This window comes from Aricia agestis, chromosome 3, assembly GCF_905147365.1.
Source record: "Aricia agestis chromosome 3, ilAriAges1.1, whole genome shotgun sequence".
In the NCBI taxonomy this organism is placed as follows: domain Eukaryota; kingdom Metazoa; phylum Arthropoda; class Insecta; order Lepidoptera; family Lycaenidae; genus Aricia; species Aricia agestis.
In genome coordinates this window covers 4,863,474-4,924,421 of record NC_056408.1, presented here as the reverse complement: position 1 = coordinate 4,924,421, position 60,948 = coordinate 4,863,474, and the positions used below count along the sequence as shown (strand labels likewise).

The 60,948-nt window shown below is 38.4% G+C and overlaps 3 protein-coding genes across 3 annotated transcripts; all 3 read right to left on the bottom strand.

Annotated features, from left to right (window-relative positions):
- Window positions 1–11,003: 11,003 nt before the first annotated feature.
- On the bottom strand, window positions 11,004–17,674 carry LOC121740402. The gene is made up of 7 exons (XM_042133085.1): window positions 17,602–17,674; window positions 17,072–17,136; window positions 16,573–16,639; window positions 15,469–15,576; window positions 14,639–14,826; window positions 13,650–13,868; window positions 11,004–11,153 (listed from the first exon to the last, which is right to left on the bottom strand). The coding sequence occupies exons 1-7, from the start codon at window positions 17,672–17,674 to the stop codon at window positions 11,004–11,006; spliced, it is 870 nt and encodes a 289-aa protein (XP_041989019.1).
- A 3,858-nt stretch (window positions 17,675–21,532) lies between these two features.
- On the bottom strand, window positions 21,533–35,223 carry LOC121740401. Its single transcript, XM_042133084.1, has 10 exons — window positions 35,135–35,223; window positions 29,097–29,138; window positions 28,952–28,980; window positions 28,273–28,312; window positions 27,175–27,209; window positions 26,747–26,804; window positions 25,576–25,623; window positions 24,999–25,183; window positions 23,984–24,172; window positions 21,533–21,694 (listed from the first exon to the last, which is right to left on the bottom strand). The coding sequence occupies exons 1-10, from the start codon at window positions 35,190–35,192 to the stop codon at window positions 21,533–21,535; spliced, it is 846 nt and encodes a 281-aa protein (XP_041989018.1). The 5' UTR covers window positions 35,193–35,223.
- Window positions 35,224–35,809: 586 nt separating this feature from the next.
- On the bottom strand, window positions 35,810–43,022 carry LOC121740400. Its single transcript, XM_042133083.1, has 10 exons — window positions 42,930–43,022; window positions 42,774–42,815; window positions 41,871–41,902; window positions 41,451–41,490; window positions 41,140–41,183; window positions 40,968–41,016; window positions 40,790–40,843; window positions 37,585–37,769; window positions 36,702–36,896; window positions 35,810–35,962 (listed from the first exon to the last, which is right to left on the bottom strand). The coding sequence occupies exons 1-10, from the start codon at window positions 43,003–43,005 to the stop codon at window positions 35,810–35,812; spliced, it is 870 nt and encodes a 289-aa protein (XP_041989017.1). The 5' UTR covers window positions 43,006–43,022.
- Window positions 43,023–60,948: the final 17,926 nt, after the last annotated feature.

Below are 60,948 nucleotides of genomic sequence, written 5' to 3'. Positions count from 1 at the left end.
TTTATCTCCATTTTGAAACAATAAACCGCGCAAAACAGTTATTAATCCAAATTAACCCTCTTCGATGTGGTACGTTTTCTAATAAAATCCATACTTTAATAAAATTATAATAAAATAGATGACACCCGCAACTCCGTTGCGCTAAAATTCGTTTATCGCGGGGGAACCGTACATTTTTCCGGGATAAAAACTATCCTATGTCCTTTCCCGGGACTCAAAGTATCTCCATACCAAATTTCAGCAAAATCGGTTCAGCGGCTTGGACGTGAAGAGGTAACATATATTATACATACAGACATACAGACACACCTTTCGCATTAATAATATTAAGTATTTATAATATTAGTATGGATAGTATGGATGCGAAAGTGTGTCTGTGTGTTTGTTACCTCTTTACGCCCGAACCACTTTTCCAATTTTGCTGAATGTTGGTATAGAGATATTGCAAGTGCAATGGAGTTTTGGGCGTCATCTAGTAATAATTACATTTAAATTACACAATATTTAATTATTTGTATTAAGCGATAGTTTGACATTTTTAAGAATACTTTTTTGTTGACTAGATCGAACTAGGAACTGAGGGTCAATTCAGGCTGCAACGCGACGCGTGGATGCATTTCCAAAATGTGGATTTGACAGATTCGCAAGGCGTCTCACGCAATTGAAATCTGTCGAATCCATACAAATTTATGCTGCGCCGCGCCTCGCCTCGCCTCGTCGCGTTGCGGTCTGAATTGACTCTAAGTTGTGTTAATATTTAATAAGTAATAACAAAGACATAACGTATCCCAAGCGCCATGACACCTAGCGATGCGTTACATCAAATCCTATACATTTTTGACATCTAACTTCTCTATCGAAACTTGCGAATTCAACTTGACTAAGCACTCTGATCTTTTTGCACAGTCAGAGCACCGTCATTGAAATCTACCTGAATTTTTCAGACAGTTTTTTACTAGTTCGAATACTACAAACAACTTCTAATTATCTTTCAAAGTTCTTTCGGTGATGTTCACAGATGCACTCAACACAAGTCACTTATTTTTCATAAAATATTCGAAATCAAATCACATAATTTTCACCCATAAAACAAACTGTAACGTATATAAATGACGTAATATTTTTTCTAATTTTTTGTCCCATAAAATCTCGACAATTCATCACGCTTGGCACCTTAGTATTCATATTTTCAGCGTGAGAATTATTCCAGTCGTTACGATGATATTATGATATAATGGAGCTATTAGTGGTAATGATGGCTGAGCTCGGTGCGTTTCATTCCATGGGTATTTTGTACCTCGTAAGCTACGAAGATTTTGTTTGATTTCCCAAGATAAAGAAAGATGTTTTAACACGGTAATTATATATTATTACTACTACTTCTTTTACCGTGATATTAATACCTCTTAGCTCTCTAGAGCGGCCAACCCGTCCATCTTTCCATACAAACGCTCGTACGTGATTATGGCGTTGTATTGATCTTTCTTTAAAACTTGTGAACTAATAGGTACCTTTTGCAATATATCTAGGTTTATAAAATAAAAACTTGAGAAGTGTCAAGGGACACCCGAGAGAAACGAAGTTATTTTTTATATTAAAAAAACCTGTACACATATAAACTCAAATAAAACATATAAAAAACATCTATTGACGCCCAGGAATACTAACAACGCGTCGCTGTTTATTCTTAAAAAAATACCATCTAGTTGATGCACAGGAATACTCTCAACGCCATGATCAATACCATGATGCAGGTACTAATAAAAAAGTGTCGAGGACGTCGTGTCGTTCTGTCTAGCCTCCTTTACGCTAAACGCGCGATAAAGAACTTCATTCCAAAAACGCGAACTCTAAATTTGGAGAATCAAATTCAGTATTAAAAATATGGCTTATAAGCCTCCAAAAATCTGCTTTATTGCATAAATTTTATTTGAAACTAGCTGTTACCCGCGACTTCGTCTGCGACAACAAAATGTGAAAAATCGGTCCACGGTAAAATACATAGTTAAAGTTTAAAAAGTAAAAAATATCCTCCTCTTTATTCGAAGTCGGTTAAAAGTAGCCTAAGTTACTCCTTATTACATCAGCTATCTGCCATTAAAAGTCCCGCCAAAATCGGTCCAGCCACTTCGGAGATTAGCCGGAACAAACAGACAGACATACAGACAGAAAAACATTCTAAAAATTGTTATTTTGGTGTCTGTACCGTCTAAACATTCGTAATTATGCATGTAGTAAAAAACGCTTATTTCAATATTACAAACAGACACTCCAATTTTATTTATATGTATGTATAGATGTATAGATTTAGGCGTTTATAATGTACGGTACTTATAATTGTACCAGTAAAGGAAATATTCGTTACCTAATAAACCTTGCAAAATAATGTAATGGAGATTCTAAATGTCAAACATTTGTATTAAACACGTATTTCTTGAAACAAGTTTTATGAAATTTTCGCACACGTGAATACTACTAATTACTAATTTTTAGTAATTACTATAAATTACTAATAATAATTAATAAATAATAATTACTATTGATCGACGAAACAATTACAAGCTTTTTGATCACGCCTGCGTTGACGATAGTGGGACTGGGAAGGGGCCTCTTAAGTGAAAATGTGTAATTAATGAATAAAGTGCAACTATTAAATGATTTAAAAACATTTCTTGTGTAGGTTTATTAGCCATAAATATATTATACAATTTCAATTTCTTTATTTTATTAGGAAAACTTACAGCATATAACAGTGATAATCATACTAAATGACGACATGCCAATAACAAGTTTTTGCTTATAAATAATAAATTTAAGCTAAATTTAACTAACATATCAAACAAAAAAAAAACAAAAAAGTCCTGACGAGACACAACACAACTTGGAAATCTGAAAAATATTTAAAGTAAGTATAAATTATTTAAGGAAAACTACATATTATTAAATCACAAGAAATGGGTGAGGGATTTAAAATTGTGAGATAATAAAGCTAACAGTACTTAATATAATAAATAAATATACACACAGCACATGGCACATTCTTGTAGATTTCATTATTACAATAGAAAATCATTAGAAGTAATTCAATACAGAAATTATGTTTATTTTAGTTCAAAACTATCAGTCATAATTTTTCTAATTTTGTTTGATTTTAGGGAGAATATGTCTTCGCGTGGATGGGAAATTATAAATCTGTTAAGATGAGAACTAGACCTAAGTACAAAAGAATTTCTACTGTAGTACGTATTGTAATGTTAAATGTCACGTTAAATATTATTAGCTTTTCCTTCCTATTCATTAGGAAGGAAAAGCGAGCAAGAAATATAAAGGCATAGGAACAAAAAGTTGTAGCATGTTAATTTACTGTATTTGGATACAATACATAATTTATTTAATTTGTGAACACAAAAATAGTCCATATCATACTAAAGTCACTTGAGGAGGAAAAAACATGTATTATCTTCTAAGTACAATAATATTACGAATTTTAAATTTTGTTACTCTCACTAAATCTTGTCAACGGCTGAACTGGTGCCTTACTCCCGAAACTGATATCGATTCCGATTTTCGATTTCAACGGTTTTTTGAAATTTTTTAGACATATTTTAGATGTCTAAAGTGTCAAAAAACCGTTGAAATCGAAAATCGAAATCTATATCAGTTTCGGGAGTAAGGCTTCTGATTTCGCTAACTTTAGTCTTGAAATATTCGTGCAAGTTCAGAGAAGGAATTAGTAGGTAAATGATGAGGAATATGAAGTTAAGTCTAGTCTTTTAGTATAATTATTTTAGTGGCACACAGCTCCATCTGTGAATGACTCGTTAAATATAGTAGGCACTGACACAAAATAACATGTTCAGTGCGAAATATGTTGTAGCCTACGGTTGTAGCTGTGGTTGTGGCCTATTAACTCGTAGATTTCGTAATGTTACGAATGTTCCATAGATGTCGTTACACTTTGTTAAGTTTATTAAAGGACACAAATGTATCTAGGAAATCTATAATGACTAAAATATGCTATTGTTACGGTACATGGTATACGGACACGTGGTGCGAAGTACATACTCGAACCTTCTAAAAAGGTTCAATGTTTGTTTACGTGTTTACCCTTTATTTTTTAGCATGTTTGAATTTAGACCTTATGACTGAGTCCATAAGGTCTAAATTAAATTCAACTTACTGCACTTATCGCAAGGACGGCAGTTTTATTGTAGTACATTCCCGAGCCTCCTAGAAATTTCCCTCCTAGAAATTTCCCGCGGTTGTTTACTTGTTTACGTGAATCGGGAAATTTCTGGAATTCGTCTCGCCATATAAAAAGTCAGTTCAATCAGAGCGATCTTCAAGGCGACATCAAGTGATCAATAGTGAGTGAACCAGTGAAACCTGCGACTTGGCTACGACCTAGGACAGTGATAGTGCTTAGTGATTGGACCTAGTGATTAGTGTTTGGACTTAGTGCTAAGTGTTGTGACCTAGTGTTTAGTGCAGTGTTAATAAATCTTCAAGAGAGTCACCAGGTCTTTCTCTCCAAATCCTCGAACCCTAGCACGTAACAACTGGTGTCAGAAGTGCGATTTGGAGATGCCATTGACTCCGAGAGAGGACTTCAAGGGGAGTGTCAGGACAAGGGCGCAGCGAGCTGCTGCCATTGACTCCGAGAGAGGAGTTGCGGAGGCCACACCCACTGGGGACCAAGCTCCGCCCACTGAGGGACAGGCCCCACCCACTGGCCCCGCCCACATGGCTCCGCCCACTGGCCACGCCCACCAGGCTCCGCCCACTTTGGCTGAAGGCACCCCCGCTGGCTCCGCCCACCGGGACACGCCCACTGGCCACGCCCCTCAGGCTCCGCCCACTTTGGGCATGGCCACGCCCACTGGCTCCGCCCACCGGGACACGCCCACTGGCCACGCCCATCAGGCTCCGCCCACTTTGGACATGGCCACGCCCACTGGCTCCGCCCACCAGGCCACGCCCACTCAGGCCACGCCCACTAGCTCCGCCCACCGAGCTCCGTCTGCCCAACCCCTGCCTACTGGCTCCAGCCACCATGCATCGCCCGTAGCTTCTGCGGCCCCTCAAGTGGCTCCCCAATTACAAAGCCTAATTGAGTTAATTCAGGCTCTGCAAGAATCACAAGACCGCAAGTTCGGCGCTTTGCAGGAGTCTCAAAAAGCTGAAAGTCAGGCGTTGAAAGATTCTCAAAAGGCAATGATGGAGGCACAAGACCGCAAGCTTGGCGCTTTGATGGAGTCACAAGAATGCAAGCTCGGCGCTTTGCAAGAATTTCAGAAGGCTGAAATCAGAGCGATTCGAGAATCACAAGAGCAGCAAAAAGACCTCCAAGAAAAAGCACTTGGAGCTATAAAGGATGTTAGTGACACGGTGACTAAGCTTCGTAAAGACGTCGACGTAATGGACGAATGCGTTACCGGGTTAGGAGTGGATGTGGAAAATGTAAAAACCGGCCTCACTGAACTTCAGAAGAAAGTAGGGCGCCTGGAAACCACAGGAGTCGCGGCGTCTAGTGGAGCTTCCGTAGTGGTACAAGGACCAAGAGTTAAAGTGCCACCATACGACGGTACTACTTCTTGGAACGCTTATCGTCAGCAATTCCAGACGGTTGCTTCTGCCAACGGATGGACTGACGAACAATGCCTGACCGCTCTCACTGTCGCGCTCAGAGGGCAAGCCTTGTCAGTCCTGGAAGCACATACAGGAAATGGGTTCAAAGACCTGATGGAGGCCCTTGAATCCAGATACGGGGAGCGACACCTGGAGCACGTGTTCCGTGCTCAACTTCGTGACAGAGTCCAACGCTCAGGAGAGGGACTGCAACAATGGGCGTTGGAAATTGAAAAACTGGTCAAGAAGGCACACCCAGGAGCCGATTCCAAGATGGTTGACTCGAACATTGTTCAAGCCTTTGTCGACGGAATCAGGGACCTGGAAGTCAGAGCTGCGGTGAGGCTACGTCACCACACCTCGCTTAAGGAAGCATTGGCGCATGCTTTGGAGGTCGAGGCTGTTCGGCGTGACATACGGCAGACCTATAAGATCCGTGAGGTCTCTGAGGAAGTCAAGGAGGTTAAGGCTCCTATAAAGAAAAGTTTTGGAGCCATGTGCTACAAGTGCGGCGAGAGGGGCCATCTTCAGCTCAACTGCCCGCAGAAGGAGACCCAGATGGCAAGAATGAAAAGACTCGAGGAACGCATTGAACAAATAGAGGAGCTGAAGAAGCAAGGAGCTTCGTCCCCTACCCGAGTACTGGCTGATGCGGAGGAAGCCCCAAGCAAGTAGCGGGAATAGTCTGGTGATTCAGGGGACTATTAACGGGATGGACTGCAAAATGACTCTAGACACAGGAGCCTCTAGAACAATAGTGAACCCAAATTTGATAAAAGCCGCAAGGAGGCACAAGAGGAGAATTAACTGTCGGCTTCTTACCGCCTCCGGTCAGCCAATACCCGTCCTGGGAGAAATGTCAGTTACGATTAATGTGGGGGAGTCCTCATACCCTCATGACGTTATCGTGGCTGAGATTATGGATGATTGCATCTTGGGTTTGGATTTCATGAAGAAGCACAACTGCAGAATTAATGTCGCTGACGGAGTTTTCAAGTGTGGTGAAGAAGAAATTTTCATCCTTGGAGGCGCCTGCGGGAAAGTTGAATGTGTAAAGAAAGTCATAATACCTGGACGTGCGGAAGCTCGGGTGCTGGTGAAACTACCGCCAGCTGGAAAGAAGAAGTTGAATAGATGCGTGTTGATCGAAGACACACCTACCAAGACATCAGCGCAAAAACTGATGACGGCGAGAACCCTTGTTAGTGGAAGCAGTAACGCTGTGGTCAGGGTTTTGAATCTTGCTGATCGCGAGATCTGCTTGAACAAAGGTGACGTCATTGGAAAGTGCGAGGAAGTTGTCTGGATGAGAAAGTGTAGTTCGATCACAGGCTCAGACTCAGCAAACACCAGCAACTATGGAATAGTGACTGAGCTACTCGATGACTGCAAGAGTAATCTGACTTATTCGCAGAGCATGAAAGCTAAGAAGTTTTTACAACGCCACGCGAATATCTTCTCCAGTCAGGAAGGCGACCTTGGAAGAACGTCGATGGTTCAGCACAGGATAGATACCGGAAGCGAGAACCCAATTCGTCAACGAGCAAGACGGATACCCATTGCAAAGGAAAAAGAAGTTGAAGGCCTTTTGGAGGACATGAGAAGGAATAAGATAATTGAACCGTCTGCAAGTCCGTGGTGCTCACCAGTTGTATTAGTGAAGAAGAAAGATGGCAGCACAAGATTTTGTGTGGACTACAGACGTCTCAATGATGTCACTAAGAAGGACAGCTATCCATTACCTCGAATCGACGACACTCTGGATACCTTGAGTGGCATGAAATGGTTCTCGACCCTGGACCTGAAATCTGGATACTGGCAGGTGGAAATTCATCCAAAAGACAAAGAGAAGACAGCTTTCTCCACCGGTAAAGGTTTATGGCAGTTTAACGTCATGCCCTTTGGATTGTGCAACGCACCTGCCACATTTGAGCGACTCATGGAGTGTGTACTGGCAGGCTTAGTTGGAGAGGCTTGCTTAGTCTACTTGGACGACGTCATCATTGTTGGCCGCGACTTCGAAGACCATTTGCGAAACTTAGAACGAGTTTTCGCCAAAATAGAGGGGGCCAAGTTAAAGTTGAATCCGAAAAAGTGTCGTTTATTCAGGAGTAAGGTGAACTATCTCGGCCATGTTATCTCCAGTGATGGAATTCAGACGGACCCGGAGAAACTAGAAACAGTCCAAAATTGGCCAACCCCTAAGAACAAAACCGAAGTGCGGGCATTTCTTGGCCTATGCTCCTACTACAGGCGTTTTGTTAAGGGATTCTCAGAGATAGCCAAGCCATTACATCGGCTGACAGAAGATAAACGACAGTTTATTTGGGACGAGACTTCTGAAGATTCTTTTCAGAAACTGAAGAAACATCTCTGTGAAACACCAATCCTGGGGTATCCACAACCTGAAGGTCAGTTTATAGTCGATACGGACGCAAGCAACACGGCCATTGGAGGGGTGTTATCTCAAAAACAGGGTGAAAGAGAAGTTGTAATTGCATATTTCAGCAAATCTTTATCTAAGCCAGAGAGAAACTACTGTGTGACAAGAAGAGAACTCTTGGCTGTCGTAAAGACGCTACAACATTTCAGCAAGTATCTCATTGGCAGACAGTTTTTACTGCGAACTGATCACGCAGCCTTGAAGTGGCTACTACAATTCAAGAACCCAGAAGGTCAAGTAGCTCGATGGATTGAACAGCTCCAGGAGTATGACTTCAAGACCGAACACCGCAGCGGAAAGTCGCATGGGAATGCCGACGCACTCTCACGAAGGCCGTGTTCAGAAGACTGCAAACATTGTGTTAAGCAGGAATCTAATGAAGTAACATTAAAGTTAACGAAAACGAGTCCTTTGGGCCCATGGGAGAATGATGCTATGAGGGAGGCTCAAGAAACAGATGACGACCTTCGGCACATCATCACATGGAAGAAACGGGGTGATGAAAAACCAATCTGGAGTGAGGTTGCACCCACTGGCGCTGTCACTAAGGCGTACTGGGCGCAATGGGACAGCCTGATACTTCAAAACGGAATACTCTACCGGAAATGGGAGAAGACCAACGGCAGAGAGTTCCATCTTCAGATAGTTGTCCCAAGAACGAGAGTACCGGATGTTCTCTGTGAAATGCATGATGGCGTATCAGGAGGTCATCTAGGAGTAAAGAGGACGTTAACAAAAGTGCGAGAACGATTCTACTGGTTGCATTGTCGAGACGATGTACAGGATTGGTGCCGCAAATGCACTACTTGCGCTGCAGTGAAGGGACCACAGACAAGGAGCCGTGGGAGCCTGCGCTTGTATAACGTTGGCGCACCGTGGGAACGAATCGCAGTTGACGTAGCTGGGCCATTTCCTGTAACGGAATCAGGAAACAAGTATTTTATGGTTGTCATGGATTACTTCACCAAATGGCCCGAAGTGTTCGCCATACCAAACCAGGAAGCTACAACAGTTGCTTCTAAGCTAGTCGAAGAAGTAATATCTCGCTTTGGTGTGCCTCTAGAAATCCATTCCGATCAGGGCAGGAATTTCGAATCGCAGGTCTTCCAGGAAGTGTGCAGAATTTTGGGAATGCATAAAACGAGGACCACCGTGTACCATCCACAGTCTGATGGAATGGTTGAGAGATTTAACCAGACCCTTGAGAGGCATTTGGCGAAATTGGTAGATGACAAACAAAAGGACTGGGACAAGTATATACCGCTCTTCCTTCTGTCGTACCGTACTGCCGAGCATGAGAGCATAAAAGCTACCCCGGCATATGTCAATTACGGTAGAGAACTACGAGTACCAGTAGACCTTTTGACAGGAGGATCACCGGAAGAATCAATGACCGTACCAGATTATGTCTGCGATTTAAGGGAAAAGATGCGTTATATACATGCCATGGTTCGGGAAAATGGGTTACAGTCAAGTGAGAACATGAAGACCAGATACGACCGGAAATCGAATACAAGCGGCTTCGAAGAAGGGTCACTGGTGTGGCTGCATAACCCAACTCGCCGAAAAGGCAAATCTCCAAAGTTGCAGACCAAGTGGGACGGCCCATACAAAGTGGTTACCCGATTGAATGATGTGACTTACAGGATTCAAAAGCAACCAAGAGGGACATTCAAAGTGGTACACATAGACCGTCTGGCGCGTTACCATGGCAGTAACAATGATGCTCGGGACGAGCATCGCTAAGAGGGGAGTAGTGTTACGGTACATGGTATACGGACACGTGGTGCGAAGTACATACTCGAACCTTCTAAAAAGGTCCAATGTTTGTTTACGTGTTTACCCTTTATTTGTTAGCATGTTTGAATTTAGACCTTATGACTGAGTCCATAAGGTCTAAATTAAATTCAACTTACTGCACTTATCGCAAGGACGGCAGTTTTATTGTAGTACATTCCCGAGCCTCCTAGAAATTTCCCGCGGTTGTTTACTTGTTTACGTGAATCGGGAAATTTCTGGAATTCGTCTCGCCATATAAAAAGAGCCGCAGGCAGGCCCGGCAAGTCAGTTCAATCAGAGCGATCTTCAAGGCGACATCAAGTGATCAATAGTGAGTGAACCAGTGAAACCTGCGACTTGGCTACGACCTAGGACAGTGATAGTGCTTAGTGATTGGACCTAGTGATTAGTGTTTGGACTTAGTGCTAAGTGTTGTGACCTAGTGTTTAGTGCAGTGTTAATAAATCTTCAAGAGAGTCACCAGGTCTTTCTCTCCAAATCCTCGAACCCTAGCACGTAACACTATATTATACCATTTTAAAGACGAACCAATGCTAATATAGTCGGTTATGTAAATCCCACCAAAAACATAAATGTAAAAATAGACAGCCAAGTTTAGTACAAACATTATTCTTGTCTATGGACGTCGCCGTATAAAGGATGGAGATCTAAATAGCTATGTCCACACTGTGCACTTTCATCTTCAATTTTCGTCATCAACTTTCATATTTGCGCATTCAATAATTGAATGCGTCAAGAAACGCAACGCCAATATTGTCATTTTTGAAGTTTTGGATACGGTCAAAGGGCATGCGTCGCGGCATGCCTCACGTTCGCTGTTGACTGCGCTATAACGCATGCCCTTTACGAACAGAAAAAGGCACAGCGTGGACAAAGAGTGCCAAGTTCTATGGAAATTTGAAATATGTATGTATAGAACCCAAAGAACATTATGATCAAATAATAGAGTCTATTTCTTTGCTTCATTGAATATCTATAACAATTGATGTTTTTTAAATAATGTGAGATCTTAAAGTAGATTAGATCACACTTGGCCAGTTTTCATTACATCAGTCATTTCATAAAGTTATTGAACATTTTAATTCTGATGAAAACTACTACTTTTTAAGAAACATTAACTTTACCATTTTAGTTAAGTATAGATACATAATTCTTTTAGCTCTATGTAAATTTCTTGATCCTTCTCCTTCTGTATGTCACGGATATAAAAGTCTTTGATGAAATTAGAAGATGTTGTTAATTTTATAATGGCAGTTCCCCATTTTGTTTCGTCAGGAAAGTCCTGAAAGAATAAAAATGTCGTTATATTTCTAAAATCATAAGAAAATTGTACATTACATTGTGTTTTTAATGACTTTGTGCGAATCGAAGAATTTGATTAACTAGAGATCGCCCAATGGTCGAAATTCGACCTCAAATAAAAAATTAAATTATAAGTTTGAAAGGAAAATGATTATAGTGGTCTAAATTTTCACCACTAATGAGACCCATATTGACTTATTGTCCATTAAACATAGAGTAACTTTCATTATTAAACAAATTAAAAATAAGCTGTCAGTAAAAAGTTATGACCATATGAAAAATTATATTTGTGAAATTATTGATACTGATTTTAATTTATTTCAGTGAAAATCTAATAGGAAATGCCAAGCGGCATTACATAACACATTATATTGAGTAGTGCAATGGATCATATTAACACTATTTTATGTAATAAAATGGTAGAAAACTTCTTATTTTCTTATTTCTTCTATTATTATTCTTTTCTAAAACTTTTTCATTCCGTCATAACTTTTTACTTAGGTACATGATATTTGTGGTTGCGGTCCAGTTATAATGATTCTGTATTTAGCAGACCATTACGTGAGTGTTATAGGTTGTGGACATTTGCACCAAACGCAATACATTTTTATTACAATTCCACAATATTTTTCATACAAAATGGTAAAAAACATGACTTTTCATTAAGCCATAACTTTTCACTGACAGGGTATTTTTGATTGTGGTCTGGTTATAATGATTCAGTATTTATTAGACAATTTTACTATATAGGTCTCGTTAGTGGTGGAAATTTGGACTAGACTCCATACATTTAAAAACATACTCCTTTCCACGCTTTTCTATTGATATTCTATTGTCAAAATATTGACTTTACTATTTTTTTGACAATATAATTCCTGCAACAGTCTCAGATTAATAAAGTCAAATGATGACAGACTGTCCGTGTAATAAAATAATTTTTGTATTTAAGATAAAAAAAAACTAAATCTATTTTCAATTTTCAACTTCAACCATAAATAAAAGAGTAAAAATCGTGTTTATAGGCTTGTCAATCAAAATCTTCTAGTGTGTGTGTTGTAGTGTGTGTAATGTTTTATTTGTTAAAAAATGTATGATAAAATCACAATATCAAATAATATTAGCTCGATAAATTATACCTTCACCATATAAACTATAATTGTGCAAAATTTCAATCACCTACTTTTCCGCATTTTTCGTCAAAAGGGATCTAAGTTTTTTGCTCGCGTATTAATAATATGTTACGATATGTTACGCTCAAAGACCGTAAAAGCTCAATGAGCGGAAAAATAGCTCACAATGCGTTGTGGTGAGTGGTCACAGTGAAACAGCCACGACGCGAAATTCGCGTTGCTCACGGAGCGTTTTTGGTCTTTGAGCGTAACATAATTATTATAAAAAGGGTGTCTCAGCGTCGATTTTCAACTTTAAAAATTCGTATAAAAAAAAAAAAACAAATTGTATTTATAATATTTTTACTGTAGTAAATTAAAGTGTATTAGTGCGGATTTTATGTACGGAATATTACACCGTCAAGGTGTCTTCCATCACGGCGAATGCACTCTTCAAATCGGACACGTGAATTTGCCGAGACGCGCAGAAGGATGTCCGCTGGTATGGCTCTCACTTCTGTCGTTATTTTAAGTCTTCAGCTGCTTTTTGATGTTTTTGTTTTGGATTGCTGGATGACCTACTGGTCATCCAGCAATCCAAAATTGCCGTCAAAATTGCCGTTACTACGGCAATTTTGACGGTTGACGTACCTTTCGAGGTGACAAAGTGACTCATCACTAAAATAAACGTTGTCCATCCCGTTTTCCTCCGAAAAAATCTTCTGACAGAAAATTTTTCGCTTGTAATCTTCTTCTTTAATTTTTTGCATAATTTGGGTTTTATACGGATGAAATTTTAAATCTAAAGCCAAAATTCTTTGAATGCTTGACCGATGGAGGCTTAAAGAGGCAGCATGTTTTTTAAGTGAGCGTCTTGGAAGCTCCGCGACCGCAGTGGCGACGCGGTCGCGATGTTTTCAATAGATCGCACAGGTCTATTTCGTGGTCCAATTGAATGATTTAGTAAAAATCTTGTCGCTCTAAACTTTTCTACCCACGACTTAATTAATTGAGTACTCGGGGCATCACTCAAACGGTGGATTTCATAGCGACTACAAAATTTACGCCGTGCTTCACTCAACGAAAACCTATTGCATAAGTACGCTTCTACTGCGTACGCGCGGTGCGCACCAGACCACTCCGCCATGACGATCAAAAAATTCGCACTCGTCACCTATCGAACGCTACCACTCCACTCCAGCTAACCCCGAAGGTTTGCCGAGAAATTCGTGTTTAAAGTTGAAAATCGGCGCTGAGACACCCTTTATTATAACATATACTATTGTTTGTGATATTAAATCATAACAAAACCGCTCGTTCGCGCGGACGCATATAAATCCAGCTAAAATCAACTTCTCTGAATTTACCTTGCATTTGTTCAACTCGTCTGGTATTTCGTAGTATGCAGGCGACTTCAATGTTGGAGAGGGGCCGACATTTTGACCATCCCATAAATGAATCTGCAGGTATTTCTCTGAATCCTTAGAGATCACCGTATTCTTGCAATGCACAACGATTTCAATCGACACTTTGTACGATATCTTCAGTAGATACTTGAGTTGTGATATGTGATCGATCTGAAAATCCTGAAAAAACGTCATGTTAAATGAGGACAGCAACGAAAATGTAATCCTGTTACGTGGGAGAGCCATGCTTCGGCACGAATGGGCCGGCTCGACCGGAGAAATACTACGTCCTCACAGAAAACCGGCGCGAAACAGCGCTTGCGCTGTGTTTCGCCGAGTGAGTGAGTTTACCGGAGGCCCAATCCTCTACCCTATTCTCTTCCCTACCCTCCCCTATTCCCTTCCCTCTCCTATTCCCTTCCCTTCCCATCCCTACCCTCCCCTATTACCCTATTCCCTCTTAAAAGGCCGGCAACGCACCTGCAGTTCTTCTGATGCTGCGAGTGTCCATGGGCGACGGAGGTTGCTTTCCATCAGGAGACCCGTTTGCTCGTTTGCCCCCTTATTTCATAATAAAAAAAAACACTGAATCCACGGAACTCTATACATTTATGTAAACGACAATACGAGTAGTTCAATGTTAAGAAAAGCTATCGCTTGCGATGGCTGTTTTCGATGCGTCGCATGAATGAATTGTGGTAAATTTTTCGGCATAAAAACTGACATATTTTCTTTCCCGGGACTCAAAGTTTCTCTATACCCAATTTTCATCAATATCGGTTTGTGGTTTAATCGTGAAGTGGTAACAGACAGACTGACAGAAAGATAAACAGACATACACACTTTCGCTATTTTTTATAGTATTAAAAACTTAGAAAGGACACCTATAAGTGTCAGTATTTCTAGTACTAAGTGAGTTAAGTCCAAGAACTGCAACATTATAAACTTACACTGTAAAATCTTAGGAGATCAAATCCCACAGTACTCAGCCAAAACGGTTTACCGGCTTCTGGGAATCTGTATTCTGGGCGTTTACTATCGATCTCCATAGTTTTCTTTTGTAACAGGCAGGTTTTAGCTTCTTCATTTCTGTCACAAGCCACTTCAAAAGGCTTTGCACCGTATATGTACACTGGAACTGTGGTATAAATTATTGTAAAAGTTAAAAGACAACATGATAAGCCTACATTTTACCAGGGCTCTATGGTGACTCCACCAGTCACCGCTACCAACTAAAAGTAAACAGAGTGTAACAAAAGTAAGTGATAATACTTAAGAGAGTGTATGTGTTCCTTGTAGAGAGTTTATTGTGAAAGTAGCAGCGCTGAAAGACCTTTTTTTCCACTTTTGTATGGGCCAAGCGCCCCAGCGCGCAGGGTCGCGAGTTTTCTCATACAAAAGTTTAAAAAAATTGGTCTTTCAGCGCTGCTACTGTTTAAAGGACGCACTCAGATTTAATGATTACAGCTCTGAATGCGGCCGTTAATGTTGTATCTTGTAGAAAGGAGAACTTTTTACACTGACCTCTATAATACACTGGACAGGCTATGCCGTACAAAATGACAGCTATTTCTTATGCCGATTTGAAGCGCCACGGTGAGTGTACTGTGAACTAATTTATATAGAAAATGACAACCGCCATTTGCAAAATAGTAGTTCCAAGTACACTCACTACCGCTTTCACATAGCAATCAGCGCCAATATGGCGACTTTCAAATAGACATAGTTTATTGATAGCGATCGCCTGTCCAGTGTATTATAGAGGTCAGTGACTTTTTACCTTTGCTTTTGTCTGATTCAAACCCAGAAAGGTCAATTTCTTGGCATGAGGTTGCCGCGTTAGCTGCGCCGCCGCGCAGAGGAGGCTCGTGGTGTTCGTTCCTCAATTCTGCATCGAAATTTCGGAATAACTATAAAATCTGGTCACTAATAGTTATTTTTTTTTAATAAGGTGGGAAAACGGGCAAACGGGTCACCTGATGGAAAGTAACTACTATTGCCCATGGTCACTCGCAACTTTAGATGCTGGATGCCTACCACGAAACCGTTTTAAGACTCAAACAATCAAACGAGAATGGCGCGTCCTTCTCTAGCAAACGTGAAATGTCGTTGATAGAGTAGGATGTTGCTGTTCGATTGTTTGAGTCTTCATGGTAGCCTCAATGGTGCGTTACTGGGCTTTTAAGAGAGGATCAGTTCCGTAAATAGGGCGGTGCCACCGGTGCCCAGGCACAGGGCATAGACTCTGGGTGGTTGCAAAAATGGCCAAACCAGGCAGGAGTATTATTTTTTCGGTTTGCTCCCGATAACAGTTCCCGCTGCGCCCTTAGAGCACGATTCCAACAGTAAAATAGACCTTGGGTAATATAATTAAAAAAAAGCAAGGGCGCAGTTGAAGAAGCTCGCACAGGGCGCAAAAAAAGACTATTTACGGCACTGGAGAGGATACACTCTCTCAATCATGCTTTATTTGTTGAAAATAAGTTTATTTGTTACATTTTATGAAATAGTACCCATATTTTGTAGAAATTGCCTTAAAATCAAAAAGAGGTTTAAAAAGTGAAATAAAAAGATGCGCCGAAATTTTTTCTCTCACGCCGAACCGTGTGTTTTTCGGCACCGAAACCCGAAACTATCCATAGCCCCTGAATCTCAAAGTATGAAAAAGCATTAAATAAAATTTAGTTGAAATTAGAGTTTAGAGTTTATAATATTAATAAAGCTAAAGGTAAATGGGTTGAAATATTTTTTCATTTTATTTAATGAAAAAACTGTAGAATATTAGGGTAAGAAGTTGGTACCACCGACATTTTTCTTCCCCGGTACATAGGTATGGTATTGGTTCTGATAGACTAGAATACTAATTAATATAGGGGAAGCTTACCAACGTGGCTAGAATCAACTTCAATTTTTCCATATGGACCGATATCTCCTCTTTCACCCTTTTCACCCTAAAACAAAATATTATAAACTGGTTAGGTTACGGATACGGTGGCGAAGGCTGCCGTTCCCAATATTCAATCTATCTCTGGTTCGACATACAACCGATCGCAGCTAACATTGAATTGACATAAAATATATGACGTATCTAACGGCCGTTCCCAATATTTGATCTATCTCTGGTTTTGCCCTACTAGAGATAGGAATAGCTCACATTAGAAATTAGAGACCTACGAATAATAAAAACTAAGGAAGAGTAATTCCGTCAAAAAATGGCGTCGTATGTTGCATTACAATTCCCATTTTTGAAATGAAAAATGTGTGGAAAATTGACATAGCACATCGCGATACTATATTTGATCCTGGCGACACAGGAGATACAGTGGTGGGAATGTGTGGTGACTGGTGGGCCAAAGCCCCGTTAAAAAAATCGCGATACCTACTTTTTCACCTTTGGCCCCAGGGTCACCACGGATTCCTGCAGGTCCTTTTCGCACTGCTTTCTGACCTGAAATTTATACCATATAATCCATAAATTATTATTTGTTAAAAATAATACGTGTGGCACTCGCGGAATGCCGCGGTAATTATTGCACCGCATTTTTTATCAACTCAAATGCTATTATATTTTGCTCTATAATTAATGTCTTGTGGATGACACAAAATTATTACTCATTTGAGCTATTAAGCCAATTAGTTTCTAAAATACTAGATCTTACAAAAGATTCTCAGAAATGCGTAACCACTTTTTTGTTCAAAAGACAATGTCAAGTCATATATTCGTTATGTCATTATGTATGTGAGATATGCCTGCAGGCATCTTCGAAGTGGCAACGCGTTGCTACCGTAAACTTCCAATCTAGTTACGTTAGTAACATAGAATATCATTGTATTAAGCAGTGAAAACTTTTTAGAGTCCTAATATACCTAAGTAAACAATGGCGAGTAGTTTCTAAAAATATGAAGTCCTTACCATTTATTTCTAATATGAGATTAATTAGAAGAACTATGTAAAGAATACACATAAAACGACCGGTACGCGACATTGTTAAATGTTATTTGTTCACGATAACATATAATTTGTCCTTGTATGTTATATTAATAACTAATTAGTGTAGTCAAGGAAAATCATGTGCAGTACAACAGGAAACCCCAAAACTTTCCTTATAGTCCGGTCTAATTAGTCACAAAAAATCGTAACCCAGGAATAAATCGCATTGAGCTGATAATTTGTAGAGACGTTAAATACACCATTTATATAATATAAATAAAACCGTCCGTTCCGTAGTACTTACCGCTAGTTTTTGAATGTTTTTCTATTGTCAATGAATGTACATTTATAACGTGTTTTACACTACTAACAACATCATATCAGTTACTTTCAAAGAAATTTCAACGAAGAGTTCCTTTATAAATTAATGATTATACTTCGCCGAATACATTTTTTTTAGTTGATCGACTATTAGGGTGAAGCCGAACGAGCGTAATTTTGTGACTCGTGAGTCGCATTTCTGCCGCGTCTTCATATAAATCATACCTCACAAAATTACGCTCGTGTGAATCGAACAGGACTTTTGTATGATACTGAATGCAGCAGAGTTTCTGCCAGCCGAAATTCTGCGACTCACAACTCACAAATTACACTCGTTTGGCTTCACCCTTACTCAATAACTTATGAAAGAGATAGTTTTCCTTTTAAATTCAGCATATTTCCTACTCCCGTAAATTTTTCACATTTCCAGAAACAACCGTTTAGCTGGTAGAAAGGGGGACACTGGACTCTAACGATTTTTTTCACTTTAAAACTTAATATTTCACAAATGGAACCCTAAATCAGAAAACGATCTATGAATAGGTACACATAATATTTTTAAAAACCTATCCAACGATACTTACCCCACACGATGGGGTAAGCGCGAAAAAAAAATCATCCCCGCTTGATGTGTAGAAAGGTACCATAAAAAATATTTTTTAAGATTTTATGTACTATTTTGTCAGCATCATTAATATATTGTGAATTTATGCCAAATTACAGCTTTGTAGGTCCTATAGTCTCTGAGCAAAACCGCGGACAGACAGACAGACAGATAGACGGACAGACCGAAAATTTACTATAAGGGTTCCTTGTTGACTACGGAACCCTAAAAATGAGTCCCTTTATCCCTTGACCCTTGGTCACGACATCACGCGTAGACGGCTGGACCGATTTTGGTACAGAAATACATTGAGTCCCTGGAAAGGACATAGGATACTTTTTATCCCGGAAAAATGTACGGTTACTGCACAATATACTTTTATGATTTGCGCGTAAACTATTAATTCGATTTTGATGAATTTTGATATGAAGATACTTTGAGTCTCGGGAAACGACAAGGGATACTTTTTGTCCCGGAAAATGTACGGTTCCCGCACAATATACTTTTATGATTTTCGCGTAAACTATTCAATCGATGTACGGAAACAACTAAAAACTAAAGTCCACGTGGACGAAGTCGCGGGCAACAGCTAGTTATAAATAAAACCTCAAAAGTCCCCGGCGATCCTCCTTGCGCTAAAAATAACGGAGAGTGCCTATATCCACGTGGTCTACTCTACATCTGTAACAAATAACATTAAAACTGCTTCAGCAGTTTGTGAAATAAACCCTGTTAAATAATTTTCCCCGTTTTTAACACATTTTCCTCGGTTTCTTCGCCCCTATTGGTTGCAGCGTAATGCAGCTAGCCTTCGATAAATAAGACTATCCAACACAAAAATATTTTTTTCAATTCAAACCAGTAGTTCCACAAATTCGTCAGCTTTATAATAATACTAACTGTGGACCGCGACTTCGTCTGCGTCAGTATATAATAGCAAACATAGACAATTTTATTTATTTATTTATACTTATTGCACAATGTTGGTACATAGGCGGACTTAATGCCAAAATATGGCATTCTCTACCAGTCAACCTTTAGGTGTGCAAAAACAAAATTGTGTAGGTGCCAATAGTACGAGAAGAAAGAAAATAAGTAAATAAAATGCAATTTAGGGTCATAAGCAAAAAAACAATTTACCATATATTACATCATTTTCCATTAATTCTTCCCCCGATTCGTCGCAGTGTGATTAGGGAATGCAATCCCGATCCCGCGGGATCCCGATCTCGCGAGATCTCGTGTAATTTTTCGGGATCAACCCCGACGCATCATATGACAAGATCCCGTTCGAGATTGACGGGATTGGGCGGAACTAATAAATCGCTTCAAGAGGAATTAGAAAAAACTCTGCGAGCGTCTAAAAGTCCTTTTGCACGTAGATCCACGTCCACGAGCTTAGACAAATTAAAGGCATATAAAAGAAATGGATTTATTTGAGTGTGGAGGAATAAGGGGGCGGTTTTTGCAGTTTGCATCATTTATAATTGCTTCGCCACGCTGTTGCCAACCAGTGTTGAATCGGAAAGGGCTTTCTCAGCAGCGGGGTACATTGCAACGCACATTAGATGGCGTTTAGTAGCTGATGAGTGATTACACTATTAATACCTTTTGTTTTCTTAAGGAGTAATTTTCAAAATCACTCTTAGGCCGGTATAAATAGTCAGTACTCAAGATGTATCTCGGTCCCAAGACACGGTTCAGGCTCTGTGATTGGTTGGCTGTCAAAATTTTGACCAATCACAGAGCTTAATCGCGTCTTGAGACCGGTTCGCATCTTAAGTACTATACCAACCTTACCACTTCCTAATTCCCTTGAAATATGCTTATTGTTTTGATTACCTAATTTACCTATGTTAATTTCCTTAAAACCTGATAATAATTATTTAGGTGGCAACATTAAAGAATAAAGGTTTTTATTTTCTTTCGAGTAATATGTTATTTAAGTTAACCTCACTATCACAAACAAGCAGTTATAAGCTTTTTCAGTCATCCGAATTTAACATTTTTTTTAAAACTAGACGGGATTCCGTAAATTCCGGGATGCCGCGGGATTGATATTTCTAATCCCGCGGGATCTCGAACTTACAATCCCGAGTCGGGATTGCATTCCCTAAGTGTGATTTTGCATTATGGCCTAGAGCACTCCTTATTAAATTGACTATGCAGTGTTCCTGAGACGATTGACGAGTGTACATTAAAAAACAAATCTCATTTCCAAGCATCAACTCCTTGACTGTACAATGTGCGTAAATGAGAATAAATCCTACTGCAAAATGTGTATTACCCCGACTATACACAATTTTTGAATTTTGAAACATACTCACTGGTAAACATTTATTTCATTTCAACCAAAATTTACTGCCAAATATGCATTTCCTTGACACAATGTGCGTTACTTTACTAAAACCTACTGCCAAACATTATTTTCTTAACTTTACATAGTTATAGCCACGATCAAACTACCTTGGTCTTAACCTGACCAGATGCTTAGACCCTTTAAAAAAAAACCTCACATTGGAGCATTATTTGAATCCAACCTACTGCAAAACTTTGAATGAACAAAATTTGAAGAAATAACTCCACGGCCAAACAACCATTTCCCTGACCGACTATATATATATATATATATATATATATAAAACTCAAAGGTGACTGACTGATTGACATAGTGATCTATCAACGCACAGCCCAAACCACTGGACGGATCCAGCTGAAATTTGGCATGCAGGTAGATGTTATGACGTAGGCATCCGCTAAGAAAGGATTTTGATAAATTCCAACCCCAAGGAGTTCAAATAGGGGATGAAAGTTTGTATATAATAATACTTCTTACCGCGAGCGAAGCCGCGGGAAAAAGCTCGTTATATAATATAACCCACTGACAAACATTAATTGTCCCGATGCGTAATTTGAAGAAATAAAAGATTTGGAAGGAAGAAAAAGTTTCAAAAATTTATTTACTTAATACTTAATAGTTAATACACGTTAGTCATGTTTTAAAAAGAAATTAAAACAAAGTTTATTTAATTGAATATAGATTCTTTGTTCGGCGGTGGTTTCCTCTGGTTTAACGTAGAAATTCTTGATAGCTGTGGACCAAGTCTTCAATGATATGATGGCAGAACCCCACTCGTTAGCTCCCAAATTCTGCAAATCAATTTATTCATTATACTAAGGGCCTATTTCACCACTTCCTGATAAAGTGCCGGATAGGCTATCCAAAACTTTTGTTCCTATCCACACATCTGCTAAGTGGAGGATAGCCTATTCGGCACTTACCGGGAAGTGGTGAAACAGACCCTAAGGGCCTGTTTCACCGCTCCCTGATAAGGCTATCCACCACTTAATTTGACAGATGGAGTTTGGAAAATCTGTCAAATAACCCTATCGGGCACCTTATCAGGAAGCGGTGAAACAGACCATAAGTGTAACAAAACTAGTTAGTTTTGTTGCTAAAATTAAGCAACAAAACTAAGCCAAAACTATATTCTACTTCTATATTACGCCCGCATTCCGAGATAAAAACCATCCAATGTCCTTTCCCGGGACTCAAAATATCTCCATTTCAAATTTCAGCAAAATCGGTTCAGCGGTTTGAGCGTGAATAGGTAACAGATGGACAGACATACAGATAGACGGACAGACGGACCAGACAGACAGACACACTTTCGTACCTATTTATAATATTAGTATGGATTAGTATGGACACCATAAGTTATAGAAAATATTACGTTTCTCTTGTACTTAATATAGGTAGAGTTTATTGTGAACGTAGCAACGCAATATGAGTTACTCTTTTTAAAATTATTTTGAGGGAAAATTGTGGCGTTAGGACATTTCTAATTCATGCTAATATCATAAAATATGTAAAAGCGTGTCTGTCTGTCTGTCTGTCTGTAACATCTTCATGCCCAAACCGCTGAACCGATTTTACTGAGATACTTTGAGTCCCGAGAGTATAGTCTAGAGATGTGCCGATCATGAGTTTGGCCGACTAGCCGATTAGTCGGTTGCACGGTAGCCGATTAATCAGCCGACTAGTCGGCCAAGCCGATTATGGTTTCGGGTGTTTCCGTAACGCTTTGTTTACTGCTGATTCTAATTGTGTTTATTTTGTTTACGTTACTTATTTTTGTTGTTAAGGTTCCGTACCCAAAGGGTAAAAACCGGACCCTATTACTAAGACTTCGTTGTCTGTCCGTCTGTCCGTCTGTATGTCTCCAGGCTGTAACTCAAGAACGGTAATAGCCAGAGAGTTGAAATTTGCACGGATTGTGTATATCTATTGCCGCTATAACAACTAATACTAAAAACACAATAAAATTAATATTTAAAGGGGGCTCCCATACAACAAACGTGATTTTTTTGGCCTTTTTTGCTCGATATCAATAATGGCAACAGGTAGGTACTTGAATTTTTCACACAATCCTTAGTTTTATGTGTACTTTAATATTTACTAATAATATTAATTTTAAATAAAAAATTAAGAGGGGATCCCATACAAAAAACACAAATTTTGGCCTAATTTTGCTCTATATCAATGGTACGGAGTCCGACTCGCACTTGGCTGATTATTATAATAATACTTAAATTGTTATTACAAGGTCTAAGAAAACTAAAATAAAATACAACTGTGTAGTATGTGATACTACTTTAGGGTGTGTATGAGTCCCCTATAAAGAGTTCGCTTTGAAAGTATTTTCGAACAACTAGAAAGAGTAGTAGAAAGAGTACTTTCGCCACTAAAATATTTTAAGTGGTGAAAGAGTAACTTTTTTTACTTTTGTATGGGAAAATGCATGACGTTAGGGCGCTTGCCCACACACATCACAAAAAATGGCTATTTCAGCGCTGCTACGATAACAGTGAACTCAATAATAAGACACATACACACTCTAAAACATTATTACTTAGTTTTTGTACACCTTGTATATAAAAAAAATGGTTTCTTTGCGAGCAAGTAATTTCAGAAACATTTCATTAAATTTTAAAATGTGTAAGACTGATTGATTGTGAAATAAAAATATTATAAATAATCAAGGTTTTTACAAATGTAATTCCAATAATAGCAAAGTAATCAAAAGCCGGATAGTCGGCGCTCTTTGCCGACTATTCGCTGACTAGTGGCCGGATAGGCGGCTTTACCGACTAGTCGGCAAAGCCGACTATCCGGCTTTTAATCGCGAAATATTGTACGGGTTTTCCGTAAATTTTTATCTTTTATTTATGATTTATTTATTAATTTATCTCTGAAAACAACACAAGAGATACAAACACATTACACAGTTAATAGTACACACACTAAAGTATTATCAATTTGATTTGTTACAACCTGTAGAGAGACTAGAAGTTTTACCGCAGCCATTAAGTGTCTCGGGCACAGTATAATACAAACTGTAGTACTCTACAGTCCTACTGGACCAGAAGTGTTTGTACCTTGCAGCCATTATGTCTCACAGTATAAGTGACGGGTGAATCAGGAGTAGGATTCTGTCCGACGTGAGTGCTGTCCAACAGCAGTATCTGGATGTTGTCCTTGAGCTCGAAGTTGTAACAGTGGACCATCAACTCCATGGTCACGTCGTCAGATATCGACACGAGATGGGATATCTGAGACTTTTCATACTGGAACAAAATAAATTGCCATCTCAGGGCCAATTCGGCACGCAACGCAACGCGCTGATGAATTTCTAAATTTGTGCTGATTTGACAAATCTCAATTGCGAGAGACGTCTTGTAAATCTGTCAAATCCATACTTAATATACGCATCTACGCTTCGCGTTGCGGTCTGAGTTGACCTTAGGGCAGAATCACACCGAATGGCAGCGAGCATTTTCAATGTCATAATATGATTTTAAATCGCGGCCGCGAGACTTTCCAAGTTTCTCAAGCGATACAATAATATAGTATTACGCTGCGCTGCAATTCCGGTGTGAATAGGCCATATTATAATATTATATTCTATTTTTTTTTTTATAAATAAATGCGAAAGTGTATCTTGCGAAGATTCTGTCTGTACGTAAAGAGGTAACAACCTCTTCACGCCCTAAACACTGAACCGATTTTGTTGCGGTATGGAGAGACTTTAAGTCCCGGGAAAGGACATAGGATACTTTTACAAAGCATCATCGGTATAAGTCGCTTGACCAATGTCGGAAGAAAATAAAGCTAGCAAAGTGGCATTTTATTTGAATTTGTGTCGGTCGCGCGGTCGCTTGCCGTCCTAAGAGTCCGGGTGCCATCGAAATTCACGTATAAACGTAATACCAAGATAATTTCCCATACGAGAATAGTTACAATATTTCAGTTATTATTCAGCTTAAGACAGTAATTACCTAGGTTCCTTTACAAAGATTCACTGCAAAATATTTATATACCAAAAAATATTAAAAATTATGCGTTTTTATGCGAATTTCGATGGCACCCGGACTATTAATAGTTAATCCTTACCCCGTAAAAGTCTTTGAAGTCTGTTTTTTTTATTGCAGTCCATAGCCAATCTTCTTTTGTTACAATAGTGCTTCGCTTGTTTAAATCTTCTGTACTCAAGTTTGTCTTTGGAATATCAATGCAAATTTCACTTTTATTTTTACATGATACTTGAAATGGTTTTGGCCTAAAAATCCACGTGTCATCTGGAATATTATAGTATTATTATAATTTACGATTGACTCGACAACGATTTTTGGATTTACGATATTTATCATGTGGGCGCTGTGAGGAACGCATTCTGTGAATGGGGTTGAGTTCGGCAAAGCTTCGTACCAACACGTTTTTTTTTTACTCCGGGCAACATTGTGATTCTTAATCTGCATCCTTAACTAAGTTCAATCTCACTCAAAGAATGCGGCCCGCATATTTTGCACACTCAGTATTCTATAACTCTATATAATACTCAACAATCTATAAGGTCCGAACACCAAGACGGGCTATGCAAACAAATAATTTTGACACTTAGGTTTGTGACTTGTCCTATCACTTATGGTTTAGACTTTAGACCATAGTTGTATTAGTTATTATTACTTACCCAGTGCCGTATTACAACTGGTATCGGGGTTTTTTTCTGTTCCAAGAGCTGAAAAAAAAGTAACAGATTTTATTGTTTTATCTGAGTTTGATACTAATAAAAAGCTTAGCTTGGATTAAAAATAATAGTATCTATGGACTCTTCACACCGCCACTGTGAATGCTTCCCCTGTATAGAGTTGACTGTGAAACACTTTGTTACACAAAAAGAAAACACTTTGTTTACGCTGTCTATGTATGATTTTAGCAATCTTATACATATCCATGAACATTGAAAACTTTTAGTCTCTCCGGCGGGATTCATACCCGCGACCTCCGGCTGGAGTATTACGATCTGAGTCACAGAGGTGGTCTATTGATAGAGAAATTTTTTTTTTTAAACATTGTATTATAATATTGTATTGGTCCAGAACAATTAACATCTGTTAATTCTTCTGGCCCAAGAGCCAGCGACAGACAGACTTTTATAAAAACTAAATAAAGCGTTTTCCAGACAGACGCGGCCTGCGGTGGTGGTGGCGGTCAGTTGGATGACTTGAGAGTTCTAGGAACGACACAGACACACGCGGCCACGCGGCCAAGTCATCCAACTGACCGCCACCGCCACCGCCACCGCAGGCCGCGTCTGTCTTTTCCTGTATATGACCCCTATTATAGAGGAAAACAATGTCCGGCAGTTGAAGACAAGATTCCTAGAGTTATCCCAAAGAAAAGAAAGATAAAATAATTGAGCGTTGTACTATCAGAGAAGTTGATTCATATGCACCTTTGTAATTTGGTCACGACTAACGTTATCTATGTCAAACCGATCCGACAGATTACAGCTAAAGTGCGACTAGGATTTAAATCTGATAAAGGAGAACTGTCAAATATGACGTTTTTGTATGATGCCTTTTTTCGCCACGTTCATTTAAAGCCTTGTCGAGCTGTAACATTAAATTGACATAATACGACCAATTGAAGTAGGTCCGTCAACTGCCTATAAATCAATTTCTTCGATGGTATATAAAGTACCTAAGGCTAGGTAGACCTTCAGAACTGGATACATCCTAAAGTAACCGCGACTGAAACTCCATAGAACTTGCTGGTCGGTCTGAATGTTCTTTGGCTACTCCTGTTAACTGCTAATCTGAGCACTGGCTACTTACGTACTCACGACCAAAACTACTTACGCGGGCACTCCCCGATTGGGCCCTGAGGACCCTTATCTCCTTTATCACCATTATCACCCTAAAATAATGATAAAATAGATTTTAAATCGTTCCAAATATCAAGTGCCCTCAAAAGAGAGTAAATAAACTTTAACGGTCTTACCACAAAAGATCTAAACATCTATTGAACAGTTGTTTTGAAACCATTATGTAAGTATTTACTTTTTTCTCTATTCAACTGTTCAACAGGTGTTTAAATATTTTATAGTAAGACCGTTATTTTTTATTTTATCAACATCATATCAGCACTCAACGTAGTAGAGGTTCTGTTTTTAAGTAAGTCGTATTTACATAAAAAGTTCATAATATAACAAGAAGACTGACAAAAAACATAACATGCAAAACCTTTTTTGAAAGTGGGTAAAATACTTCAGAAGAATTCAAATTACCTTTGGTCCAGCCACCCCTTTTTCTCCTTCTATACCTGATGAAAAGATATAGTCAGCATACTTAACAATAACATCCTTACTAGTTACTAATAAAAATATTTAACTTTAAAACTACTCTTTTCTATTGTTTATGAATCTGAGCTGATTTAAAAGATAGTTATCGCCCGCAGATACAGCAGAGAAGTTACAAGAGTAGGTCCACAGGAGTTACAGTAGTAACTCCTTTAGGAGTTAAAATAATATATGGAAAATTGTTTTTTTAAACTGACATTTAAATATTCTACAAGCGCTTTTGATATGGTACGTCGAAAAATTAACCAACCAAAAACGCCTCCGTGGTCCAGTGGTTTAGAGCGCGGCTCTTGACTCGGAGATCGTTGGTTCGCGTTGAAAACATAATATTATTTTCAAGTTTATTTAGGACAATGCAGGCTGATCAACTGATAGACTGTCGAGTAAGATAGATGGGCATGTAAAAAGTCGGTCCTGCGCTTGATCTCCCGCCAGTCGTGTCGATCGTCCGTCCCATTGGGTAAGGAGAGTAAAGGAATAGAGAGCGGTCTCGTGTACTGCGTACACACTTGGGCACTATAAAATTTCTCCTACGTGACTGGCCCGGTTTCAATGAAACCGGCCACCGTAATAAATTCTTGCAATATCGTATTGTTTTCTAAGGTGTTACATTAAATTATTAAATAAAAATAATGCCTTAGATTTATAAAACGTCTGATAATAGTTTTGGTCATTGAAAAGTGTCTTGCTCTACATGATACTAGTTCAGGACAATAATCTACAAACTATATATAAATATTAGCCATGACAAAATAAGTAAAGTAAGACTAATTCTTAGTTAACTTTTTTAACTGGTACCTGACCAGGTGTCACACGTAGAGCTCCACGAGGCACTACTAAGAATCTATAGTTTCATCCATGAGAAAGTTAGTTATGTCTTATCCTTTTGGGATCCAGGTTGTTTCCCATCCATTTTTTGTTTGATCCAGTCAAACCGGCCCATTCCTGTCGAATCATATACCTTCCACTATCTCATTATAGTCAATTACGCAAGAGTATTCATAGTAATCATAGTTAACAACTTACATGGAGGAAAATCTTTGCATGTTTCTTGGAGCGTTTCTACCTAAAAATGAAAAAAGTGAGTAAGCAACACTAAATGAGACGGGCAAAAAAAATCTCATGAGGACCAATAATTAATTATATGACATGAGCATGGACAACGGAAAATATATGAGGAGCTGACGAACAAAACCGGGACAACTTCACTAGAGTACGAAATTATATATTTTTTTCGAATCGTCTTCTCTTGACTTATCTACGTCAATCCGGAATCCCTGTTAATTTTGTCAATCAAAACCGGTTAAAAAGGCTTTAAAAAGTCAATTTTCAAACAAAACCAGATTGAATCAGTAGTAGTAGTCTGTAGTAGTAGTAGTAGCTTTGATACTTGATACTAGTTTTAGTCACTGTAATTATTTTTCGCGGACTAATCCGATTCTGTTCGCCAGCTCCTCATATGAATGATAATAATATATCTTTGATATGAGCAGCTGGGGGAAACATTAACACTTTTGATGGATATAGAAAGTATTTAATTGTTGGTACACATCTGTTAAAAATTAAGTTGTAATTACATATTTTTTTACAAATCAAGTTATTGATATTTATACGAGTATAGTCCATTAAAAGATAGGACTATTGTTATATACAATATTATTTGAAAACATGCTAATAATTTAAAATAGTAAGTAATAAAAAATACCTTAAACTTTCTGCTGCATGTTCCATTTGCTGAAAAAAATATTGCTAGACTTCAAAATGTATATTATTTCCGTAATTATTATGCAGAAGTTTATTGACGAGTTACATGTTTTTCAATTTATAATTTAATGAACATAGCAGCTTACCTTCCTCTAATTTAAGTCGCCATTCTTCAGGTTTTTCATCGCCTGTCGAAAAATATTAACAGTCTATATAATATTAACCTAACCCAAAAAAATCAAACATCGTCCTTCTCTCTTCACACTCACTTCTCTTCTCGTCTTTCATATGCCAGGTGAAAAAGGACGACGCGGAATCATCGCCAAGTTAGTTTTTTATTAATAACTCGATAAATATACAACATTTTAAAAATTCGCCCGATCAGTGCCTCAATGATAGAATTTTACACAATGTGTTAAAATATTAACTTAATTTAATTCACGGTTATGGCAACATATGAAAAATTCGTGAAAATTAGATGCATCTTTGTGATTTTTTTTCTATCGAGAATATTTTAAGATAAGTATCGTGTTTTCGCTCAGATCAAATTCTTAAAAATATAATGTTGTATCTATGTTAAGATAATGAAAAGGGCTTATTACATGTATAAAAATGAATTATAAAATCGACAATTTTGGGTTAGTATAATTTTAAGTCACATTGAAACGTAATGTCTATGACAATGCATTAAACGAGCCATTCAAAACTGAACTTTATATACAAACTAGCGACCCGCCCCGGCGTCGCACGGGTATAAAATATAATAGCTGCTGAAAAAATTATTAAAATAGCGTGATAAAATATAGCCTATAGCCTTCCTCAATAAATGGGCTATCTAACACTGAAAGAATTTTTCAAATCAGACCAGTAGTTCCTGAGATTAGCGCGTTCAAGTTAGCCCTTTCAAATAATTTTCCTTGTTTTTTTTCCACATTTTCTTCTATTTCTTCGCTCCTATTAATCTTAGCGTGATAAAAGCCTATAGCCTTCCTCGATAAATGTGCTTTCTAACACTGAAAGAATCATCAAAATCCGTTGCGTAGTTTTAAAGATTAAAGGGAACAAAGGGACATGAGGTGGTGGAAAGTGATGAAACAGGCCCTAAATAAAATATGATTCTGTATACAAAACCGCATGCTTATTGCTTAGGACACTATCGCAAGTGACGAATGTAAGCGTGCAGCGACAAAGCTCCCGACAAGCTCTTTATGTCACTTGATAGTCCTTATAGACTTAGGACCTGTTTCACCACTTTATGATAAATGTTAAATAGGCTATCCACCAATTAACTTGACATAGGTATCAAGTATTTTAACAGTGTTAGAAACTCGTGCTAGTGTTTTAATTAAAAATAACGCGAATTACCAAACATCTCAACATAAAAGTGACTAAAAACTTTGAAACTTATTGCGCGGAAGAAAAAGTGATAAAAATCTTCAGAATTAACAAAAGTATAACGCGAAAAAGTGATAAAACAAATTTGTGAAATCATACAAACATAACTATAGATATAGTCAAAACGCCATATTTAAAAACGAGTTTCCTTTCTCGACATTTTGGACTATTGTCTATGTCACCTCTCACCTCACAGATAAAAATTAACATCGACAACCGTCGATAACATAGACAAGTGACAAATAGATTCGGAGCCATAAACATAAAGAGGAGGAAGAAGAACCCACTAAAAAACAAGATCGAACAATAGCATATTTTACAAGCAATACTAAATTTAATCTTTAAAAAAATGGATCAAACTCAAAGCGAAACAGATGCTTTAATGATAAATATGAACCAAACGCTTATGGCAACAACCGAAAAAATCAAGGAAGAATTTGCAAAACAGATCCACATTCTAACCGAAAAATTCACAGAAACCATGAACACTACACTAGATACAAACTTAGACCATTGATTGAAGAGAACACTAAACTTAAAAACGAAGTGTCAGTGCTCAAGAAAAAAAAAGTCTGGAAAGATGCGATAAGAAAAATAACATCATCTTACACGGAGTTGAAGAGCAGGGTGAAGAATTCCACAGCCTCATGGACGATGTCCTAAAAATTCTTAACCAAATGACCAAAGCAGCGGGTATCGAAGAATTTGACAGATGGGAAATAAGCGAAACTTGCAGACTAGGAAGAAAAGATAATACGAAAGTAAGGCCAATAATTGTTAAACTCACCTTGGCTTGGAGAAGAAGTGTGGTTCTAAAGAACAAAAAACATTTACCTAACAATATTTATGCCACGGAGGACTTCCCAAAAGATATCTTGCAAGCCAGAAAAGAACTGAAAGAAAGGCACAACAAGAAGAAATAAAGAAGGGCAACGAGGCCACAATTCGCTATAACAAGCTTATGGTCAAGACAAACCACAAAGGCAACAGCCAAGACAAACGAAAGCGTTCACCCACAAAATCACCCGAAAATACCAACAAAGTAAACTGATGACTGTCCCTATTTTTACGTCGCGGGTCGAAGAGGGGTGCTACAATATACTCATTGCACGTCACTTAATGTGTAATGAGGAAACATTTACGGCCGTTCCCAATATTTGATCTATCTCTGGTTTAGCCCTACTAGAGATAGGAATAGCTCACATTAGACATTAGAATGTCAATTGTGAGCTATTCCTATCTCTAGTAGGGCAAAACCAGAGATAGATCAAATATTGGGAACGGCCGTTAGAATGTATTGCAGATTAAGCCACGAGCAATTTTATTTTGTTCTAAGTTTAACGCTACAGCAACAACAAACGTCGGCCGATTTTATTGCCATTTGCGTAGGGAACCCCGAGTAAGGAAGCAAATTAACACAATATACACATATAAAATACTAGCTGTTGCCCGTGACTCCGTCCGCCGTGAACTTCAGTTTCGCATGGTGTTTCCCATTTTCGTGGCATTGCCGAGAATCGGGATAAAATGAAGCCTACATTACTGCAAATTTTTCCTCAGAATCCATCTAATAAACACAATTCCCAAAGCTTTGTATAACCTTTGACCTGTCCCCCGTTACCCCCCTTCCAACCCCCTTTTCCAGTTAAAAAGTAGAGTATGTCCTTTCCCAGGCTCTAGACTATCTGCGTACAAAATTTCATTACAATCGGCTGAGTTGTTTTGGCGTGAAAGCGTGACAGACAGACAGACAGATACTTTCGCATTTTATAATATTAGTATGGAAATATAGATTACTATGAGAGAAGTAGCTGTTATAATAATATTATAGTTCATACCTACATACTTTGATACCTCCATGGCTTATATTATACGAAAAAATTTATTTTCGGTTTCGATATGATTAATAACCTATTGGCGTGTTTCTAGATAGAATATCTACTACACTGCCCTGCGGCTGTCGCGGTACTGCTATCGACGCGACAGGGTCGCGCTCATCGAAATTTGCCGCACCACGCCCACCGGTCTCGTGTCGCGCGTCGCGGTAATCGGAATGTCATCCATATAAACACATACAAAGCAGTGGCTTGGCGACGTCTCGAGTCGCGGGTCGCGGACATCGGTATGCTATTTTACGCGGCGACCGGTCTCTCTGTCTCGCGACGCGGGTCGCCGTGATTGTTTAGTCCTCCATACAACTTCATAGTGAGCAGTGGCTGTTTGGGTCGCGGGTCGCGGCGACCCGCTGCATGCTGCCTTGATCCGAATCATACCTTTAGGGAACTACAGACCAATAAGTGTCTTGTCAAATATCTACAAGGTCTTCTCCAAAGTTATCTTAGACAGAATCAACAAACAGCTGGATGAAAGCCAACCGAAAGAGCAAGCAGGATTCAGGAAAAACTTTTCTACGTTAGACCACATACACACAGTAAAGCAGATAATAGAGAAGTACAATGAATACAAGAAGGAACTGTATATAGCATTCATTGATAACTCTAATGAAGCGATCTGGAAAAGCCTAGACCAGCAAGGCATACCCGTAACTTATATTGATATCATCAAAAACATATACCTAAATAGTGAAGTCAGAATAAGACTTGAAACAATAGGAAACAAATTTCAGATCGAAAGAGGCGCAAAACAGGGCGACCCCCTCTCTCCAAAACTATTTTCAGCTGTACTGAAAACCATCTTTCGAGAACTAGACTGGGAGAAGTATGGCCTTAACGTGAACGGAGAAAAGCTAAACCATTTAAGATTTGCTGACGATATAATTATATTTGAAGAAAACCCAAACAACCTTGAAACAATGATAAAAGCTCTTGACACAGAAAGCAAAAAAGTAGGCCTCAGCATGAATAAGGACAAAACCAAAGTACTTACAAACTCCAAGCAAATCACCATAAAAGTTGACGATCAACCTCTCAAATACGTAAAAGATTACATCTACCTTGGACAACTAATCTCCCATGAAAACCAGACCACAAAAGAAGTCAACCGTAGAATTGCAAATGGTTGGAAGAAGTACTGGTCGCTCAAAGAAATATTTAAATCTGACATGAGTTTAACCGTAAAAAAGAAAGCATTCAACACTTGTGTCCTACCCGTTATAACATATGGCTGTGAAACCTGGGCCCTCACAAAACAACACAGAGAAAAGTTGGAACGATGCCAGAGATCCATGGAGAGAAGCATGCTAGGTATAAAGAGACAAGACAGGATCAGAAATACTACAATAAGAGAAAAAACAAAAGTAATAGACATACTTACTCAAATAGACCAAAGAAAGTGGAGATGGGCCGGACACATGCTAAGAGGCAAACAAAATAAATGGAGCACAGCCATCAGTCACTGGTACCCGAGAGATGGTAAACGGAGTAGAGGTCGCCAACAAACCAGGTGGGGAGATGATCTAGCATTAACAGCTGCCTACCTAGCATACGCCAACGAGATATCTCACTCTCGAGATAATCAAATTTTGACATTATGAGACGAGTAGTTACTCGTCTCATAATGTCAAAATCTCGACATTATCTTGACCAAACTCTATAAAAATGTGTTATTTCGATGATAGATCTACGCGAGAAAAAATGTTTGTCATGCTAGGGTCAATAGAGATGAAGAGACAAACCATCAAACATCGAGAAAACATATAGAGTGAGATATCTCGTTGGCGTATGCTAGGTAGGCTGGACGCCACTGGAGAAGAGTAGCACTAGACAGAACTGAGTGGAAAAGGCTGGAGGAGGCCTATGCCGAGAGGCACACTGACCTTCGAGACATCTTATAGCTTGAAGGCAGAATAAGAGGCTATCATCATCATCATCAAGTATGGAGAATCTGTCAAAAAAGTTGTAAATAACCTGTTCGGCACTTTATCAGAAAGTGGTAAAACAGGCCCTTAGTGTCTAGACATACTGTGCCGAATTTTCGCGGCGGAAATTCCGCATGAATGCGTCAGCAATGTCAAAATTAAAATACATTACAAGCCGAACTTCCGCCGCAGAAATTCGGCATCTAAGTGTGTTTAGACATTTACATTTGCATAATATGTATTTATTGTCTCCATGATATTATTATAGATGAGATTATGTCTGTCTGATCGTTTGTCTGCCCTCTTCACGCTCAAACTGCTGAACCAATTTGGCTGAAATAATACTTTTTATCCCGGAAAAATGCACAGATCCAGAGCTATAAACTAACTACAAATACTAAACCTAATTAAGGTACAACGAAATTGCGGGCGTCAAGTATTATCTACAACGCGGTCACATTAACTTGATGCATCGAAATATACAATCAAACAGCTAGCCCTTTGACTGAATAACACCATTCAATCACACGGCCATACGTCATTTATCCGACTTGTAATTGCAACGTTCAACACTACAGCTAGACGCGCGACGCTTAATTAACTGGTTAAATGGCAAATTAACTAAGGTGACCATTCGTTTAGGGTTATTATTACACAAGTGCAATGATAACAAGCAGAATAAAATGTATTATAACTCATTTTGAACACAATTGCAATAATTAAAATTCAAAAACTAATTCAATCAAACGGCTGCTTTTGGATCAGCTGTAGTGTTGAACGTTTTTAGCGATTGAAATATTCAATTAAAAAGCTAGACGTGTGATTGAATGGCGTTGTTCAGTCAAAGGGCTATTTGATTGAACGGCTATTTTAACAAGCTAGTTTAAATATAACATGCGAGCTCCATAATGACGTCATCAAACCGTACGTCTAGTTAATTTGACCGTGTTATAAATATCAATTTGTTCTTACCTTTCGCGATGAAGAAAATACTGCAGCACACCAATGTAAAAACGAAATTACTATGCATGGTAAAACGTCTAAATGTTGGTACTGTAACCTCGTTAATGGTGTAATTTTTGCAAAGGTTTCCTTGTGTTAATTTATTTAATTTTCCTTGTAGATAATAAATAGGTATTTGGTAAGGGTTTATCAAATAACGGGAAAGCCAAACATCAAAATTGTAATTTTAAAACGATAAAGTGTACCAGAGTCACAATAAAAATTTAAGCTTTTAATGAAATTGTTAGGTCTCTAGCTCTTTGTGTCGTTAAGTACATTAGACAAACACAGAGAGAGCTTTTAATATAATACAAGTATAATAACAGTAAAATTATTATTTTATTATGAATTTTAATATAGAAACTAAATAAACCAGAATATTTATTATCATAAGCGAGCAAGAGATCTATGACTGATACTGTTGCTTGCTTATTTATTAACATTTTTTATTTATGATTGCGAAAGTCTAACAGACATTGGCGCACAAGTTGCCACACATTCTCACACTGCAGGTCATAATATAAATTACAAGCCATGATCGATAATGACAGCTTGAAATTGCTTTAAGGCCCGCATTTTTTTTGCAATTTTCAGATACTTGCAGTGTATAAAGGATGTATTCCGAGAAAAAGTAGTGTAATTTATTCAAAAATAGAAATATATATTCTTGAATTGAATATAGAATCTTTCTTTATCGGAAGTTTTTGCAGGTATATAAAAGTTCTTTGCCACTCCTGCCCACGTGTCTATGGTAATAGTAGCCGTTCGCCAGTCATCAAGATCAGGATCGCGAAAGTTCTGAAAAAAAAAATACACAAACACTCAGGGCAAACCCAAAATAACAACCTAATGAAACGTATACTCGAGCGCTTATTAATTTGCATATATAATGTATAATATTTTTTAATATAAAAACATTTTCTTTACCCAAAAAAATGTGTCACAAAACATCCAGAGCAAAGAAATCCCTACAAATTCTTTGTTACACAATATCTCTGGCAAAACCTGCTAGATTGCTGCCAGCCGAGATTAAAGTTAGCCCTCGGTTATTTAATCGTATAATGTTATTTCCATAAAACTTAATCTTTGGTTATTTCTCTCGATCTACTTAAGGAAGAAATGGTATGATATTTTAACGCAGGGCTAATTTATAAAACAAATCGGTGTAAATCTGCCTTAAACCACAAATTACCAAAAATGTTTACTACGTGACTAATGGCCAATTTAAGTAATTCTTTTGACAGGACTGCTTTTCACTCCGGCTTTAGATTGGCTGGAGTCAAAAAGTTAACCCAATCAACAACTTCCTTTTATCAAAAAACCGGGCAGAAGGGTCAAAATTCTGACCGCAAGGTGACGCCTCGATGCATTTCTGAAGTATGTATTTGCAAATCGTCCATTCATTGAAATCTGTCAATTCAGCACAAATTTAGAAATGCATCTACGCGTCGCGTTGCGGCTGAATTGACCCTAAATCGTCGAAGTGTCGCCGCTGTAACGACGCACCGCAGCATAGCAGACAGCAGCGGCCTCTTACCTTACAGCTGTTATCATCCTCAGGCACAGTGTAAGTGACGGGCGAAGTAGGAGTAGGATTCTGGCCGACAAGGGTGTTGTCCCACAACAGTATCCTGATATTGTCCTTGAGCTCGAAGTTGTTGCAGTGGAAAATCAGGTTCAGGGTCACTCTGTCTGATATTGAGATCAGGTGGGATACTTGCGACTTCTCTAACTGAAGTAAATAAAATATCATTATTGTTAATAGAATACTTGCTTCTTGTATTTCTAGATCTGCAGGGCTAGCATCACAACAGTAGAAATGGGGAAGAATCGACATACTGACAGATTTTATCGACAAAATGGCGGATTTCCATTGTCTAACTGTCACTTTGTCTATTCTTTCGTAGAAACAAACCGTTTCTATGGTGGCCATGCTACACCTGCAGATGATACTATGAACCTCAAGGTCAAGAGACAAGAAAATTCATTACTTTATACAGGGTGCAATTAAACCTTCCTGCCAAATTTTTTCCAGGGCTTAAGTATCACTAGGAGAGTCCATTTTACCAAAAAAAATTGGATGTTATTTTTTTTTTTTTCAATTACATATTTTATCCTTTTTAAAATCGTTGCAGAACGGTCACTCGCGATGCGGGGGAATGAGAGCGGGTAACGCGGGGTCACATCACGCGCGGGCGACGCGTCGTGTCCATTAATTGTAGTGTTTTTTAGGATAACTTTCGGAAGCTATTTCTCAACATTTTAGTACTGAGTGATTATAAAAAAAAAATACGTGTATTTTTATTTTTAACAAGAATCAATATATCAAAATTTGGCAGGAAGGTTTAATTGCACCCTGTATATATTTTGAACCTAAAAAAATATTAGTGTCGTTAAAATAATAAAATTAAATTTCTTACCCCATAAAAGTTTTCAAAAAAGTCCGTTTCAATCGCATCAGGCCACAGCCAATATGGTTCCTCTTTGGTTGTGTTGTAGACTTCGTCTATTTTTATCAAGTCCTTGGTATTGTTAAAGTTAATACTATTATCATTATAATCACATTTTACTTTGAAAGGAGATGGTGCAAAGATGTATGGGTTATCTAAAAAACAAAAGTATATTTTTAACTGTTGACATATTTCAAATAATTAATTATTGTTTAAGTGCCTGATTTACCAGTTTCTGATAAGTGCCGGATAGGCTATATACAACTTATTTGACAGAAACTCCATACTCCATCTGTCAAAAAAAGTTGTGGGTAGCCTATCCGGCACTTATCAAGAAGAGGTGCAACAGGCCCTAAGTATATATAATAATCTGTCAGATAACTTGTGGATAGCCTATCCGGCACTTTATCAGGAAGTTGTGAAACAGGCCCTAAATATAATATTATTTAAGAGTTTTTAAAAATTATGGGCATTCCATACCCGTTCTGACCGCTGTGTCATCGGGCTACAGCGATGGGTACGATATTATGTCCCTTCTACTTTTTAAATATAAAATAATGTTTTAACTTATAATACTATTTATATAACAATTTTAATCAGTAAATTAAAATTGTTATATAAATCTCTAAATAGTATAAAACAAAGTCGCTTTCCGCTGTCTGTATGTGTGTATGTATGCTTAGATCTTTAAAACTACTCAACGGATTTTGATGCGGTTTTTTTTAATAGATTGAGTGTTTCAAGAGGAAGGTTTATATGTATAACATATGCATAATATGGTAGAGAAACACTGATAATTTTAGAGGTTTCTAATGTTATGTCGTAAATAAATTCATTTTTTTGCGTTTATATTGCAAACGCTGGCTAAACCCTACGAGATAGATCAAAATAATGTACTACAGTATTGTACACCTTAATTAGGTAAACAAAAAAGTCCGCGATGGAATATGTCTATTTCTTAGGGATAACTCACAATAGCCATTTTTGTTCTTTACTTTTTACGAAAAATAATGGCTTATTTACGAAGCGATTTTAACAATTTACAACATTAACCCTTATCCAAATAAACATGTTTGGAAGCTAAGACATTAAATGTAGATTATAATTGTCTTTTACACTATACAATTTCGATCAATACTTTAGAAGTTTTCAAACGTATAAACTTACGCGGAATCAAAAAATATGTCGCGCGGCGGCGGCCGAGGGACATAGCGGTTACGGCAGAACCGGCCGGGGGCTCTCATAAGCTTCGGGCTTATGTTATTGTAGTAGATAGTGTATTTCGTCATTGTGTGGTTGTGCAGACGGTAACGCAGAGGAGCAACCACAGCGCTTTCTTTCAGATATTCATTGTTTCTGGTTCTTTGGTTTCTGAATTGTCGATAAAAATATATTTGACTTGCGTTAGAAAAACGGACTTTTGTTTTTGCTTTGCGATTGGGTTATTTGTTGCTTAGGTCGTAGTACAGTGAATGCCAAAAGAGCACGTTCAGCAAGAGATGAAGAATCGTCAACGGAACGTGAGACTCGCCTCAGCCAGAATAGTGATAGAAATCGGATACAGAGAGAAAGAGAATCGTCTGTAGAGCGTGAGGCTCGCCTCAGTCGGAAAAATGATAGAATTCGGATACAGAGAGAAAGAGAATCGTCTGTAGAGCGTGAGGCTCGCCTCAGTCGGAAAAATGATAGAATTCGGATACAGAGAGAAAGAGAATCATCTGTAGAGCGTGAGGCTCGCCTCAGCCAGAATAGGGATAGGCATCGAATACAGAGAGCAAGAAAATCATCCGCACAGACACATAGCAACACCGAACAAAACGAACAACCAAACAGCCACAGACCCGAGAGGGTAACTAATTCATGGGTAAATAAAGAAAATTCTGCCAATTTTTGCGAAACTTTTATCGTTTACGCAGCACAATAGGAAAAATCACCCGATTTTGAAACATTCTTCATGCTGCTCCGCTTCTATTGGTCTTAGCGTGATAATATATTATAGGCTACATCCTACTAATATTATAAAGGCGAAAGTTTGTTTGGATGTATGGATGTGTGGATGTATGGATGTTTGTTACTCTTTCACGCAAAAACTATTGAACGGATTTTAATGAAACTTTACAATAATATGGCTTATACATCAGAATAACACATAGGCTACAATTTTAACCGACTTTCAAAATGGGGGAGGTGTTATGTTCGTTTTCTTATATTCAACGATTACTCCGCCGTATGTTACCCGATTTTTATATTCACAAAAGTGGTGATCTGATGAAGGATCCATAAGTAATCGAGGGAACTCCTCAAAACTTATAGGGAAACGTGTGGTGACTTCGGTTACGTGAGAAGTATTCTAAGCATATGCTACCAACAAGTAAGATTTTGCACCGAGATATACCTGGTATACCGTGGTTCGGAAGGTGCTGAGAGAACTCTTGATTCTTTATAGATACAAGTTTGGGAGTTTCGGCGTTGTTTTAAGAACAGGAACCATATGCTACTATGCAAATTACATTCATCATCATCATCATCATCATCATCATCATCACTACCATATTATACCATTTCATAGTCTTTTAGATCGAGACTCGAGTTTGTCAAGCGATAATTAAAAAAAATCTTTATTTTATGTCTAAAAATAGTTTGACGACCTCTGTGGCTCAGTGGTGAGCGCGTTGGTAGCTCAAGCCGGAGGTTGCGGGTTCAAATCCCGCCGACGGAACAAAAAGTTTTCAAAGTTCCTGGGTCATGGATGTGTATTAAATATGTGTATCATATAATAAAAATCTTAAATATATGTATAGTATAAAAGTATTAAATATATTTCCGTTGTCTGGTACCTGTAACACAAGTCCATCAGGTACTTACTAATATAACAACATTGAAGAGTATGTTTGCTTGAACGCGTCAATCTCAGGAACTACAGGTCCGATTTAAAAACTTATCTCAGTGTTAGATTGATCATTTATCGAGTAAGACTATAGGCTATATTATATAATATATTATCACGCTAAGACTAATACGACCGAAGAAACTCAGGAAAATGCGGGAAAAACGGGGAAAATATTTTTTTATGGGAAAATGTACGGTTTCTGTAAAATTCCTAATTTACGCGGGCGAAGCCGCGCGGGACATCTAGTAGTATTATAAGTTAAAACATGACTTTAATTATTTTTACCATTTTTATCAGAATCAACGCAACTTGTGACCGGATTTTCTTCTGTCCCTTTTTCTGAAAAAAAAAAATAAAGCAAACACAGTACAGTTCACTTCGACAGACGTTTTACTTTATGTCTTCTAAAAACTTGAGTAGTTCAGTCAATATTTAGGGGATTTAAAAATTGATAAAACATTACCTTCACACTTCCCCCTTTCGCCGGCTTCACCTCTTTCACCCTTATCACCCTAAAATCACAACAAAAATATTTTCCATGTTTGAGATATTTAAGTATCTAATTTTCAATTTTTAACGTAAATTTATTTCATACTTAATACTTTTTTGGCGTTTTCATATCAAAATTTTCATACCTTTTGCCCTTTATCCCCTGGTAGTCCTGGTGGTCCTTGGAGACCTAGAAATTAGAATAAAGGTAATACTAATTTTATTACTTTGAATACTTTGAATTGTTATTATAAATTATTACCTAGCCAACATTACTTATGGCCTATAGGATTTTTAGCGGGAATTAATCAAAGTTGTTGATTGGTTAATAATCTGATGCTAGCTAATCAAAAAAACTAGAGACTAAAACTCCTCAGAAACCGGGTATTTTAAACTTAAATAATATTGTAATAAGCTATAGTAGTATAATAATTATAACATAATATTTTAGACTTACAGGGTTCCTTATGTTTGCAAGTTTCCTCGATGGTTTCCAACTAAAGGAAAATAATAATGTAAATTAGGTGATGTAATCCCATACAAGAAACGTGATTTTTTGGCCTTTTTTGCTCGTAATCAATAATGGTAGCAGGTAGGTATTTGAATTTTGAAATACTCACAAAATTCTTAGTTATATTAATTGTACTTTAGTAATTATTAATAAAATTAAAAAAAATATTTAAGGGGGGCTTCCATACAAAAAACACAATTTTTGCCAACTTTCGCTCAATAACGGTACGGAACCCTTCGTGCGCGAATTCGACTCGCACTTGACCGATTTTTATATTGACACTAGAAATAATTGATTTGGCAAAACAACAGTTGCACATTGCCGGGTCAGCTAGCTTTAATAAATAATTAAGAAAAAAATTCTAACCTGAAATTTTGCGCTACATTTGCCTCTGTCACCTAAAATAATTTAAAGTTTATTAGATTATGCCCGTTTTCACCAACAATACCTAAAATTTAGGTGTCCCTTAAGCGAATATAAGGGGCACCTAACGCAAGTTTTGTTTTCACCGACGTTTAAGTGACACCTAAACCATTATAATTTAGGGGATGAATTGACAAGCCCGTAAAACTTAGGTGACGTGTATTTTGATTAAAACAACTTATTATGCGATTCATCCTTCAAACCATTAGGTGACCCTTATAATTTAGGGGATGGATTGACGACCCCGGAACACTTAGGTGACGTATGCGGCAACGACGACGACGTTAGATGACGGTTGCCTTGACAATGGATCTGTTATCGAATGGCCGTCTGATATTTTACTTGTAAAATAGCGAACTCCCATAAATATCTTCATATTTATCACAAACCTTCCTCTTTAATCACTCTATCTATTAAAGAAAACCGCAATTAAAGGGAACAAAGGGACATGTGGACAGAAAAAGCGACTTCGTGTTATTCTATGTAGTGATATACGTCACCTAAGAGTTACGGGGTTGTCAATTCATCCCAATGAGTTTCTAAAATACGTGTTACGTTAGTAACATAGAATATCATTGATTCATCCCCTAAATTATTGAAACAAAACTTACGTTAGGTGCCCCTTATATTGGCTTAAGGGACACCTAAATTTTAGGTGTTGTTGGTGAAAACGGGCATTCAAATATTCGATATTAGAAAAGTACTTCACAAAATATAGGGTAAAAATTATCATTAAATTACTTATTTGAAATTATTTTAAATGAATTACCTATTAGCTTACCTATTAGGTAAGTAATTTCACAAATCAGAAAATATTACGAGAATAAGAATACGAATATATTTTACCTTTTACCACTTTGATTCTGACATCTTTGTCTTCGACGTCGCCTGTTATTAAAAAAAAGATATGTAAGTAAACCATAAGTAAACTGTATTTATTTTTTTATATTGTGTTCCTTTATTAGCAAAGTGAAATGCTTATTGTTAATTTTTTGTTTTTACCTTTCACGGCGTTGAGACTGACAAAGTACAAAATTATTAGTAAGTTCAAAATCACTGAACGTCTTGATGGTATCATTTTCGTTTCATCACTACACTCTGGTCAGAATTACTTTGCTTTAGTTATAAGTAATGTTACTGTAACCCATATTATAACTGTTATTTTCCTTGTTTTCATTTACGTTATTTTTAGTAATCGTGTCAAACTATGTCAATTAAACCTAACATATAACTAGTTAGCTTGTAGACCGGTGGTAGGCAACGTAGTTTCTTCGTTCGACTTTCAAAAAGTGTATCATGATACCTATTTTGAATAAAAAGATATTTTATTTATTTTATTTTATTTTAGACCGTAATAACACAGGTAATAATATACTTAATATATTTTATAATATTAATACAACAGGATTTTTAGTTTTTCCTTTTTTTAGTCTACTTAATACTTGTTAAATTATTTTTATTTAAGTTTCTGTAGATTATTGTTATTGTTAATTTTATATTCTGAATAGTGTCGTTTAGGGGGGGGGGGGGGGGGGCTATTTTTTCCCCACCCCATTACACCCACCGCCCACGGCCTGCCAGCACGCAGATTATCAGAAAAGGTTGTTCAGGGAAGCAGCTAACGGAGTTTCAATACAACTAAAGCCACAATATGACCGATTTGGTCGCCAGCTCTCCGTCGATTATTTTAATTTTTTCATATGAAGCAGTCTTCATAACACATTTTATTTTAAGACATTTATTCACACATTACATGACGCAGGCGAGAAGTCCTGCCAAAGGATCTTAGATTTGTCTAAAAACGGCGTCTTATCGAGAAAATCGTCCACAAATGCCTTAGTTTCGCCGTCGTAGGTTTTGGACCGGGTCAGGATCCAGAGGTAGTCGTGGCGTTTCTTCGTCTCCTCATCGTATTTACAGTCGTACAAGACAGCGTAGTTGTTTACGTCCAGGGCGAGAATGGCAACGGGTATATTATCCGTATGCTCGATCTTCTTGTAGATGGAAGAATGAAAGTAGACCACACCGGTTCCGTTAGCAGCTGGGTAGAGTGCTCCGCCGAAAGACCACGGCTGGTCACCGTGATATTCGGTGAGATTGAACATGTTCTGTTCCGTCATAAGATTCAGGAGGTCGCAATGAGCTTTGATCTCGTAATCGTTGTCGTATCTCGCTTGCTGGTACCACAGGCCTGAAAGCTGAAAACAAAAACTTTGGATCGTTTCTCTGTTTTGTTTCATAAAAATCGTTTTGAAGACGTTTCATAGATAATGATAAAGTGTCTGAGACTTGAAGCGAATGGAATGCAATGATTCTATCATTGATGGTCGTTCTGGAATAGTGGCAAGTACATAAAATACGCCGAATTTTTAAAAAACACGTATTCTTGTAAGCAATTTTCTCGACCCATTAATATTACAACTTGCAAACACCTGATAATATTACAACATGTTAAAATTGTACATAACAAATTACAGTGCTATCTGCAGTTATTTGTATTTAAATATAGAATAAGGGTTTATACGTGGGAGAGCCATGCTTCGGCACGAATGGGCCGGCACGACCGGAGAAATACCACGTTCTCACAGAAAACCTGCGTGAAACAGCGCTTGCGCTGTGTTTCGTCGAGTGAGTGAGTTTACCGGAGGCCCAATCCCCTACCCTATTCCCTTCCCTACCCTCCTCTATTCCCTTCCCTTCCCTACCCTCCCCTATTACCCTATTCCCTCTTAAAAGGCCGGCAACGCACCTGCAGCTCTTCTGATGCTGCGAGTGTCCATGGGCGACGGAAGTTGCTTTCCATCAAGTGACCCGTTTGCTCGTTTGCCCCCTTATTTCATAAAAAAAAACAGACCTCGCGACGCGTAGACGCCTAAATTTTTATTGAATAATTGATAGATTTAGATTGCGTGGGACGTCAGACAAGTCTGTTAGATCCACACAAATGAAATGCACCTACACAACGCGTTACGGTCTGAATTGGCCCTAATCCGTTTACGAGAGTTCCTAAATAATAAATATTATCTACTTTCATATTTCATAATATTAAAGTCACTAAATACACTTACGCCCTTCCAATCCAACTTCGGAACTGGTGCGACAACGGGACATTCTTTCTCTATGTACACGATAGACGAAGATCCAAAATTAAATAAAACACACAATATTACGCAGATCTTGGAAATCATCTTGGGATGAAAACGCTGACAATGATTCTAATTATTGAACTTGCGACTTAAATACCCACAAGGTAAATGCGCTTATTTAATTTTTTTGTATTCCCATCGATAACATCGACTATAATATTAATTGTTATAATACTAAAATTTGAATACAGATTAATTTTGTAATTTCAAAATTATCCTCCTTTAAAAATATTACACAGTAATCACCGTGAAGGTTTTTGGTATGCTTAATAATTACAGATTTCAGAAAATTGGTTAGGTATATATAATGCGGTAAATTGCACATATAACTTACATACGCTTAAGTTAGCTGGTACCAACTAAAAATTATAAGATTGATTAAGGGCCGGGACACATAAACACGATACGACGTAGTGTCGTACCACGATGCGGCGTCGTTTCACGATGTGACATCGCGTCGTGGGAATCTACGACGAGCATCGTAAAAAACTACGTCGCAACATCGTAACGTGCAACGATACACGGCATGACGTCGCGTCGTAGAAACTCACGATGCGTCATCTTTGAATTTTCAATAACAACTGTGGCTGCACTGACACAGGAACGCATCGTGAGTTTCTACGACGCGACGTCATGCCGTGTATCGTTGCACGTTACGATGTTGCGACGTAGTTTTTTACGATGCTCGTCGTAAATTTCCACGACGCGACGTCGCATGGCGAAACGACGCCGCTACGTGGTACGACACGACGTCGTATCTTGTTTATGTGTCCCGGCCCAAAGGCGACGATTTTCAGAATGATATAAGGCTTCTTACAGACGAACGGCACGTGTCGGCGTCACCTGTCGACGGCAGTCGGCGGCAGTCGGCGGCCGTTACCGTACTCACTTTTTAATTATAATTTTACTAAAAAAACAGTAAAAAATGCAAAACATTGTGAAAATCAACTTTTTTAAGATAGCTTGCTTGACGTTAAAGTAATAAATGCTTATCTGTCAAACGGTGTCGCTTAGTAGAGGTGGTGGTAGGCCCCCAGTTGTGACGTACCCCCTAAAGCTAAGCGTCCACAGGCCGGAATCGTACGTCTCGCATCAAACGGATAATTTTTCACAGTACGTCCGCTCACACCGCTCCCCCCGCGGACACCGAACGGTTAACATCGTCTGACGTGGGCTCCGGGATTAAAAATTATTTTCGGTGTTTTTAAATCGTTGAATTCGTGCTGAGTGTGTATAAATAGCTAGGTAACGGTGTAATCTACGTGTACTGTAAGTTTTTTAACACATTTGCTCGTTTTTTTCTTGGATTTAACTCGGTAAGTAAATTATTTGTTCACTTTTTATTTAGGGAATTGTAGGTAGGTAAAATATTGTGTGTGTCGGTACCGCTCGCGCGGCGCCGGCCGGTCTTGCGATCAGCTGACTGTGATTATTAAGCTAAACTTTTGTTACGTCTAAAGTAAATTAATAAGTGTAATTGGTACATTTAAATTTTACATTAACACACAATGTCGAGCCAAAATAATATGCCGCCTGATAAAGATACAAACCCGTTTAGTAGAAGTGACAAAACTCCTCGTTCTCCGACATACTCGTCCGGTAAACGTTTGTTGTCGGAATTATCCCCTTCCTCCTTGTCACCCGTGGAGAAGCGTCACCAACCCACTAGGGACGAGCCGCAGCTGTCCCCCGTTACGTCATTGTTAGATACAAGCCGCGCATCCGACGATGCTTGCAATTATTACGAGCTTGTCCGCGAAGCCAGCTCATACTTAGCAAAGATTAATGAGTTCGCAAACGATACCGTATCTCGTCGCAATAATTTTGCCAATAAGTCAGAAATTATGAGTATGACACAAAAAATAACTACAATCGTTTCACTCCTCGCTATTAAGAACTCGTCCTTGGAAACCAAGGTAGCCAATATGGAACGCGAATTACTGGCTGCTAAAACTAATCCCGTAATACAACCAGTCTCCGCCGCGCCTTCTGCCTCCTACTCGGACGCGCTTAAATTAAGACTTGCTAAGTCAGTGCCGCCAGTCGAGACGCGAAAACCACTTCCTTGCGTTATTGCCTATCCGACACAAGAAAAATCGGCGGAATTAAAATCGTCATCGGAGACTAAACAAGCTCTGATGAAAGTCATCAACCCGGCCGACGGCTTCCAATTTCACGGCGTCAAAAAAACCGCCAATTCGGGTGTGATCTTGCGACTAACTAGCGAGTCGCAAGTCAATAAATTAAAATCGGTGGAAGCACTCAAATCGGCCGGTCTGCGACTTGAGTCGCCAAAAGGACGTAACCCGCGTATTCTAGTAAAGGATGTACCGCAACATATGACGGACGATAATTTCTTACTCGCACTTTACAACCAAAATATAAACGGCGAAATTAATATGTCACAAGAACAATTTTTGCGCACAACAAAAATAGTAAGGCGTCGTATTTTAAATAAAGATTATAACAACAGGAAATGGATAGGCATTGAACTAGACCCTGTAGTGCGTAAACACCTGATCGATTCAAAAGAAAAACTTTTCATCGATTGGGCGATGTGTCGCTTCGTGGACGACGTCGAGCTCGTCCGCTGCGGCAACTGCCAACAGTATGGACACGTCGCTAAATTCTGTCGCGATCCTAATCCGTGCTGCTATCACTGCGCAGGAAAACATAGTTCGCTATCGTGCCCCAACAAAGATAAAGACAATTTTAAAACGGTTTGTGGTAGCTGCCTTCGTTATAAAAAACCCTCCGACCACTCCACGGGCTCCCCTGACTGTCCAACGTATAAGACTAAAATGGAGCAACTCATTTTAACAACTAGGTATGGATAGTTTAAATATAGGACAGTTAAACCTCCATAATAACAAGCACGCGACTTTAGAGTTAGAAAAGTTAGTTTCTGATTACAATTTGGACTTAGTACTTGTTCAAGAACAATATCAACTCGCGTCGTCTCGGTCGAAAATGATACAAATGAATAACCTAGCTCGCGCGGGTATATACACACCTCAGTCCAGATTTTCAATCACGGCCTTAACTAACCTTTCGACGTCGCACTGTGCGGTAGCCGAGGTATCGGGTCCTCAGTTTAGAGTTTACATTGTAAGCTGCTACTTTCAGTACTCGGATTCCGTAAGCCCCCATTTACATCAACTTCGACGCGTATTACAATCTCTTGCGGGTAATAAAATCATTATAGGCGCCGACGTTAATGCATCCTCACCCTTATGGCACGGCCAGCTTAGGTACACTGACCGCGACCGACGTACCGCTGTAGAAGACTTTATTGCGGAGTTTAACCTCCATATTCATAACACCCCCGATGCACCACCTACCTTTAGTAGCCCTACGGGCGAATCGTCGATTGACGTCACGCTATCTAGCGCGTACGTCCAGATTAGGAGTTGGCGTGTCCTTCCCGATGCGTCATGTAGTGATCACCGCTTACTGGTGTACGAGTTTTCTCGTGCGGTCCCGAGTGATACCGTAGTCAATTCTAATGACTATAAATACAATGTTAAGAACGGCGATTGGAAATTATTCCGCTCCCTCATTACCGCTCACGCCGGAGACTTCACTCGGCCGGATTTAAACGTCAATGAGTGCGCGGAAATTATGACAAACACATTTGTTTACTGTGCCGATGTAGCCTTGGGTCGTAGACCTCTTAAAAAAGATCACAACTGTAAATGGTGGAACAGTAAACTTCTTAATCTTCGTCGAGAATTTAGAAGGGCCAGGCGCAAAATTAATAATCTTCGTAAATCTGGCCTCGACCGTTCGGATGATAATTATATAATTAGTTTAAATAACCTACGCATTTCAAGGTCACGCTATCGTGCCGCCGTTACGTTAGCGAAAAATAATGTGCTGAAGAATGCCGCGAATAGACTGGATAAAGAGGGTCCCTGGTCCTCTTTATACCACGAGCTTAAACCCAATAGCAGTAATGAGCCAAGCTTTTTCTCAAATATTAAAATTAACAACTCTTACACTTGTAGTTTAGAGGAAACGGCGAAGGCATATCTAAACGTTCTCATCCCAGACGACGAGCCCTCCTTGGATGATGAACACCAACGCGACATTAGGAGTAGAATGTTAGACCCCATTCATACACCGGTCTCAGATTTACCAACTTCGGAGGAGTTTATTAAAATAGTAAACCTTTTACCTATAAAAAAATCTGCGGGTGAGGATAAAATATCGAATATTATGATAAAGCAAGCATGTTTAGCGGCCAATTCATCGATTCAATATGTTTACAACATGTATCGCAGAAGGTATATTTCCAAAAATTTGGCGTTCCGGTTGCATAAAATTAATACCTAAAGCGGGAAACAAACCTCCTGACGACCCAAAATCTTACCGTCCGATAACGTTACTGCCTTGCTTAGGTAAATTACTAGAACGTCTCATCGTACCTCGCCTGCTTCCTGGTGGCCCTAAATTTCATAGCCATCAGTTCGGTTTCACCGCCGGGAAATCGACTGTTGACGCGGCGTTAGAAGTAAGAAAAATAGTTAACTTGTCGGAAACTAAATATGTGGTCGCCATTTCATTAGATATTTCCGGGGCCTTCGACCATGCTTGGTGGCCGATGGTGCTATTAAAACTAAAAAATCGAGGGTGTTACTGTAATATTTATTCCATAATACATTCTTACTTTTCTAACGGTCAAACTAAGCTTCGTCTAGGACATTGTACACACGCCAAAGATTTAACTTGCGGCTGCCCTCAAGGATCGGTAATTTCGCCTAAATTATGGAACATCGGATTCGACGATTTGTTAAGTCTTCCACTTCCACCGCTTTGTATACTAGTTGGTTACGCCGATGACGGGTTTCTTATCGTTCAAGCAAACTCGCGTTCCGAAATTGAGTCTAAAGCCAACAGTAGTCTTAATTTAATATCTGACTGGGGTAAGCGTAATCGTCTGAAATTCGCCGCGCAAAAAACTTACCAAATTCTTTTAAAAGGATCCCTTATATCTTCCCCTAGCATCAAACTTGACAATATTAACGTTAAACGCAAACAGTCACTCTGTTATCTTGGTTTTTACTTAGAAAATAAATTTACATTTTTAGAACATATAATTCAAACCGGTGAGAAAGCGAAACGCAACTTTTACTCCTTTACCAAAATATCTACGTCGACATGGGGCCTCTCATTCAAAACCTTAAAATTAATTTACACTGCTACTTACCTTGGCAGCATTTGCTACGGGGCCCCCGTGTGGGCCGACAGAGCAACTATCGGCGCGGCTCGTCGCAAGTTGCTACAAAGCCAACGTCTTGCTCTTATATTCTTGTGCAAAGCTTACAGAACCACAAGCACCGAAGCCTTGCCCGTGCTAGCCGGAGTTTTACCCGTTGACCTTGAGATTCAGCGTCGTGCGACAATGTACTATCATAATAAAAACATTGACAACCCGTTTTTTTTAAGCGCTCGGGATAAAATTAAAATAGCAAGATTGTTTGAACCTTTAGAAAACTCTTTGCAAAGCCTAATCTCCGAATGGCAGACGCGATGGGACTGTTCCACCAAAGGGCGACATCTTTATAATTTTTTCCCTAATATTCGTGAACGGCTATCCAAACATTGGATGGATATTGATCACTGCGTTTCTCAATTCCTGACCGGTCATGGAAATTTTAAGGCCAAACTCTACGGATTTAATCTAGTAGCATCACCCATGTGCGAGTGCTCGACCGAAGGCAACATGTTTGAACAAACAGCTCATCATGTTCTCTGGGAGTGCAGTCTCTGGCAGGATGAAAGAACTACAATGCTAAACAACCTACTCTGTACATCTGGTGTCGCATACTACGGTGATCTCGTGGACAGCGCTAGGAACTTCCGTGCCTTCAAGCGTTTTTGTCACAATTACTACTGGCAACAGTCTAACACAATAAATTAATTTAGCTCTAGCGTAGTAGTCACTATTATTATTAACGTTTATTCCCGTGGTGCTTCCCCCTTCCAGTTCTTTGACTTTCGGTCACTGCAACCTTGTGCTGTCTCCCGCTTTATATGGGGAGGGAATCTGGAATTCTTCCTACTCCTCCTATTTTCTTCTGATTAATTTCGTTGCGGGTCCCAAGACAGCTTTAGCATGTCCCTCGGGCTCCCTGAGATCATATCAAAGGGTTTTCGTGGTTGGATACCGCTGTCAATCCTGGCGACACAGGAGATACAGTGGTGGGAATGTGTGGTGGGCCAAAGCCCGTTTAAAAAAAAGTACGTCCGCTCAATCGGCAGCGTACAGATTACCGACTAGCCTAGTAAATGAATGCTCAAAAGGGGGGTGTGGATGGATAAGTCAAAAGTAGAAATTTTGACTTAGGAACTTTGTTTGTCCAAACAAAGTTCCTATAATTTTAAGATAAACATACTGGCTAGTCGGTAATCCGTACGCTGCTGATACAGCGGACGTACTGTGAAAAATTATCCGTTTGATGCGAGATAGATAAAAGTAGAAAAAAATATTATTTTCATGTGATTTCTGCTGTGTTGGCTTTTTTTTGGCAATTTTTTTGGGATTACAATATACTTACTAATCTCGCGTCAGAAAAAAATGCCAACACAGCTAAATTTTTTGGATGCACAGGAAGTACAGAGCTGAGAGCAACTGTTTGGAAAAAAAAAGCAGAACCTACTTTTCCCCATTTTTTCCCCACCCCATTACACCCACCGCCCACGGTCAGTCAGCACGCAGATTATCAGAAAAGGTTGTTCAGGGAAGTAGCTAACGGAGTTTCAATACAGCTAAAGCCACAATATGACCGATTTGGTCGTCAGCTCTCCGTCGATTATTTTATTTTTTTCATATGAAGCAGTCTTCAATTTATATTATTCATTCTCTTTTTCAGATTCAGGTTTGAAATGTAACACATATTATTTTAAACCATTTATTCACACATTACATGACTCAGGCGAGAAGTCCTGCCAAAGGATCTTAGATTTGTCTAAAAACGGCGTCTTATTCAGAAAATCGTCCACAAACGCCTTAGTTTCGCCGTCGTAGGTTTTGGACCGGGTCAGGATCCAGAGGTAGTCGTGGCGTTTCTTCGTCTCCTCATCGTATTTACAGTCGTACAAGACAGCGTAGTTTTTTACGTCCAGGGCGAGAATGGCAACGGGTATATTATCCGTATGCTCGATCTTCTTGTAGATGGAAGAATGAAAGTAGACCACACCGGTACCGTTAGCTGCAGGGTAGAGTGCTCCGCCGAAAGACCACGGCTGGTCACCGTGATGTTCGGTGAGATTGAACATGTTCTGTTCCGTCATAAGATTCAGGAGGTCGCAATGAGCTTTGATCTCGTAATCGTTGTCGTATCTCGCTTGCTGGTACCACAGACCTGAAAGCTGAAAACAAAAACTTTGGGTCATTTCTGTATTTTGTTTCATAAAAAAAAGATACATACAGCCGAACGTATTACCTTCTCCTTTTTGGAAGTTGGTCAAAAATAGTTTTGAAGACGTTTCATAGATAATGATAAAGTGTCTGAGACTTGTAGCGAATGAAATGCAATGACCTTAACTTCATGATTAATGGTTGTTCTGGTATAGGGGCAAGTACATAAAATACGCCGAATTTTTAAAAACACGTCTTCTTGTAAACAATTTTCTCGACCCATTAATATTACAACTTACAAACACCTGATATTACAACATGTTCAAACAAATTACAGCGCTATCTGCAGTTATTTGTAATTAACAGAATAAGGGAGATCGCAGACGACACACTTTTTGTGTGATCGAGTCTGCGGCGCTCATACAATCGGCATGGCGATCGAGTCTGCGGCGCTCATACAGTCGGCATGGCGACTGTATGGGCGCCGCAGACTCGATCACACAAAAAGTGTGTCGTCTGCGATCTCCCTTAGGTTCAAATCAGACCGCAACGCGACGCGTAGATTCATTTCTCGTGGGACGTCAGACAAGTCTGTTAAATCCACACAAATGAACTACATCTACACGACGCGTTGCCGTCTGAATTGCTCCTAATCCGCTTGCGAGGGTTCCTAAATATTATCTACTTTCATATTTCATAATATTAAAGTCACTAAATACACTTACGCCCTTCCAATCCAACTTCGGAACTGGTGCGACAACGGGACATTCTTTCTCTATGTACACGATAGACGAAGATCCAAATTGAAATAAAACACACAAAACTACGCAGATCTTGGAAATCATCTTGGGAGAAAAACGCTGACAATGACTGCAATTATTGAACTTGCGACTTAAATACCCACAAGGTAATTATGCGCTTATTTAATTTTTTTGTATTCCCATCCATAACATGGACTATAATAATTATGTTATTATACTAACATTTGAATATAGATTTATTTTGTAAGATTTAATACATATTTTATTATTCTATACCTAGTCCAAAATCCAAATCACGAAGCGAGTTACAAAACTTTATAATATTATTTTTTTCTCAAAACTATCCGCCTTTAAAAATATTACTCAGTAATCATCGTGAAGGTTTTTGAAGAGATTGATTACAATTCATAAATTAGATATAAGTTATAACGACGCGAATGAAGTGTGTAAGTATTTAAGCAATAATGAAGTGTGTAGGTAACACTTTGGAAATGTTCGTTTTTTGCATAAATACAGCATGACTGGTGAGACATGTTCAATACACAAGGACGTGATATTTGGCTATTAGGTATAATATACCTATAAGTTGAAAAAAAATTTAAATATAAAAAAAATCGATTGATCACTGAGTAAAATATGTAGCTTTAAAAAGTTAAATCTTATATCTTTAAACAAGAATTGCTAATATATATATATATATATATATATATATATATATATATATATATATATATAATTGGAATCTCGGAATCGGCTCCAACGATTTTTTTCATAAAATTTAGTATATAGGGGGTTTCGCGGGCGATAAATCGATCTAGCTAGGAATCATTTTCAGAAAATGTCTTTTTATTCGTGTTTTATCGACAATCAATAAACTGAAAAATATGACTCTTCTTGACATCTATTGGCGAATAATAATACTATTTTGTAAGCAACTTATTGTTGTAACGCCCAGCAGATGGCGTTATTAAGTAACACGAAGTCAATATGTGTTTGCTATACCGAGCAAAGCTCGGTCATCCAGGTGCTAGTTAATTATTTACCAAACGCATGGACACCGCGCTCGGGAGGGGTAGCGAGCGGCGCGGGGCGTACACCGCCGCGCCGGCTGAATAGTAATTTACAAAGTGTTCATGATTCATTTATTTAAATAGAAATTTAGTCAAAAATTAAGTACCTAATTTTATCACATAATTATAATGAGAATCCAGTACCGAGTGTATTGATCATGTCTCACTAGTCATGCTGTATTGGCTTTGGGACAGAAAAAAAAACTTAATTTCTGAGAGATATTTCGCAGATCGCTCCAGCCGTTTAAGGTGACGCTGCGTTAAAGTAAAAATCGGCCAAGTGCGAGTCGGACTCGCGCACGTAGGGTTCCGTACCATTATAGAGCAAAATTAGGCCAAAAATTGTGTTTTTTGTATGGAAGCCGCCCTTATTTTTATTTTATTTTAATATTATTATTAAATAATTAAGTGCATATATAATTAAGGACTTTGAGAAAAATTCAAGTACCTATCTGTTGTCATATAGAGCAAAAAAGACCAAAAAAATCACGTTTGTCGTATGAGAGAGAGTATACAGTTTTACCAATTTGATATTGCAACTTTGGCAGCTCAAATCTCCGAAATGTAACACTATATGCGGTTTTGTCCAAGATTATTTTTTTGTATTGTTTGCATTGATGTTAGCTTTGGGTAACGGAACCCTAAAAAGAGCGTGTGTGCCGAGCACACGTGTCAGAAGTGAAACTAAGTCAAAATCGTCGCCTTAGGGTCCCCGCAGACTTACAATTTAAAGTTGGCCGACTATCGTACAAACCACAGAAATAGATCAAGATAGAAGGTTCATTGGAGCGATACGGCGCTTCTATCTTGATCTATTTCTGTGGTTTGTATGATAGTCGGCCTAAATTGTAAGTCTGCGGTGACACTTACTCCTTGACAGTATCGCCATGACGCGACCTTGAAATTTTACTCTCAATGCGCCTTTAAGCCCTTTTCACACTCACGGCGCGAATTGCGGCCGCGATTCACGGGTGCTACGCGCCGTGAACACCCGAACAAATATGGCCCTCTACACTCGCTATCTTCGCATTTACGTTCGCGCATTTGAGTAAAATGGACGTTGAAGTCACTGTTGCTGCTGCTGTGACATTGTGTGCAACTGCGAATAAAAGCGTGTGTGAATGATGCTCGCGTTCGCGCTTCGCGAGCCCTTTATCGCGGGGCAAAAAACGGACACCGGACGGGGAAAGCAAGCGCGAACGCGAAGCCGCGAAACCCTCCACACTCGCGGTTCGCGGCCTTCGCGGGATTTCTTACCGCGAGTGTGGAGCCCGCTTAAAAATGTAATCCGTTTTGAAACATAATATTAATGTCATAGTTTTTGTCAGACGACGTTAAAAAGACAACTTTGCTGATTTCATATACCGTTATAGATAAAGTTCTAATTTTTAGTCCCTTTTATAATTACCGTGTATGCAATTATCATTACCCTGGCCACAAAATATTTGAACTTCGATTTTTCAAAATCTACCTAATTAAAACGAGTCCCTTGGGTAAAAGAAGGTAATTTGACCTTTTAATTATCATATTTATTTCAAACAAAAGGTTACATTCTAAAATTGACCTGGGTAATGAGACGAAGAACCGTTTTCGAAGAAACACCCAGATACGACTTCATGTTTCCGAGGGTATGCGCGAGCGAAATACGATATCTTAAAATTTTCTCGATGGAAAAAAAAATGCATTTAATTTTCACATTTTTTCAATTTATTTCCAAAGCAGTCGATTCAAATGGGTGATTACTTGGATAATGTACAATGTAAGTAAGTATGAAGTGGGTAAGTAAGTCTTTATTTCTATTTTCCATTTTTACAATTCCAATGCAAAATTATTCTATTACCGAGGAAATGGACTAGCGTCACCGACTAGGGGCCACCATTCACCAATTAGTTTCGCTCGGGGTCCGTTTTAAGACATGAAATGACCTTTGCGGTCCGCACATTTTATAATAAAAAAAATTATTAAACAAAGGTAATTACGGAAATTACAAAGGTATTTTTTTTGATATCAATGAGAAAAGTAACCATTTTTTGTAGCTAATTATCTCTCTGAAGTTTGGAGTGAAATATTGGTGCAAGCTATAGATATTGACATTAAATCCTGGAGATATTGAAGTCCTGAGATGAACGAAGATCACCTTCGAACATGCTCGGTCCGCACACAATGGGTCAGCGGTCCGGATGCGGACCGCCGATCGCCGCCATTTGGTGACACCTGGACGTTGTTATTTATTATTATCTCTCTAATCGTATAGGAACCACAATATAATGTTTATGAACAACTAATAGAGGCTATTTCTTTGCTTTATTGAATATAGCTATAACAATTGATGTTATTGTAAATAATGTGAGATCTAAAACTAGATTAGATTTGACTTGGCTAGTTTTCATCAGAATTAAAATGTTCAATAAGTTTATGAAATGAGAGATGTAATAAAACTGGCCAGGTTAGATCTAATCTGCCTTTAAGATCTCACATTATTTAAATAACATCAATTGTTATAGACAGACGGACGGACGGACGGACGGATGGACGGACAGACAGAGATTAAAAGAATTTTGTCTATTCCCGGGACTCGAGCTATATCTTCATACCAAATTTAAGAACAATCGGTACAATCAGTTTAAGCGTGAAGAGGTAACAGACAGACAGACACACATAAAGTCACCTTCTATTCGTTTCATAAAGTTTCTTCACTTCACAATTCAATATTTACGGGGAGCTCTCATTACTCATACAATAAACGTGATTTTTGTTGCCTTTTTTGCTCAAAACCAATAATGACAGTCGGTAGGCACTTGAAATATTCACAAAATCTTCAATTATATTTTTACTTTCATAATTTATAATGAAAGCAAAATAAAATAAATATTTAAGGGGGGTCTCCATACAAAAAACACAATGTTTGCCTTCGCTCTGTCCGACTCGCACTTGACGGTTTTTTTTTGTTTTTTTCCCTACGCAGCTACGCATACACACAATAATTACCGAGCTGGATTCCAAATTTCAGCCTTCTAGGTCATCTGCAACTGGGTTAGAATTTTGATCTACAAGTCAGTCAGTCAGTGATAAAAATGACGATTTTCGGACGTGATTATTTAAATAACCGTTTAATATGTGTTTATGAAATTTAGAGCTTATAATATTTATCTCGCAAGTCTTATTATATGAGCCAAATTTGAAACGTTTATGTGAAATAGTTCTGAATTATGAGGGGGTCAAAAGTAGCTGCAAATGGACGAACCATGTAATGTAACGGCTACTCGCCAGTTCTGTTATGCTGGAAATTGGCTTGACCCGCTGCCGCGTGTCTAGATTTTACCTTATTCGCCCCCTTGCCAAAACTATTTAGATAAAGTCATATCATTTATTTAATAAACACGTTGAACAAAGATCTTAGATCAGATATGGAAGTAATTATAATATTTAAATAGAATAATCTTGACAAAGATTTGTTACAGAAAAAACAACCAGTATTTACGGACCGGTGATTCCTGGTAGACTCAAATTTAAGATAATATAATAGTACGTAATTACTTATAAAATATATTCTTTCCTTGTTTGAACTTTGTATGTTATCCATGTTCTTTTCTAGTCTTTTTTATTAGGGTTCCGTACCCAAAGGGTAAAAACGGGACCCTATTACTAAGACTTCAATGTCTGTCCGTCTGTCTGTCTGTGTGTCTCCAGGCTGTAACTCAATAATCGCTATAGCTAGACTTCTGAAATTTCTACAGATTGTGTATATCTGTTGCCGCTGTAACAACAAAATATAATTAGTACTCTAAACAAAATAAATTAAATACCTATTTAAGGGGGGCTCCCATACAACAAACGTGATATTTTGCTATTTTTTATCGATATTCATAACGGCAATACATAGGCACTTAAGAGGATACACCAGGGGCTAGAGAAATGAAAAAAAAAGTACGTGTAATATCTATAGCTGTCTCCCTTACCCCAAGACTATACCGCAGAACGCGATAGAGACAACTGCAGAAAATCCAGAAAATCAACGATTCGTTGTCCCCTGATTCCTTCTCCAAAACTTAACCGATTTAAGTACTTTTTTCATTAAAGATTAAGAAAAGGCTTCCTATGTTTTGCTTTTTTTTGTATAATCTAGCCAAATCTGTTTTCTGGACGTTTGAACACAGCGGAAAATCTGGCCATTTTTTTGGGTTTTTGAACGTTCATATCTTATTTAATAATTAAAATATGAAAAAAAAGAAAACATAGGGACATTGTATTAGTGGCCGTAGATATTCAGGAAAAAAATTATAACTCTACTAGCATTATCCAGGGAGGAAACAGGGGACAACGTCTGTATGGAAAAAAGGGCGGTGTGGACTCCTCTTAGTAATATTCACGAAATACCATTGACATAGTATGTACTAGTGCGAAATACCCAGTTTTATTTGTGCTTTAATAATTTATAATAAAATTTAAATACATGAAACAATTAAGGGAGGCTCCCATACAAAAAACACAATTTTCAGCCTATCTTTGCTCTATTGTGCTATGGAAGTTGGAACCCTTCTTGCGCGAGTTCAACTCGCACTTGGCCGATTTTTTATTATCATTGTGCATCCAAAATATTAATAATATTAATATGATAATTATAATACATTTAAATAGCACTGAATATAATATACTTTTTGTATATACATACTTAGAGTAAATTTTTAATAGCGCAGAGTCGAAGCGAAGCGAATTCCCAAAAACTGAACACAGAAAATTCAACCTTAACTCCAGAGCGTAACGCATACATTACTTCTGCGAGGTCAATCAGCGTTGGTCGGGCGCATTCACGCGAATTCGCGCGGATGCGCGCGCCTTTTCAAATTCTCAGAAGTAATAAAGTGCGTTAACGCTTTGGAGTTAAGGATGAGTTTGTAATGTTCAGTTTTAATAATTCGCTTCGATGCGCTTCGACTCTGCGCTAGTATAAATTATAACCCTTAGCATATACCTGCACTTTATTATCCTATTCATTTTAAAACTGTTGTATTGTATACAGGGTCTTTTTTTATGAACTAACGAGCAAACGGGTTACCTGATGGAAAGCAACTTCCGTCGCCCATGGACACTCGCAGGATCAGAAGAGCTGCAGTTGCGTTGCCGGCCTTTTAAGAGGGAATAGGCTAAATTTAGAGCTTAATAAAACTTTGATGCTTTACAATATAATATGTACTCATATTAATTTTCTAGCAGTTGGGGAAAGATGGATAGCATTTTAACGTCAAAATGGTTAATCCAACAGGTACTTACATCATGGGTACATCAGTCTCAAAAGCAGCGAGCACGAGAAAATGAAATTGATCGATCGACGCAATGCATAATATCATTCATTTTTACAAATTTTATTTTGGGCAATCAAGACGCAGAAGGTATAATCCAATAGTGAACCATTGTCCATCAACTGCAAACGTTTCTTCATCAGAACAACAATTTCGTGAAAGTGTTCAAAATGGCACTAGATCGAATGCCAGCAGACATGCAAATTATTCAGATACTATAATACTTTATCTATGGGCAAATTATTGTAAAAGACCTGATAAAAATTGCTTATTGCCATCTAAGGTAATATCTACGCCAAAAACTACATATTTTGCTTTTCCAGAATTACAGCAACGCCATCTATGAACTATTCATGGTACTCAATTGTTTGAGAGGTATTTAAATAAGCTCCTCGCTGAAGCCTGAAGCTGAAAGGAAGTTTAATGCCAAGACAGTCCGATAGATGGCGTTTGGTGCTTACATATTATTTTGCCATAATGTTCGGTCTAGATTCTAGAAGCAGACAGGATAGGAGCATAAAGTGATCTTGTTGATAGCCAGCAGACTATAGGCGGAAAGTTTCCCCAAGACTGGCTTCTAAGCAGAAAAGTAGCGTGCCTTGGTGGTGCCCCGTATACAAAACTTGGAGGAAGATTAAATTACGCACGTTGGGAACCCTTTTGGCCCACGGGGCCCCCGTATAATTGATACGGCAGATTAGGCGGTAGATACGCTCCTGTTACTAAGTAAAACATAGAGATGTAATTGATCACTTAAAGACTTGTATTCCAATTCAATTAATACAGGATTGCACCCGTTTTATATGTATAGGTCGTCTTGTCACAGTGAGAAAATCTTGCCCCTTGATAAAGCAGTTAATTTATAGTTTTTATTCCAAAATTAAGTAAATTCTACTGAACCTATCACTGCTAATATTTATTTAATATTTTAGTAGGAAAATTAATTTGTTACAACGTTAACGTAGACGCTGTTTTACGTCTATTTATAAGCATTAGTAAGTAGAAAAAAATAAATTTCATGTTAATTAGTTGAGTATAAAAATAAAAATATAATAAGTTCATTGTACGTCCTTACTCCTTACAAGCTGCTATTGTAGTTACCAAACTTTTAAAATATTTATTAAATAAAATTAATATTATGTTTAATTTAATATTTTGTTACTCTCGCTAAAACGACTGAACTGATTTGGCTAATTTTAGTCTTGAAACATTAGTGTAAGTCCAGGGATGGTTTATATTAGGAGGTAAGTTATACCACAGATTAAGTGTTAGTGTCTAAACACACTAGGCCGAAGTTACGCGGCGTAAATTACGCATGGTTACGTCAACGCATACAAAATACGGACGGAACGCGACGGAATAGTGTGTCATCGGTAATTTA

Excerpts from the sequence above, each read along its gene's own strand:
- LOC121740402 (XM_042133085.1), bottom strand. The coding sequence starts at position 17,674 with ATGTCGCGTACCGGTCGTTTTATGTGTATTCTTTACATAGTTCTTCTA. Across the intron at positions 16,640-17,071 it reads CTGGGGCCAAAGGTGAAAAA|GGTGAAAAGGGTGAAAGAGG; the intron begins GTAGGTATCGCG and ends ATTTTGTTTTAG. Across the intron at positions 11,154-13,649 it reads ACGAGTTGAACAAATGCAAG|GACTTTCCTGACGAAACAAA; the intron begins GTAAATTCAGAG and ends TTATTCTTTCAG.
- LOC121740401 (XM_042133084.1), bottom strand. The coding sequence starts at position 35,192 with ATGCATAGTAATTTCGTTTTTACATTGGTGTGCTGCAGTATTTTCTTC. Across the intron at positions 27,210-28,272 it reads ATGCAAAGATTTTCCTCCAT|GTATAGAAGGAGAAAAAGGG; the intron begins GTAAGTTGTTAA and ends TCTTTTCATCAG. Across the intron at positions 21,695-23,983 it reads TGAGACATAATGGCTGCAAG|AATTTGGGAGCTAACGAGTG; the intron begins GTACAAACACTT and ends ATTGATTTGCAG.
- LOC121740400 (XM_042133083.1), bottom strand. The coding sequence starts at position 43,005 with ATGATACCATCAAGACGTTCAGTGATTTTGAACTTACTAATAATTTTG. Across the intron at positions 42,816-42,929 it reads CAGTCTCAACGCCGTGAAAG|GCGACGTCGAAGACAAAGAT; the intron begins GTAAAAACAAAA and ends TTTTAATAACAG. Across the intron at positions 41,903-42,773 it reads CAGAATCAAAGTGGTAAAAG|GTGACAGAGGCAAATGTAGC; the intron begins GTAAAATATATT and ends AAATTATTTTAG.